Genomic DNA, 72,089 nt, shown 5'->3' with positions numbered 1-72,089 from the left:
TTTTGAATGATTTGCAGTGCTGAAAATTTCTTCATAATGTCAGGCATACTGACACTGCAGTCCTCATGCTATTTGGAACTAGCCTGGCAATTTGTTTTCCTTTTTCATTTTGTGCATAATAATTTTACATTGAATATTCACACATTTCTGTATAAGTTGCATATAACTCTCCCTTAATTTTTTTTAAGGGATACTATTCAGTATTTTCAAGTATATAAAAATCAAAAGTAAGCTGGGTGTAGTGGTTCATATGCCTGTAATCTTAGCTACTCAGGAGGCTGAGATCTGAGGATCATGGTTCAAAGCTAGTCCAGGCACTAAAAAATCTCAGAGGCTCATGTCGCCAATTAACCACCAGAAAATGGGAAGTGGGGCTATGGCTCAAAGAGTAGGGTGATAGCCTTGAGCTGAAGAGCTCAGGGACAGCGCCCAGGCCCAGAGTCAAGTCCCTCCCCCACCTCACCCCCCGGGAACACACAAAGTCAAGAGTAATTATGGACTATAGAAATGATACCTGAAAGTAGGGTTTGGGAATTATGAGTTTAAGATCTGCTATCACATCAAAACCATTTCTTTCTGAGCACTGGTGGCTCACCTCTCTAATTCTAGCTATCAGGAGATTGAGTGCTGGGGATCACAGTGTGAAGCCAGCTTTCCCAGCTGGTTACGTTCAAGTAACCAGCTAAAAACCAGAAGTAGAGCTGTGGCTCAAGAGGTAGAGTGCTAGCCTTGAGCAAAGGAGCCAGGATGTCACACAAGGCCCTGAATTTGAGTCCAAGAATCGGCACAATAAATAATGAAAATAAGTAAAATATCTCTCAACTGGTTAAAAAAAAATCCCTAAACTGTCTCTTCAGATAGTTATTTGTAAACCTTAGACATGATATATGAGCAAAAACATTGAGATTGGTATTTTTTAGTTTTTTCTTTAATATATGTAGTTCTTCAGACAATTAAAAAATCCAAGTCTAAGTTTTGTGGTCAGTTATTTGTTTCTGTATGTTTTGTTTTTGAAAAGAACTACTTCTTTGATGAGAAATTTATTTTCTGAAGGATATTGACTTATTTCTGAGAATATGTTAGGCAGTTATTATTATTGCTTCTTTTTTCATTTCCTTTTGGTGGATTATGGGCTCTCCCTTCTGATCCTCCTGTGATTTGAGACTGGTGAGATACAATATTCACATCCACACTTGGCTCTGTGGCTCTGTGTATGACACAACTATGCACAGAACGGGTCTGCTCATGGCACCATGTGTGTGTGCCCCACACTTCTTAGCTTATAATCACTCCCACAAGCCTTTGGGGTAAGAATAAGGGAGATGGGATTGAATGGAAACTTCCAAGACTTTGGTAACTGTGTGTGTGTGTGTGTGTGTGTGTGTGTGTGTGTGTGTGTGTGTGTGTGTGTGTGTACCAGTCCTGGGGCTTGAACTCCAGAGTGGGGCACTGTCTGAGATTTTATGTTCAAGACTAGTACTCTTATCACTTGAGGCACAGGTATGCTTCAGGCATTTCTTTTTCTTGGTATTTTAATTGGAGATAATCATCTCATGAACTTTCCTGCTGGGACTGGCTTTGAACATCTGCCTTCAGATCTCAGCCTTCTGAAGAGCTAGATTAAGGCGTGAGCCACTGGCATCTGATAACTATGTATATTTTAAAATCAAGATATTTTCCAGGGTTATCTGTTTTTTGGATGGATAAATTCTCTGGTTGAAATCTGTGGAAATGATTTACAGTAGTAAAGGTTTGTGTTAATTTGGTCTAAAACAGCCAACACTCACTTTTTTTTTTTGCTATCCCAAAGTGTAATCTTTAGTCAGGATTGTTGCTTCTGACTCTGCTTCTGAGTATGTTTTGGAGTAAGTTTAGTAAAAACCATTTTTTTAACTGGTGCAGAGCCTTTGAGAATGGATACTTCCAAAGGCAGTAAATTAAAATATGAACTTAGTTTCATGTAGCAAAATAAATATCTCTTTTTTTAATAGGAATCATTCCTTACTATCTGTAAATTTATTGTCAGGATTTTTCTTTCCCAGAAATTGTTCTCTGAAAAAAAATATATATTAAAGTGCTAAGGACTTGGTAAAGTCATGTCTAGGAAGTCAAATGCAGGAGTCTGGGTTTGGGATTCCTAGGAGCAAGGGTGAGAGGGGAAACAAAAGATGAATCACAGTCCCCGCTGAAAATGTCCTGGAGATTTTGGAAAAGAGGAAATGTCATTAAATTTCATATATATATATGTAATAAGGACCTTGCCGAGGGTCTGGTGCTGATGGCTCATGCCTATAAACCTAGCTACCCATACGGTAGAGATTTGAGATCTGAAGATAGAAGTTCATGTCAGCTCTGGCAGAAAAGTCCATGGGACTGTTATCTCCAATTAGCCACCAAAAAGCCAGAAACAAAGCAAACACAGGACCTGAGTGCAAGGCCCACTTATCAGCCACGTGCACATGTGCATACACACACACACACACACACACACACACACACACACACGTGCACATTCATTCAAAGACTATTAATATTTTGGACCTTTAGTTAGCACTTTGTTTCTAGAATTTCTATAATGCTAGAATAGTTTTATCTTAGAGATCCCTGAACAAAATATCCTTTGGATTATTTATTTATTTTTGTCACTCCTGGGGCTTGAACTTAGGGCATTGAGCACTGTATCTAAGATTTCTTAAGGCTAGCACTCTACTACTTGAGCTACAGCACCATTTCTGGATTTTTTTCTATATATGTGGTACTGAGGAATTGAACCTGGGCCTTCATGCATGGTAGGCAAGCACTCTACCACTAGGTCAAACTCCTGGCCCCAGTAATTAATTATTATTATTATTATTATTATTATTATTATTATTATTATTATTTCCAGTCCTAGGCTTGAGCTCAGGGCCTGAGCACTGTCCTTGGAATTTCTCAAGGCTAGAGCTCTACCACTTGAGCCAGAGCACCACTTCTGACTTTTTTCTATGTATGTGGTCTTCATGCATGCTAGGCAAGCACTCTACCATTAGGCCAAACTCCCCACCTATGTTTTTGACGTTTAATTTGATTTAACTCTTTTTTCTGAACATCAAATGTTATACAAAGGAGTTATAACTTACCATGACTAACTATGTGTGGAGTGCATTGTGATCAGAATCTTTCCTTTCATTCTCCTTCATCCCATACGTTGCCTTCCCCAGACTCATTTCATATTTCCCATTTCCTTTATCACATTTATATACTTTTTTTGCCAGTACTGGGGCTTGAACTCAGGGCCTAAGCACTGTCCTTGGGCTTTCTCAAAGCTGGAATTCTGCCACTTGAGCCACAGCACCACATTCAACTTTTTTCTATATATATGGTACTGAGGAATCTCAGCCTGGTCTTTGCATGCTAGGCAAGCACTCTACCGCTAGGCCAAACTCCTGGCCCCATATTGAGTATTCTTGTTCTATTTTTCCTCTGTTCCCTTTTCCATTCATCCACTCCTCATTTATTTTCTTTTTTTGAAATCAAACACATTCTTGCTTGTTCTATTATCTTTGATGTGTTGCTACTTTGAAAAGGATGCTTTATTTGTTTTTCTTAAAGATGGACTTCAAAGCAGAAACAATGCCTACTGTTTTATACACATGTTATTTTTTAGATATGAAATTTCAGATCTCTAATCATTATCATTAATTTAGAGTTAAGAATATAGGATTCTCTGGCATTTATCTTTGTTAATAGGAATATATGGATGCAGGAAGTTAACACTGGCTAAAGCACTAACACTGCGTGTTCTATATGAATATTCTTTATTCAGAACTTCTCCAGGCTGTACACCAGTGGGTCACTTTTGTAATCTTAGCTACTCAGGACACTGAAATCTGAGGATTGTGGTTCAAAAGTAACACAGATAGGAAAGCCAATGTGACATTTATTTCCTATTAACTACCAAAAGGCTGCAGGTGGAGGTGTGGCTAAAGTGGTAGGTCAGCAGTCTGGAGCAAAAGAAGTCAAGTGAGAATATGAAGCCCTGAGTTTAAGCCCCATTACCAACAGACATACAAATGAAATACCTTATTTGGCAGGATAATTCAAGATATCAGCTTCTTTTTCTGAAGAATCATTTTTTTCTTTCTTTTTGAAATTGTTAAATTGTTATTATAAAGGTGATACAGATGGATTACAATCACATAAGCAAAGTAATGAGTACATTTCCTTTTTTTTGGTCATGGGGCTTGAACTCTGGGCCTGGGGGTTGTCCCTGAACTCTTTAGCTCAAGGCTATGCCCTTGAGCCGTAGAGCCACTTCCAGTTTTCTGGTGATTAATTGGAGATAAGAGTCTCACAGACTTTGGTGCCAGTGCTGTCTCTGAGCCATGATCCTCAGATCTCAGCCTCCCGAGTAACTTGGATAACAGGTGTGAGCCACTGCGCCTGGCTATGAGTACATTTCTTTTTGAATAGTGTCACACCTTCCCCCATTTTCTCAGTTTTTCCCTCCCCTAAAAATTGTATAGTTCTTTTTCATCGTGTCACTGTTGCATTTCCACACAGTGTCAAGTACTTATCACTGCTGAATTTCAACAGTTTCTAGTACATATCACTGCTGCATTTTATCACAGTTTCTAGTACGTATCACTGCTGCATATGTTTACCCTTTATTCCATCATTTCTATGGTCTTCTTTGCCTTCCCAAAGGCAAACTTACATAGAAGACAAAAGGTGCAGCAGAAAAAAAAGTGACAAAGGAGAAAAACCAACAAAATCCAAGAAACAAAATAACATAAAATCTTTTTTCCATTTCCTAGAATTCATTTCAATACACATCATTTTATATGATCATATGATCACCACTATTGAAACTTTGTGATCCTCTCCTAAGAATATCCTCGTTTGTCTCATGATGGGAATAACTAGACTCCTGTGAAATTTATTTCTGAAGACTCTTGGTAGAATGGACCCAAGCATTCTCTTCCCTATTCTCTTGGGACAGGAGAGGGGGAGGGGAGGGATCTCAGTGAAGCACTTTGTCTCTCAGTCATCAGTTTCCTCAGTGACCACAACTTGAACTTCCAACACAGCCAAGTCTCTCTTCTAGGCTTGGTTTTGGTCACAAAGGGGAATGAAATGAGGATAGATGAGTCACTCCAGTCTTTAAAGTTCCTAGCAAAACAATTCTCCTCTGGGTAAAAGGTAGAGTCCTCTTTATCTTAAATAATGAACGAATGAGGAAATTGTGGTAAGAGATGATGCTGATATGTAAATTACCATCTCATTATTTTGAACTGATTCTATTTATACCCACTTCACACCCTTTCTGTACAAAGGAAAGAAATGTAATAAAAAACAAATAAAGATGAGATGTGTCTTATTCAAGAATATATGAAACAGATGTTGACTGTTCTATGATGTATAATACATATAAATGATACACAATCTATAGACATATAATACATATAATGCATACATTATATATAATATGCACAACACGTATACACAGGCTGAAACATGCGACAGTTTAAGCTGTATTTTCATTTTAAAAGCCACTAAATATTTCAAAGACAAGGGAAAAATTAAGCTAATCTTTTTATCTTATCAAATAAGGCATCCTATCCTGTTTTTTATATTTAAAAATTTTTAAACTACTTTTCTAGTATACTTGTAAAATTCCATCCAAATGAAAAGACAGCCTTATTTTTCCCTTACAAGACAGATGTTAACCATTAAAATAATGGACTTTGAACTTCAATCTTTAAAACATGTGCAAGTATTTATACGTCTTCTACTTAAAAAATGTTTTCCCAACACCACTTAACAAAACACTTTATTTTTATATTATTTTAACAGTTCAGGTGTCTTCTAAGCTGCCAATTTCTAAAAATATTGATTGCCTAGTAATCTGGGGTATCTTATTAGTAATAGTAAGTTTAGTCAAATTGAACATTTGGAAAAGGTTCTTATTATACCTTCCTGTATTTATAATTATAATATACACTTTCATTTGTTAAAGTAGTTTTGTTCTTTGAAATATATTTTTTTCACATGCTTGGGCTTGACCTCAAGACCTTGTACTCTCACTCTTTTTTTTTGGTCAGTCGTAGGACTTGAACACTTGGCCTAGACGCTGTCCCTGAGCTCTTCAGCTCAAGGCTAGATCTCTATCACTTGAGCCACAGCACCACTTCTGGTTTTCTGGTGGTTAATTGGAGCTAAGAGTCTCATGGCTTTTCATGCCAGGCTGGCTTTGGGCTGCGAGCCTCAGATCAGAGCCAACTGAGTAGCTAGGATTACAGGTGTGAGCCACCTCCACCCTGCTTACTTGAACATTTTTGTTTTTATTTTCTCTGCTGATTTGTTGAAAATAGAGTTTCTGGGACTTTTTCTGCACAGTCTGGCTTTTAACTGAGATCTGAAGATCTTATATCCAAGATTAGAGGCATAGCTATGAGCTCCCAGATTTATAGCCACATCTCCACATACAGATTCTTGGTGATTCATTGGGAGATAAGAGTCTCAAAGACTCTCCTGCCTGGACTGACCGTGTACTGCAATCCTCAGATCTCAGCCTCCTGAGAAGCTAGGTTTATAGGAGTGAGATACCAGCATCTGGCTGAACTAGAAACTCTTTATTCTTCTTTTTACTAAACTAGAAACTATTCTTCTTTTTACAAATCCTGTAAGTCATGTAATAATTTTAATTTCATGTGGAACACACCCCAAATTGACAACTGGATTCAGTTTTTTTTTTTGTATTACACACTGCCTAAAATAAAGCATGTTTCTTACCCTTATTGAACATGCTAGAAGGTTTACTTAGAGCCTAGACTATGGCAGGAACTGGCCTTCAGAAATAACAAGACATATCAGACATGAGTGATCCACACACCGGTAATCCGAGCTACTCAGGAGGCTGAGATCTAAGGATCAGAGTTTGAAGCCAGCCCAAGCAGAAAAGTCCCCCGAGACTCTTATCTCCAATTAACCACTCAAAACCTGGAAGTGATTCTGTAGCTCAGGTGGTAAAGCACAAAGAGGCTCAGGGACAGTGCCCAGCCCTGAGTAAAATGAGGGAGTGGTAAGAAAGTTCAATGGGAAATGGACTCATTATGTGTCTAACTGTAACCCCCTCTGTATATCATCTTGACAATAAAATTCAGTTTTAAAAAAAGAAAATATACAGGAAAAAAAAGAAAACAAGAATCCTGAAATAGTTGAGGAAACACCATAGTCATACTGTATGTAGTAATACTGTATATAGTAGAATAATACTGTATAGCAATACTATATAGTAATACTGTGTTACTATGGACAGTGTCATGAGAGAGGAATGAGACAGATTGGTTTGGGCATAGCAAAAAGGACATGTTTCTGAGAAAAGTAAACATACTCTAATATTTGGAGGCAGAGTGTAACAATTTGCCTTTTGATTAATGGCTACACTCAAGTCAGTCTTCTTGTGAAAGAAAGATGTGTTTGCACATGTGTTTTGTTTGTATCTGGTTGTTTTTTATTCAAAGTTTCCTGTGGATAATTTTTATTGTTGATTGTGTGTGTGTGTGTGTGTGTGTGTGTGTATGTATTTGGCTTTTTGGCCCAAGACTGGTGCTCTGCCATTTGAGCCACACCCCTGCTTCCCAAACTGAATTGTTGCTGAGGCCCTTCTTTGGTGTACTGAAGTCCAACATCTGGCTCTTGCCTCAGATTGTGAAGAAAGCACTGCTTGGCTCTGTGCCTCCTCCTTTAAGGGTGCTAATCACACAGATGAGAAGCTCTACGTCATGCTCGGTCATTTCCCTTGTCCCACCTCCGAATACCATCACACTGAGATAGTTATGTCTGGGGTAAAGGTCATAAACATTTAGTTCATAATGTTTGCCATGGGGTATGATTGGTAATTACCAGAATCAGCTGAAGTGTAGTAAAACTACAGACTCATGCCAGGCACTGGTGGCTCATTCCTGTAATCGTAGTTATTCAGAAGGCTGAGGTTCGAGGATTGTGGTTCAAAGCCAGTCAGGCAGGAACATTTGTGAGACTCTTATTTCCAATTAACCACCAAAAAGCCGGAAGTGGAGATGTGGATCGTGTGGCAGAGTGCTAGCTTTGAACAACAAAACAAAACAAAAAACAACAGTCCAGAGCAACACACAAACAATAACTCAGGGATAACGCTCCAGCTCTGAGTTCATGTACATGCGTGCACACACACACACACACACACAAACCCATGGAATCTTAAAAATTCAAATTTCATTGAAGTTGGACGAAAATAGGAATCTCTTTATATTTTTTATTTCTACCATGAATTCTGATTATCAGTAAAGTTTGAGAAATGCTGCTGTCCACTTCTCTCATCTCTCCAGTTATAAAATTAAGATGTAATAAAAGCATGAGAGTCAAGTACCAGTGGCTCACAGATATAATGGTAAATACTCAGGAGGCTAAGACCTGAGGATTCCAGTTTAAAGCCAGCCCCGGGCAGAAAGTCCATGAGACTCTTATCTCCAATTAACCACCAGAAAGCTGGAAATGGAGTTGTGGAATTAGCCTTGAGAGAAAGAGCTCAGAGACGGCAACCAGGCCCTGAGTTCAAGCCTCAGGACTCTCTCTGTCTGTCTCTGTCTCTCTTTCTCTCTCTGTCTGTCTCTGTCTCTCTTTCTCTCTCTCTCTCTCTCACACACACACACACACACACACACACACACACACACACACACACACACACACACACAGAGTGGTATGAGCACTGATTAAAAATTGACAGCAAACAAGAAGCAGAAAACTCCAAAATTCCCTCTTCATGAACTATTGTTAATTATCTTGGATACAATTAGGCCAGTTCTAAGTCAAAGAACAAGAACAAAATTTTAGAACAAAATGCTGGCCTTCTTCCAAGGATCTTCCAGACTAGTAGCAGGGAGCACATTCCCACACTTGCATAAAAGTATGCACAGCATGGTAATAAAAGACAGATTTATAGTGAGTGTTATGGAAGAAGTACAAAATTGCAGAAGAACTTCAGCATGATGAAGCAAATGTTTCTCCAGTCTATTTGTCAGACACCGCGTTAGGTCTTAAAGGAACTGAAAGTATAATTACTAAGATTTGGGCTTCTAATATAAGGAAAGTGTAATGCATTGTGAGAAACATCTGAGTCAATACTGAAACTCAGCTGAATCGGTGGAAATGGCTGCTGGGACTGGAAATGGATGTGGTCAGTTCAGCAGGATGATGTGGAAAGGCGCACAGAAAGAGTGATGGAAGAGGCCTTTACAGATTTATATGTGGATTTATTGAGATCTGGCACTGTTCCTATAGTCTTTCCTCTTTTTTTTTGCTTTCCAGTCCTGGGGCTTGAACTCAGGGTCTGAGCACTGTCCTTGGGCTTTCTCGAGGCTAGAGTTCTACCACTTGAGCCACAACACCACTTCCACATATTTCTATGTTTGTGGTACCGAGGAATCACACCCGGTCTTCATGCATGCTAGGCAAGCACTCTTACCACTAGGCAACACTCCCAGCCCCTAGTCTTTCCTCTTGGTTTGCTTTTCTGTGGCTCACAACAGGGAAGGCGCAGCAAAAGCAAAGAGATCAGTCAGTGAAATGGAGTTTCATTGAAATAAAAAGTACAGGCTGATAGACCAGAATACAAGCATGTGTATTCCCTGAATACTGTGGAAGATAAATACTAGGCTCACATTATTCATGAAGGTAAAGTGAAGCTTTACTCTGTAGGAAGCATAGAATATGACAAATAAATTATGATTGCAGATATTACAGACTCTTCAACATTCTACGTCATAGCTTACTTACAAAAAAACTTGACAGTTTTCCAAGTTCAAGTCAAGATTTTTAAAAGTTTGTATGTTACTTATTTTCAGTCTTACTTAAAAAAATACAAAAGCCTTGTTATTGCTCTTCTTAAAAGGTTTTGATTCTGAAGATATTGCTTCCAGATTCCTTGAAGTGGTGGGGCATAGGGATTTATAAGGAATTATTTGCAAAGTACATTCTGAATGGCAATGGCTTATGATGGATTCTGAAAGGCTTATCGAATGCCAAAACTTGGGATACATATTTGTGAATTGAATGCTTATCTGTTATCTAAATGCCTTGAACTTCATAAATATATTTCATATCAAGAAGATAGTGTGTGCATTTATATATAGATATAGTATGTATATATTTATACATATATACATATATGTATAAATATATACATTATAAATATATATACATATTTATGTATACATATATGTATATGTATACAGACATACACACATATATATAACTATATATAATTATCTTTAAGTTGTTGTAGAGGAGTTTCAATTTAATATGTAAGTTTTTGAGTACAATACATCTTGATCATATCACCTCCTTTCATCAGTCTCCCCCTATCTCCTACCCCTTCTCAATTTACACAGTTCCACATAAATTGAATATTATGACTATATTTGCTTACCTTTCACAAAGATAGGTGACTATACATCTGAGACCCTAATAGTTCAAATTATGATAAATCAACTCAATCTATGACCTTATCTACTCATATCAACGTGCATGCTTAAATCAAGGAATTCCATAATAAGCATTAGAGATGTAAAGTTCACTAAGACGGTGTAATTATTTTAATGGTAGCCAAACAGGAGTTTCAAATGCATGCATAACTTTTAACTCAATATTCTTTGGAGGAGAGTTTTAGCTCATCCATTATATGAAATTAAGTTGTTTAAATTGCATAAATATTCTTCAAAACTTCAAGAAACCAAGATGTGTAATGGATTTGTATTAATAATTAATTTAGTGTTGCTTCAATTCTTAATTCTGAGCTTTTGGAAACCATGGAAATCACACAGTTTTGTGAGGGAGTGTAATGTGTTTAGTCTTTGACTATTTGGTAAGCATCTTTAATGAATAAGGTTTGAATTATTTGTATGCACTCACAGGCCATAAAGAATTCATTATTTCAAAATACAAATCAAATATTTTCTACTTCTGAGACATGATTTTCTCAAGGGTCTAATTCCACAGCTGTCTATTTAATTACATCTTCCTGGATCGAGACTTTATTATTAAGCATTGCATTAGTATAATGTTCAGGCTCACTGCAGATGTGACTAAGGAAATTGTGTTTCCCATGAGCAGAAGCAAAAGCTATCCATAATACAATGACACCTAAAAACTCTTTCACTTTTGAGTGAATACGATTTTACCACCTTTATTTACTAGATGTCTAGCATTCTGCCAGACATACAATGAGTATTAAATAAATATTTGATGAGTAATGAAAAAATTTCACTACAGAACTCTTCTGTCCAGTCTTTGGGAGAGTCATAGGTGGCATACAAGATTAAAATTTTGAAATTACTGTTTTGACAAGAGAATGTAAAATATTTTTCCAAAGTACATCGTGTTAAGCCATATAACTCAACATCATTTTTCTTCTGTTTATAATCCGTTCCTCTTCCATCTTGTCATATAAAAATGTCTAGTGTGTATTTCATATTTTATATTTCAAAATGAGAGTTAGTATGACAGTTATGTTTTAAAATTAACATAGGTAAAAGTTACAGAACCTCCAATATTTTATATAGTGCTAATAAGCAATATTGTTTGATGTCAACTTGAAGTATTACCTGGGATAGAGATGATGAAAACGGAAAATTAATGTAAAAATTCTGTTTGATCCACTCAGGTTCTTTATTAAGAAGTAATCTGAGCTGGTTGCTGGTGGCTGACTCCTGTAAAAATTCTTGTAATACTCAGATTGTGACCTAGAGGATCTTGGTTCAAAACCAGCCCAAGAAGAAAAGTAGTATTATATCCTCATTTAATCAGCCAAAAGCAGGGATAGAGATATGACTCAAGTAAAGCATGCTTGAAGACCTGAGTTCATGTCCTGATACCCTCCTATGGAGTAACACAATTCTAATCACTATTTGAGCACATACATTATTATCTATATTTTAAGATGAAGAAGTAGAATTTAATTTACCCATAGTTCAATAAATAATAGAACTAGTTTTTAGACTTAAGTCATAGACTCTAAACTCTTGGTTCTTAAACACTGTATAAGTAAAGGAAGGCTATGCACATAATTGAAGATTAGGAGTAAGAAAGCTACATATGAGAGGATGAGAGGGTGTATTTATATTGCATAAATTATTTAAAAATTTTGTCATGGTAGGCACTCCATTTCATGAGAAAATTCATTTGCTCAAGTAGAAAATCAGATAAATAAAATTTATTATCTCTGACTTTTGAATATAAAAGAAAGAACATTGAACTTAGAATCAGAAATTCTGAAGCAGGCCACTGTGGCTCATGCCTAATCCTAGCTATTCAGGAGGTTGAGATCTGAGGATGGAAGTTCAAAGCCAGCCTGGGAAGGAAAGTCTATGATTCTCACCACCAATTACTTACGAAAAAGGCTGGAAATAGAGTTGTAGGTTAAGTGGCAAATAGTAAGCCTTGAGTAAAAAGGTAAGTTAGCAAGCCAGAAAACAAACAAATCAGGAATAGGATCAGACCTACCTTTTGCTCCTGGTGCTGTAACTGCACCAAAGCACAACTGCCCCTACTGGTCACCTTTCAAATATACTTGGACATTCTTCATTTTTGGAGGACAATCTTTGATGTTCAGTAGATATTTACTAAGGAAGATCTCAAGGTAGTTCCATTTTGGCAGTAGCTCACACACCATTTCCTTCAAGTTTTAAAATTTTCTCCTTCAAGTATTATATTTTGGAAGCTCTTTGTGGCAATTGTTTTGATCAGCAGCAGAGAGCCCTTGAAGAACCAATATGAATGGCAGCTTACAATGATACCAAGTTTGGGAAACCATGTAGAGCCTGGGTGCTTGAATCCCACAATGAACGATTGTGGTTAAGAACATAGAAATGACATGATTTTTCTTTTATTTTCTATTTATAGCTAGGCAAACTTTGATCTTTTATAACATTTTAATAGTTTTCATCTTTTAGGTAATTGTACAAAGGAGGTGCCACTTCACAAAATAGTTTATGAATACACTGCATTTCATCAATGTCACCACATTCAACATTCTCTCCATCACTCCCAACTATGTTTCTTTTAATGTATCAATTTATTTAAATGACTTGTAAGTTAAAACATAAATAATTTTAAATAAATTTACTAAAAATTGTATAAATTCTTTGATGTTGTTTGGTTGTAGCTACTAAATAAAGAAAAAAAGAAACTAGTAAGTATTTTGTGTTTGGAGTAACATGAAAAATTTGCTGAAAACTGACCTGTCATCTGAACTGATAATGGTTTTGGAGTTAAATTTAGTTTGGATATATTAGAGAATTTTTTTCCTTAGCTTCAATGTTTCCATATAAGAAATGAAGGAATCAGAAAGATTGTCTTACATTTTAATTTAGTTTTACTAGATAAAGCAGATCCCAATTTAGGTAAATTTGGTAGTTCTACCTTTTGTTAGCCTAGAATTCTTAGATAATATATTCTCTTGAGAATTGAATATTTAATAATCTTCAAAATTATCTTAAACCAAATCTTTTTTCTTCTTTAATTGTAATTAATAGAGGGGTTATAGTTATATTTGCCAGATAGAAGCTGCAATACTTCTCACAAATTGATACCCTCTCTCATGTTTTAGTCCCCATTTCCCTCCCCCACCCCCTCTCCTTATCTTTTTTCCCCCTTTCCTTTCTTATTTCAAATAAACAAATAAACGTATATACAATATACCAGATAACAATGTAAGACACTGTAACAATATGAGATTAAGCAAGAGACAACAAAAGAGATGAGAAATAACATAGTACATTAAGAGCAACAATTACACATTATATAGCTCTTGTTTCCATATCCTGGAGGTCCTTTCATTTAGCCTCATCCTATATGACCTTATGTGTCTAGGTTTTGAGCTATTGTAATCCTCTGCTAAGAGAGTCCAAGGTTTGTATTAATTATTACAAGTGAAGGAAACCATTGAGCCTATGTTCCTTTGGGTCTGACTTACTTCACTTACTATGATTTTTTTTCCAAGTCTTTCCATTCCCTTACAAATGGGGCAAGGTCGTTCTTTCTGACAGCAGCATAGAATTCCATTGTGTATAAACACCACACCTTCTTGATCCAATCATCTACTGAGGGGCATCTGGGTTGGTTCCATATCTTTGCGATGGTAAATAGTCTTAAGCCAAATCTTTTACCATGTTTATCATTAGACATATGTAAGTTCATTCTTAAAATGTAACTCATACATCTCTTATTGAGCTCACGCATTTATAAAACTTGTTTTGTTTTTGGCATGCAGGTGTTTTATCTACTTGTTTACACATTGAATTAGAAAATCCCCCAAATAGACAAAAATTTATGCTTCATAAATATTGGAAAATCTAGAGTATCAAACTCCCTTAGAAAATATTGCCACTTGAAAATTTCAAAAAGAAGCAAATAACACACTATTTTCAATAAAAATTCTGGCTAATATTCACACCACAATTTCATTCTTATTTATTGCCGGTGTACATGGAAACATACTCATTTAAAATACCTTGGAATATATGTCTATAAAAAAGCAATAGTTGTTACATGAGAAAATAGTAGTCTCTAATGAATTACCTATCAAATAATTTCCAACATATTTTTATTTACTTATCTTTTCATGGTGGTTCAGAAACTTGAAGGATATGTTCACTACTCAAGGCTAGCCCTCTACCATTTGAGTGACAGTTCCATTTCTGGCTTTTTTGGTGGTTAATTAGACATAAGAGTCTCAAGGAGTTTTCTCCCAGGGCTGGCTTCAAATGTTGATTCTCAGATCTCAGACTCCAGAGCAGCTAAGCATGAAGCATTAGTGCCCAGCCCAACAGATTATTTTATTTGAGACATAAGCGATTATTTGTCTTCTTGGTATAGTTTATTTTCTTTAGAAATATGTAACATAAATGTCTCACACAATTTCTTGTCTTGTCTGGCTTCAAATCGTAAGATTTCGATCCTAGCTTCTTGAGTAACTGGGATTACAGGTATAAACCATCTATCCCCAGAAATATCGATTTTTTCTATTATTATTATCATTGTTATTTTATTATCTCGAAGTAGTTGCACAAGAAGTTGTCATTAAATAAAGCAGTTTATGAATACAGTGCACCTTGGTCAATTTTACCCTTTTCAACATTCTCACCCACCCTTCCCAACCAACCCTTGATTTCTACACAAATTTTGTAGGCTACATGTTGCATTGTTAACTGCATTACCTTCCTCTTCTCAATATTGATTTTCAGTTGTACCAAAAGTAAAAACTTTATGGAAGATATTAACATGGAGAGAATGGTGCTTTCTGCATATATGTCTCAAAATTTTCTTGAAATGTAAAATCTTAAGGGTAAATAGTTTTAGTGATTAAACAATGATTGGGAGAAACAATTTCCAGTACCAATAAAAGGTTCTTTTGTTAACCTGAGCTCAGAAAAGTACTTGCCTATTTCTCAGTGGATCTTTAAAATGGTGCCAGGGGAGGCATTCAAGTTAAACAAAGCTCTATAAAAGCTTTAGAACCTTTGCCTCTTGCCACCCTGTAAACTGATGTTGGCATAGATAAGAGTAGGTATAATTTAATCTTATATAATGTTGAAACTATGATTTTTTTAAAGTTATCTGGCACAAACAAGAGGAACTTATCTTCTGATATCAATTTACTAAACTCTAAGTTAGACATGGTGTGTCATGACAAAGAGATACAGAATTTTCTTTTTGCCAAGATTCATGCAAATTTTTAAGCTATCTGGTCTCAATTTGAATTTTATGTACCTTTAATACACCATCAGCTGACATCATAACTTTAGAAGATCTGATACTCGGATTGGCAAAGTTTCTAGTATAATTCACTCAGAAAAAAAAATCTTAACAACTGTGTTCCCTTGGGCCAATCATGAGGTAGTTGTATAAATCAAAGGATAAAATAAAAACACCTGGCTAAATTAACCTATGGGAAGATTCTATTAATGTTTCTGAATAGGAGCCAAACATTCTCAATGTCCCTTAGAACATCCATTTCTATGTGATTTCATAAGGCATTTTGCCAGAAACTGTGGTCATGAGAATGAAAAAATACAAGGTTAGATGAGAGAGGTTCCAAAACTTTTCATAATAATATTCTTCAATTTTTTCTCTATTACTGGGCCTTCAACTTAGGTCCAGAGTGTTGTCCTACAGCTTTGTGTCTCAAAGCTGGAGCTGTACCACTTGAGTGTACAGCTCCACTTCTGTATTTTTACTAGTTAATTGGAGATAAAGAGTTTCATGAATTTTCCTGATTTGAACTGGGATTCTCAGCTATCAGCATCCTGAGTAGCTAGGATTGACAGGCATGAATCCCCTGCATCCTGTGAATCCTCAATTTTCTTTTGCCAGTCCTGGGCATTGAACTCAGGGCCTGAGCACTGTCGCTGGGTTTTCTCAAGGCTAGAGATCTACCACTTGAGCCCACATTTCTGGCTTTTTGCTATGTATGTGGTACTGAGGAATCGAACTTGGGTCTTTGTGTATGCTAGGCAAGCACTAGGGTAAACTCCCGGCCCCTCCTCAAGTTTTTAAAAACAATTTTCCAAGTTTTTTTCTTGTGAAAATCTGTTTTCAAAGAAGACATGTTATTTTAAGAAACAAATTTTCTTTAAGTCTTGTCACATGCCTGGTTTCATTGGTACTATGCGGGAAATGCTTAGAGATATAGATTCCTGTGGACTATCCCAGACACCCAGAAGCAGAACCTCTCAGATGACGGGTACACACACTTGCCAGTTATTTCTGCTCCATTGTAAAGCTGGAGCATCAGCTTAGAGGTGAATGTGGTTGACTGTGTAGTATCTTTACTATGTGATTTGCTCTCTGTGGAAGGATAGAGATTTTCAAATAGGCTAAAAGTCATTGCTTCATCTTGGACTTTTAAATAGTTATGTGTGATTTATTTCTACTTAGAATTAGACCTGGAGGGTTGATTAAGAACTCCGAGATAAGCCTGGTACTGGTGGCTCATACAGATAATCCTATCTACTCAGGAGGCTGAGATTTGAGGATCACAGTTCAAAGCCAGCCTGAGTAGGAAAAACCATGAGACTCTGACCTCCAAACAAACATCCCAAAAGCCAAAAGTGGAGCAGTTGCTCAAGTAGCAGCCTGGCTAGTTTTGAACAAAAAGCTCAAGGTCAGTGCCCAGGCCATCAGTTCAAGTCCCAGGACAGGGAACAACAACAAAAAAGTCTTAGATGAAACATTAAAGTTCTTTGATTCGGTTCCATGTATATGGAACAGAAATCAGACACATGTAGGTCTTCTCCTTTAGGAAGCATTTGAGAAGCAGGAGCATAAAGTTATTATGGATTATTAAGTTTCATTATAAGGCTGTGATTTACTCAATAAACACACTGAAGGTGAGATGGGAAGGAAGAGAATCTGTGTGTAGTTAGAAAATACATACACAATAAGTAAGATCTTTAAGATCTTTACTATGATTCTGATCATTTGAGTGTGAAACTCAGTTCTATCTTGAGAGAGCTGTGTATTCTCTGGGCATCAGTTTCCTGTCTGTAAAATGGATATAATATTCATTTGTATTTCTGATATGTACTTCAAAGACTTTAAGCTCAGCAAAATGTGAAATTGCTGAAACAAAATATGAATATTGATTGCAGTCTAGCATCTGGGATCACGCAAGGATTGTCTATGCTATTAAAATAATCATGAGGGCTGGGAGCCTAGCCTAGTGGTAGAGTACTAGCCTAGCATTTGCGAAGCCCTGGGTTGATTCCTCGGTAGCACATACACAGGAAAAGCCAGAAGTGGTGTTGTGGCTCAAGTGGCAGAGTGGTAGCCTTGAGCAAAAATTGTCCAAGGACAGAGTCCAAGCCCTGAGTTCAGGCTCCAGGACTGGCAAATAAATAAATAAATATGAAAATTTTATATTTTTTAGGTTGTGCTATACTAACTGAGGAAACAATGCTATTGTAATATTTTAATCTGGATGCCTCATTTACTCATTCTGTAAATTCAGTTTTGGAACTTTTAAAAACTTTTAAAATAATTGTAAGTATTTAAGTATATGTAAGTTAAAATATAGATGCAAAATGTCTATGATTTTTGAATACTTTTAAAATATAAATACTGCTTTTAAAACTTTAAAAGTCAGTTTTCCTTTTTTGCTGGTCCAGGGGTTTGAACTCAGGGCTTGGGCACTGTTTCTGAGCTTCTTTTGCTCAAGGCTAGCACTCTGCTACTTGAGCCACAGCACCAGTTCCACCTTTTTCTGTTGTGTGGTGCTGCGGAATCGAGCCCAGGATGTCATGCATGTTAGTCAAGCACTCTAAGCCACATGCCCCCATTCCCAGCCCCTAAAAGTCAATTTTTTAAAAAATAATTCATTGGACCTGAACTTAATGCAGTAAGTTTATTTTTGGAGTTACTTCTTGTTTATTAATTTTATTTCATAGGTAGGTTATATACTATTAATCATATTTTCCCTTTTATTGACCAGAGAAGGCTATTTTTCGTTTGTTTGCAAGTCTTAGAACTCAGGGCCTGGCTTCTGTTTCCACCATTTTTTTTGCTCAAGGATTGCAATCTATCACTTGAGCCACAGCTCCACTTCCAGTCTTTTGCTGATTAATTAGATATAAGAATTTTATGGACTTCCCTGCCCAGGCTGGCTTTGAACTGCGGTCCTCAGATCTCAGCCTTCTGGAGATGACAGATATGAGCCACCAGTGCCTAACTGGAGCTACAAAACCATAGAATGCATTGACTGCAGTTACTTTAAAGTGTTACTTTTGGTTTGAAAGCTTGCCTAAAAACTAATTATGTGCCTGTTGCTTATAATGTTCTTCAGCTTATATTATTTATCTCTGAGCATTCCATATTTTCTGTTTCAGATCCCTTAATAATACCCTTTATTCTTTATTTAATCAGTTATCTGAACACATGTTCTCTGCTTTCTCATAGTCCATAAGTAGCGATGCATTCAATTTCTTAGAGCAAAAGATAAAACAGTTACTGTTTACATAATGTGTCTTGGAGTTCTGTCTTTATTGAGGATATAAAAATGATTTGTGGGTGTTTTGTCCAGTTTTGACTTCTGGGAACACAAATCTTCTTAATTCTTTGTCATTTGTGATCAGATTTGCCGAATCCTATGTAAACTGTCCATTTCAGAATGTGAAACTCACCAGATTCCAGCTGCTTCAAGATTGTAATAATCGTTCACATTTCTTGGAGTAGAGCATTTTTCACTTTTTATGTTTGGTGAACTTGGGGTTTGAATTCAGGATCTTTGTACTTGCTAGGCAGATGCTCTCTTATCTGACATATGTCCCCAGCCTTTCAGTTTGCTGTTTGTTATAGAGATGCTATCTAGTGAACTTTCCTAACTTCAAACTACAGTCCTCCACATCTCAGCCACTCAAGCACCTGTGCTCAGCTATGGAATCTTATAATGTTATGTTTCCGATATTTATATTTCACCTCCAAATGTAGTTTTGTTTTTATTTTTTGTCTGTCTCTAAACTTGAACTCTGGGCCTGAGAAATGTCCCTGACCTTTTGTGCTCAAGGCTAGTGCTCTACCACTTGAGCACAGTACCACTTCCAGAATTTTGTGGTTAATTAGAGATAAGAATCTCACAGACTTTTCTTCCCAGACTAGCTTCCAACCGGAACTGTGATCCTTACATCTCAGCTTCCCAAGGGCTGCAGATGTGAGCAGCAGGAGGGGAGAGGGGGACAATACCTGGCTCTAGATGTGTTTTGAAGCTTGACGTTCGTAGGGAGCTATGCCTTATGTGTGTACTATGGATTTTAAATTAGGATTAAACTACATTCAGTTCTTTTGAATGACAGAGGAGATATGAGAAAATATTCTTATGGAGCCAACACTTTTATTTTCCTAAGGATATGTTATATAATGTCCACTACACATCAGCTAATTGCTGAATGCATATGGAGCCATTTGATTTTAAAATGGTTCCTATATATCAGAATGCTATGGTGTTATATATTTTCTATTTTCCTGTGGACAAATTGCTTGTCAGTCCACAGTCTTCTGTAGGAATCAAGAGTCTTCTCAGGAGGGTTTGTGAACAAACATCAATAAAATGCATAGATTAATGTCAACAAATTTAACAAAATATCATCTACAAAGTTCCTGGCAGGTAACACTTACAGAATTTCCCACGAACCATTTGTTATGTGACAGCTAAGTAACTTTCTGATACCTCTAAGCTTTTTATTCATGGATGGTCTAAGAGAGCTATACTCATCGGCATTGTGTATTGCTAAAAGGATCCTAAAAGGATCAAAATGCACATGAACATGAAGGTCTTAACTGAAATATGCTAGATTCAAGAGTGATCTCAAATACCACAATTCTGTAGAAAGCCAATATCAAAGTCCAGCAAGATAAAATGGCAGGAAGCATGTACTCAAAAGGGGTGGGGTGGGTGGGTCAAGAGAAAAACAGGAGACAAGTGAAGGGGAGAAGAGGAGGAGAATGCAGACAGGAACCCAATGTATGTCTTACAAAATTAAGAGGAGTGAGCAAAGAGGTGGGGTAGAGGAGTGAGGACATTGGAAGTGGGATTGATCAAGATATATCGTATTCATAACCTGCTTTGTTAAAATGGCCACGCCTTTGTACAACTACTTAAGATAATAGAAACTATAATCTGAAAGTAAAATATATTTAAGTATATATAAAAAGAAAATGAACATGTAGAGCAGTTTCATCCAAGCAGTCATAGCTCTTGCCCTCAGTCATGCTGCCATTGACTTCCTCACTGTCTTCTTCCTCAGGTGACCCTGCTACAAAGATCTAAAGAAGCAGTCAGAGCTTTGGACAATCAGTTAATGAAAAAAGTGTATAGCATGGGGCATTTGCTCCACTACAGCCATCCAAAGAGCAGGCAGAAAAGAGAAAGAGGATTTAAATGCATTTAAGCCTTTTGCCATTGTATGGCGAAAGCTATAAAAATGTCCCAAATTTTATCCAGAGTTGAGAACAAAGTCTTAGGAACAGATTACAAAGGATGGGGGTAAAAAAAGAAAATTGATACTTTCAATTTAGTTACAGTTAATTAAAATGTGCTAATTAGGGCAATTTCTTTGTGCTCAGAGAAGGCAACAGTTATTTCTTATAATTTTTATGATGTTATCTCAGCCAACTGATAACTACTAACCACTTTAATGGTAATTTCATACTGCATCTGGACAAACAAAGGGGAATACATATCCTTTCTACAGAAACCATTTGTAAGAAGTCACAACAATGAGCAATAGTTGCAGGAATGAGAGATTGTTGCCTATGAGCAAGTACCATTAAGAATAAAATACTGTGCTCGCTTTGGCAGCACATATACTAAAATTGGAATGATACAGAGAAGATTAGCATGGCCCCTGCGCAAGGATGACACGCAAATTCATGATGCATTCCTAACTGAAAGAAAAGGACACACCACAAAAATTGCTTAAATAACTCACTGACACACATTGGACAGATGACTCATCTTATCGAAAAGCTAGAACAGAAATTTCATTTGGAGAAAATGGTCCAAGGTGACAAGGGAGTTGTTCTGAAGTATTTTAAGGAGCTTACTGATACATTAGAACAGAAAAAGAAGAATTTCTTTACTGCTCTCTGTGATGTTGGCAATATGATGTCAAGAATATACTCCACAGATTGAAAGACTGAAAGAACTACGAGAGCAGCAGCTTGAATTAGTGACCATGACCACGTCTTTATAAGAAGAATCTCCACTCAAATTTCTAGAAAAAATGGATGATGTTCACCAATGCGTGCAGATGCAGAAAGAAAGACCACTTACGGACCTGTTGAAATCCAGTCTTGAGTAAGCAGAGTGCTAAACGAGGAATGGAGCAGAATGGAAATTGGAAAAATTAAGAAAGCTTTTATTCCTGAAATGATTTCTTCAAAAAGAGTGCCCCATACCTGGCCTGATAAGGACGAAAAAGAGATTGAGCTTTTTAAGATTGTTAATATTGCTATAGTCACTCTGATTTCAGTGATACTGATGTTGATACTCCTTTTCAACCATCACATAATAACCTTCTTTTTTCATATATTTTTATTATAATTAATAAAAGGGTTACATTATATTCACATAATAACCTTTTTAAATGAAATCACTTCAATATGCTTTTTCTGAAGTCTCTTTGTTTACCAAAGTTTATCTGACAATTTACATGATTTACAGAGTATACTCTGTCACACTTTTTATTTTTTAAAGGAATTCATGTGAGAAGTACTTTATGATATATGAAGACACATATCTGAATTGTGAAATGAATTTAGTTGGGTACAGTAGAGGCTAACCACTGCTATATGGAGACTAGGATAGCTAAAGTAGCAAACTAAACTTTAGTAGACTTGCAACAAATATAAATATATATAGAAATATTTTTTTAAAAAATGAATAAAATATCTGAGGAAGATTTTTCGTACTCACGGGTGCGTAGAGTGAAAGAGAGAAACTAGTCAAAAGTGACTACCAATTCCAAGATTTTTATGGTTAATTGGATATGATGAATACCTGTTTTTGTCTATAACTTCATATACAAAAATAATTTTGCTTCTGAAACAGCATCACACAGACTTTCTGGTCTAGCAAGTAATATCAGGCCTCTCTCTTCAGATACTACCTCAGGTGAACCCTTCTATTTTTTTTATTTTATTTACTATTTTATACTATGCTGAACACAGCCTTGAACAAAGTATTAAATATTTTGCTGAACACAGTGTCTGTCTGGTTGGTTGTTTCATTTACTGTACTTGTCCTCGTTGCTGAACTCCATTCGTGCAAAGTAATCTCTGTCCTTTATATATATCCTTCAGAATGCTAACTATGCCAAGAATGGTTTCCAGCTCCAAAAGAAAAAAAATATCTGAAGCACTTTCATTCTTCATCTGTTTATATGTTTTCAATTTTAGGGATCTCTTACTATTCACATCTGATGATGATTATTTTCTTTTTACCAATTCTGGAATTTGAACTCAGGGCCTGGGCACTGTCCTTGGACTTTCTTAAGGCTAGGGCTCTTCCACTTGAGCCACAGCCCCATTTCTGGCTTTTTCTGTGTATGTGGTACCAGGGAATTAAACCTAGGGCCTTGTGCATACTAGACAAGTACTCTACCACTAGGCCACACTCTCAGCCTGTATCTGATGATTATTAAGTGACTATTGAAAGTGGGTGAGTATCAAGTTTTGCAAGATAAATACCTCACAGTGACACCAGGGAAATGACAGGTTGAATAAAATAAGCTGAGTAGAGGAGGTAACTGGAGGTTTTGTCAGAGGAAGGTTTTAAAGTCAAAACATCTGAAAACCATTGGTCTTGGTTCTGGATTTCAGAAAACTATCTGAATTCAGAACTTGCAAATCTGGCTCTTGATTTTAACTTGAGTTTAACTATCTTATTTTCAATGATTCTTTCTTTTTCTTTAATTAGTGTTCACCATTAGATATTGTCTGTAATTGAAGCCCAGAGGATTTTTTTTCCCAAATACCTTTTTGTAACAGTAAAACACAGCAACAACAACAACAAAAAATTTTGTAACCACATAGCAGAAAAGAGAGAACAGGAAAGCATTCACTCTTCAGAAGTGAAGGTTTGTATGACTCCACTGGTTAAAGAATTTAGTCTGGCACATTTCCTGCTTGTGGATAAAAGAAATAAAGAATGGAGGGCTGACGAGGAAAATAATGAATATTAATCGGAGATTTGCCTTACCCTGCCCTATCTACAGTGTGCTTCTCGGCACATGTTGAGAAGTTGGCTAGGAGTGATTTTCTTTTTTTTTTTTTTTTTTTTTTTTTGCCAGTCCTGGGCTTGAGCTCTGGGCCTGAGCACTGTCCTTGGACTTTCTCAAGGCTAGAGCTCTACCACTTGAGCCTCAGCACCACTTCCGGCTTTTTTCTATGTATGTGGTACGGAGGAATCAAACCCGGGTCTTCATGCATGCTAGGCAAGCACTTTAACCACTAGGCCAAACTCCCGGCCCCTCCTCGCATTTTCTTATCCTAGGAGAAGGCTTTTTAATACTTTACCTTCAAATATATTTGCTGTTTTTTTAAAGGTCTTAAGCCAAATGAGGGTGGCTCAAGACTTTAATCTTAGTTACTTAGGAGCCTGAGATCTGAGGAATGCTGTTTGAAGACATACGGGGCAGTCTGTGAGACTCTATTAAACTACCAAGAAAAGTGGATGTAACACTGTGGCTCAAGTAGTAGAGCAGTAGCCTTAGACAAAAGAAGCTCAGGCCCTAAGTTCAATCCCCAGGACTGGCATCAAAAAAGAAGGCATTTATCAGATTATGGAAGTTAGTATTTTTAATATCATGAATGAATATTAAGTTTTGCTAGCCAGTATTTTCTCTTCAAATACTGAGATGATCATATTCTTTTCATAAATTAATTAAATAATTTAAGCTTATTTACTTATTTTTCATTTTTAGATTATCTGTAAGTAGTTGTACAAAAGGGTTACAATCCCATGTCAGTTTATAAATATATTTTGATGAATGTCATAAAGATCATATTGTTTTCTGCTTAAATGTTTGATTACTGTGTTATATTGTGTAGCTGTTAATCACATCTTACATTCCTGAGCTAATTCTTCTGTGATTACAGTAGGTTCTTTTCATAGGTCACCATGCTTTTGGTTGCCTAATGTTTTGCTTAGCATTTTGTTGTTTATGCTCATAAGGGAGATGGCTCAGAAATCTTTCTGTCTAACAAAGAGTTTGTCGTGTTTTGGTAGCAGTGTTATGATATCTCATAAAAATGATGGAAAGTGTTTGGAGTTTTTCCTGCTCTGGGGGAGAAATTGTACAAGTTGTTATTTTTGCCTTACATGAAAAATTTATATGATCAAATTTGCAAGCAATGCCATCTGGTACTAAGGCATTCTTGGTGGGGTAGCCTAGAAGGACAGATTCTACTATTGAATTATTCAGATCATTTTCTTTCTTGCAGAAATTTGCACTTTAAAATAATTTTCCCTTTTTAGCCTAATAATAAAAATGTTCATAATATTTTGTTAATCTTTTAAAATGCTTGTACTATACATTCCCATTATAGTCTGGATAGTTTGTATTAACTTTTCTTTTTTCTTGATCAATATAGAAAATTTTCAGCATTACTAATTTTTTGAAAAATCAGCAATTCAATATTCACTGTACTCTATAGAGTTATTCCTGTGTTTAGTACTCTTTTTTGAAATAACACTTGGGTTTAGTTGAATTTATTTGTGTGTGTGTGTGTGTGTGTGTGTGTGTGTGTGTGTGTTTGTACAGATAGTGGAGGCTTGAACTCAAGGCTTCATGCTCTTGCTTGGCTTATTTTTTTAACTCAAGGCTGAGACTCTACTACTTGAGCCACACCCCCATTTTTGATTAATTAGAGATGAGTCTCTTTGCTTTGTCTGTCTGGGCTGTTTTGGATCTCAGCCTCCTACGTGGCTAGGATTGCAGATATAAACATCCAGCCCCAGCTCATCTTCTCTTCTGGGCTCCTCTCCCTAGAACTCTCAGTTTGAATTGTAGCTGACGTTTTCTCAGAACCAAGAGATTGGAGGGTGTTTTTGGCCCTGCAGCTATTCAGCTTTAAAATTCACTACTGATCTTTTGGGGACACAGTCTATGTGTTTGAGACATCCGACTTGGCTGATTTTGTTAGTCACATTCCAAATGACTCACAAATAGCTGTTGTTTCCTTGGACCTCACAGCAATCTCCTCTCAGGGGAAAATGCTAGATTCTCTAACTCTGACAGCGCTGGGTCTGTCACTGGGCAGTGTCAGATAATGACTCCCTTGACTTTCTTACTTACCTCGCTCTGTTCACAGGAGACTCTTCCTTACAGTATCTGTGCTTCCTCAAACAACAACCCCCCCATTTCTTATTTGATATCTGATGTTTAGTGTTAATCTGTTTTTAACTCTGGAAAACATTTTGTAGGGGAAAGGTGCCTTATGTGGAGGTCCTGTAAGTTCACAATTGTATAACTTTGGTTGTTTTCCATTCAGAGGCTTGAAATCAGGGCCTTAGTGTTGTCCCTAAGGTTCTTTCAAGGCTAGTGCTCTACCACTTAAGTCACAGCTTCACTTCTGGCTTTTAGGTGCTTAGTTCGAGATAAGAACCTCACAGACTTTCCTGCCTGGGCTGGCTTAGAACCCTGATCCTCAAATCTGTCTCCTGAGTAGCTAGGATTACAGATGTGAGTCATTGGTGCCTGGCCTGCTGATTCCTTTATTCCTCATCTGAATTTTTCTCCAGGAGATTCATTTCAGATAGGGCTGTATCTGAAACAGTATATGCACTCGTTCAGATCTGCTTACTCTGCTCTCGGCTCTGAATTGCTTCCACTAATTTTAGTCGTTTTTAAACATGTGAATTTTGTATATTACCCACCTCACATTTGCTCTGTGTTGAAGTATGTGTCTTCAATAAGAAGTCGACTTTCGACATTTCCTTGCAGCAAGAAAACAACATTATTAAGGATTTACTCTTCTCTATACTGTTCTCTAACCTCTGATTCTCTGTTACAATTGCAGAATGGGACATTTACTCCATTCAAAGGACCCCCAAAGCACACTACATCATTGATTATAAGTTACAGTATCCCTGCAAAAATCTTTCTACAGATCTGTAAAACCAGAATGGAAGTTATCTGCTGTAAAAATACAATAAGCTGCCAAATGCTGGAGGCTCACGACAGTATTCCTAGTTACTCAGCAGGCTGAGATCTGAGGATCATGGATTGATGCTTAACTGGGCAGAAAAGTCCTCCCCCACTCCCAGACTCTTGTCTCCAATTAATCATTCAAAAACTGGAAGTGGTGCTGTTACTCAGGTAGAGCTCTAGCCTTGTGCACAAAAAGGGCTCAGCGACAGCACCCAGGCCCTGAGTTCAAGCCTCACAGCTGGAAAAAAAAAACAAAAAAGAAAAAAATACAGTAAGCTCAGCAGAAGAGCTATAGCTAATAGCTAATCCCAGTTTACAAAATAAATGAAAAGTTTTTGCCCAAACAGTGCAAAGTAGAAAAATCAGGAATCCATAAAAAGTAAAAGTTTGAAAAGTATAAAGATACACATTCCTGTCCTTTTGCATGAATTTTGTTTTGGAGATATGTCATACTAACTTTTCGCTTGACTGGCCCTTGAACTTCCAATCCCTTTTTGTTTCCACCTTCTGAGTTGTGAGGATTATTAGCATGCCCTACCATACCTGGCAAAAAAAACTTCTGAATAATCAATGGGTCAAGGAAGAAAGAAATCAAGAACAAAGTGGCTTAAGACATCTAATAGTCACATGTTTAATCTTCTCAGTCTTCTGTGATAATAAATATTCTCATCTTTTGATCCTTGCGAGGGAATCACAGAAGATATTATCAGAGAACATTTTCTTAGCAATAAATCTCTTCTTAGCCTCTTTTGAAACCTGAATAAACCATGGATTTTCCAAATTATCAAGTCCATTTAAACAGCATTCCTTCAGTCCATCTCTTTTCTATATTCTGTTATTTTCAGCAAGAAGACAACTATGCTGAAAGTCTACCTTGAATGCTTGGCTTCAGTTTCCTCAGGTAAATATGTATGCTTTCCAACACATGTTTGGTTATGAGAAATAAGTCTTTTTAAATTTTCAAGTACTTCAGAACAAAAATCTTTTTTTTTTTTTGTCAGTCATAAGACTTGAACCCTGGACCTGGGTGCTGTCCCTGAGCTCTTCAGCTCAAGGCTATCACCCTAGCACTTGAGCCACAGCACCACTTCCGGTTTTCAAGTGGTTAATTGGAGATAAGGGTCTCACAAACTTTTTGCCTAAGTTAGCTTTGAACTACGATCCTGAGATCTCAGCTTCCTGAACAGCTAAGAAGAAAAGTATGAACCACTGGTGCCTGTTTATCTGAGTTTCTAAAAATAAAAGCAAAATCCTTGGTAGCAAAATAAAATGTTGACATCAGGCCGAGAGTTTGGCCTAGTGGTAGAGTGCTTGCCTAGCATGCACGAAGACCCAGGTTCAATTCCTTGGTACCACATACTTAGAAAAATCCGGAAGTGGTGCTGAGGCTCAAGTGGTAGAGCTCTAGCCTTGAGAAAAATCCAAGGACAGTGCTCAGGCCCTGAGCCTAAACACAGGACTGGGGGAAAAAAAATAACAAATAAAATGTTGACATCTTCCCACATTCAAAAAAGAATGCCTCTGGGAAAAATCAATTATGTAAGGCAATGTATGGGAAAAAGAAGGTCCTTTAAGCCTTCTAGAACTTACGGAATTTGGTGATGAGAATGCTACAGACAAGTGCTCAGTCTGTGGTTTTGATGCTCTGTGATCCACGGAGCTCCTAGAGCTTCATGGATGGACCTCAGAGATTGCTGCAGAATGTGAAAGGCACAAGCAGTCAGGTTTCATCCAGTGTTCTGCTTTATTTGATTTATGTGTTGGTTCTGGATACCCTTTGTTTGACCAAAGATTATTTTTGTTGCAAAATAGTTCGATGGAAATTGCATCACATAATTTGATCTAAGTCTTTCTTGGGGACAGAGCCAGAACTGGATTCTTCTAGACCTTTCGTTCCTTTACTAACACTTCTTCAGCGATTCCGTGTCTACAGACTTCCAAAGTTTACAGATTCTTTCATGAGCATGCACTCGATTCTTCCTGATCTGACCAAGACCAACCCTTCAGAAAATGTGGTTAACATTCTTTTGAAGCACAAGTTGTGCTTTATACTGGAAGTGTCACCTGCCAGTCTTCATCTTTATTTTAATGTGTCTCTTGAGAGCAAATATTCTCCTCCTTTAACTCTTTCCTCAACCTTGTGAAATTTATATCTTGTGCTATCTTAATTACAGACAGATATTATTTTGGAAAAAATTAAGCAAGCACTCCAGTATCATACTCTACCTGGAATAATGCATCTCTGAATGTAAGTTTCTATATCTAGACATAGATACAGATTTTCTCTAAAGTGACACAGGATAGGGTACCTCATTAAATATCAGAAATCTTGTCTTATTTTGATTTAAAAATCATTTTGACCGAGCACTGGTGGCTCATGACTGAAGTTCTAGCTACTCAGAAGGCTGAATCTGAGAATCACTATTTGAAGCCAGCCTGAGCAGGAAAGCCTGTGAGACTCTTATTTCCAATCAACCACCGAAAATCTGGAAATGGAGCTGTGACTCAAGTGGTAGAGCCCTAGCTTTGAGCAAGAGAAGCTCAGAGACAGTACCCAGGTCCTGAGTTCAACCACCCAGGACCAATACACACACACACACCCCCAAATCATTTCCTCAGTGATTCATTTGAATGAGGCAAATAATTCATTGCTTATCTACCTTTCTTGGTATTATTTCCAATGGAATAAAAACACTTTATGATGACACAGCATTGAATATATAATAAAATATCAGAAATAAAGTGGATAATAGAAAAGGAAACTTGTAGTATCTATGTGCTATGTAGCAATAACTGATAATTCCCAATAATGGGAGCAGGCAACCACTAATAAATCATTCAGTGTTATCCGTGGTAGAGGCCATTGGTATGCTAGCAGTCCATATTGAACATTCATGCATAGATAAGAGTCTCACAGGCTTTTCATACTTGGGCTGGCTTCGAACCTCGATCCTCAGATCTCAGCCTCCTGAGTAGCTAGGATTACAGGCATGAGGCACCATCGACCTCTTGAAAATCTTTTTGCCAGGAGTTCTCAGAAAATTGCCTCGTTCTTTTCCTTGAAAATCCTTCTCAAAGAGACTGACTTTTCTTTATGCCCAAACCCACTGCCAGGTGCTTCCTTAGGAATTTTAGAGTAAATCTAAAAATATGTGAAGACTTTCCATGCAGGAATTATAATTAAATTAATGCAGGAATAGAAAGGATTACTGACTTTGTTTTTAAAAAGCTTTTCAAATAATTAAGTTAGTAAAAAGTTGTTTTACAAAGTAAAACAATTTTATAGGGAAATACTCAAAATATTTAGCTCCTTAGATAAATAATGTCATGAAATTTGAAACAATGCATAGGAATGCGATATTCTAATAAAGAGAAAATATATATGTATAGTAATATCTTAGGTAAAATATGTTGTTAGCTGATATTTAGGAATAACTTTCTTGATACTATTTAAAATATTTAGCCTAATTACTCATTTGATACTATATTATACTTTACTGTACTACTCTATTCTATTCTTGTATACTTTATACCATTATATAATATTTCATTTAATATAAATTGTCAAAAAAATTGCTGAAAATTCTGTACCAAATCAGATGTATATTATAAGCAATTTACTCCGCAAAATTTGAGTGTAGTGACTAAATGATATAAAGGTTTTTATTTCCTGAATTTTTCCCCTAGAACTTTGTATATGAGAAATAGTCAATGTAGTTAAAGAGTGCCTTTGTGTAACCTTAGATCCTAGAAATTCTGCTTTCTCTCCTTCCTTCCTTCCTTCCTTCCTTCCTTCCTTCCTTCCTTCCTTCCTTCCTTCCTTCCTTCCTTTCTCCCTCCCTCCCTCCCTCCCTCCCTCCCTCCTTCCCTCCCTCCCTTCCTGTGGCTTGAACACAGGACCTAACACGTAGTAGGATTTTGCTTGATTCTACCACTTGAACTATGTCTCTAGTCCTTTTCTCTTAAGCCATTGTTTAAAGCTTTAAAGGGAACATTTTGTATCGCTTAGTATGAAATATTTGAAGGTACTTAAAAGAAGAATAGTTGTTGATGCTTGAGTATAAGCCAGACACAAAGCATTGAATTAAGAGCTGTAGACATTAAGAGAGTAGTGATTTGTCTATTTTTAAGCTTCTCCTCACTATCTATTGGATGATGGAAAACCTAGAAATAACAATGTTGCTGCTTCTATTTAGTAACCTTAATCAACAAAGTATTAGCTTCAGTTTGATTAAGGCCACATAGATAGGAATAATACTTTACAGGGCCAGAGTCAGGCAGGACATATTGAAGAGTAATCATGATCTAATCAAAGGGCATTGTATTTATTTCCTGACATGATCTTACAAAAAGCAAGGATAATTTGAATGTCTAACCAACATCCCACAATGTACTAAAAACGTAACCATAGAAGCTTACTATGGCAGGAATTGGGAACTGTAATCCTAGCTACTCGGGAGGCTGAAATCTCAGGATCATGGTTCAAAGCCAGTGGTGGGGTCCTCTTTAGTTTTCCACCCAAAAGCTGGAACTGGAGCTGTGGCCTCAAGTGGTAGAATGCGAGGTTCTGATTTCAAGCTCCAGTAGCAACAGAAAAACAACAAACAAACAAAAACATATCTGATGCATAGTTAGAGCTACATATAAGAGTTTAAGAGATGCCTTATGTACTAAAATAACAATGGTAAAATTATAGCAGAACTCTATATCTTTTCTGTTTCCTGAAGAACCCTATTCAAAGAGATTGTAAATGGCACATGAATGCGTAGGAGGGGGGTTAATTAGGTTTACTGAAGTTTTCTGGACATGAAAATCAGGATGGATGGCATAGTATAGAACTGAATGTCCAGAGATCAGAGTCCTGGCCCATAGTCTACCCTAACCTCCTGTGTGCCACATGCTACAACTCTGGGACTAATAGCTTAAGAAATTGTAAGCATTCTGTTTGGGGAAATGTAGTGTGTGTGTCTCTGTGTGTCTGTGTGTGAGTATGCCAGTTTTGTGGCTTGAACTCAGGGCCTAGGTGTTATCTCTGACCTTTGTTGCTCAAGACTGGTGCTCTGCCACTTGAGCCACATTTCCACTTCTGATATTTTTAGTGGGTAATTGGCAATAAGAGACTTACAGAGTTTCCTAACTAGGCTGGCTTTGAACTACCATCCATAGATCTCAGCATCCTGTGTTGCTAGGATTACAGGTGTGAGTCACTGGCACCTGGCAGGATTATAACTTTTTTAGAAAACAAATTTCATATCCAATAGGACATTTGAAATAAACAAATCAGCTAGAGTTATAGAAATGTAGCTTCTTCTGTTTTGTAAATCATTTATTTCTTACAAAAGTGGGGGGAGGATTGCTGGAATGTTGCTGAAGTTATTGTCTTTGTAACAATGACAATGATACAGGGCATAAAAAGCATAAATGTTACTGGGAGGGGGTAGGGAGGGAAAGAGGGACAAAAACATGAGAAGGGGTATCAAGTTTTGAGAAATAATGTACACACTACCTGACGAATGTAGCTGTAACCCCTTTATACATTATCCAGACAATAAAAAAGCATAAATGCCTAAACTTAACCCATGTGTTTGGGGGGAGTGAAATTAGTACTGGGGTTTGAACTCACGGCCTGGACACTGTCCTTTAGCTTTTTCACTCAAGGCTGGCACTCTGTCATTTGATCCACAGTTCTACTTCTGGCTTTTTGGTGGTTAACTGGAGGTAAGAGTCACAGGATCTTTTCTTCAGAGGCTGGCTTTGAACCATTGTCTTCAGATCTTTGCTTCCTGAGTAGCTTCCTGGTATGATCCAGCACATAGCTAAATCATGAATTAATACTAACCAATTGCACGAAAGCATGGAAAAGTGTTCTTAGAAAAGATGGAAAAACTATCTCACTGCCGGGAACCAAGGAAAGATTTATGTAGTCAATAATATTTATTTCCAGATAAACAATTGAATATTGTTTCAGAATTCAGATGGTAATAAAAGTCTATGTGATATTTGCCACATTAACACTTTCCTAACTTCCTGTTGCTAATACTTTCTTTTCTCTTTTTGGCTGTATTTTCTAAATCTGATGACATGAAAAATGATCTAAAAGGAGGGCTAGACATAACAGTCTATACCTTGGACACCATGATTCTGAGAAGGAAGTATCATTCTGTGTGTGTGTGTGTGTGTGTGTGCATACACACCCATGTGCCCATTACACACCTGTGGTTACTCAGGGAGACAATAAATATCACATTAGTTGCCTTTGTTGTATATTTTGATTTTTTGATTGTTCTTTTTATGCAATTAGTAATTTTCAAAAAAATACTGGAAATGTCTTATACATGTTTGTGATAAAATCTGAGAGCCTCCTCACTATTCCAACCCTCCAAAAATAAATCTCCAAATAACATTAACACACATTTCACATGCTCTTACCAGCTCCCTTGTAGAACATAACATATTTATTAATATGTTGAACCAAGGGAAGAGATGTTGGTAATTATTCTGTGGAACTAAACAAAGCTGAGTAGTAGGTAAGACTCAATTCATATAGCAATTGGGAAACCAATTACTTTCAATTATTTTAACATGAGGGCCGGGAGTTTGGCCTAGTGGTAGAGTGCTTGCCTAGCATGCACGAAGAGCCAGGTTCAATTCCTCGGTAACGCATACATAGAAAAAAGCTGAAAGTGATGCTGTGGCTCAAGTGGTAGAGCTCTAGCCTTGAGAAAAGTCCAAGGACAGTGCTCAGGCCCTGAGTTCAAAGCCCACAACTGGCAAAAAATATTTTAACATGACTAATATTCATAAGAATTAATAGTTACTGAGCTGTTTTTATCTTATTATGTGCCATTTTTGTGCTACATGCTACTTATCTTCTTTTCACTTTTACCCTCATCTGTTAAGAAAGAAAGATACCAATAATTGTCCTTTTTTATGCCAGTCCTGGGCTTGAGCTCAGGGCCAGAGCACTGTCCTTGGATTTTCTCAAGGTTAGAGCTCTACCACTTGAGCCACAGCACCACTTCTGGCTTTTCTCTATGTGGTACCGAGAAATCGAACCTGGGTCTTTGTGCATACTAGGCAAGCAATCTACCACTAGGCCCCTCCTGGCCCCAATAATTGTTCTTTTAAAAATTATTTTGAGAATGCTTAATTTTCCCCTATAACTTTCCCAGGGCTGAGCTTGTCCATGTTGTAGAGGACATAGTTGCAGACATTTGCTCCCAGCCTGGCACAGACCCCGAATCCCCAGCTGCTTTGCTTCAGCTCCAGCTCTCGTTTGCAACCCACAGTGTGTGTCCAGGTTCGATTTCTCATTGCCTGAAGAACAGAACCAGAATTCCTTCTGTGAGTCATTCAGCCTATGATCTCTTTCCAATTGAGTTTACTCACTTAGCTCTCAGATGCTTGTGCTCCAAGGTAATCAAGCTGCTCACTGACTTACTGCTCTCCCTGGTCTCCTAGATGTTTCTTTTCTCTCTCTCTCTCTCCTCCCTCCCTCTCTCCTCCCTCCCTCCCTCCCTCCCTCCCTCCCTCCCCCCCTCTCTCTCTCTCTCTCTCTCTCTCTCTCTCTCTCTCTCTCTCTCTCTCTCTCTCCTTCCTTCTTTCCCCTTTTCTCTTTCTCTCTTTCTTCTTCTTTCACCTTTCCTTCCTCCTTTCCTCTCTCTCTCCCTTCTTTCCTCCCTCTCTCCTTTCCTCCTTCCTTCCTTCCTTCCCTTCCCTTCTCCTTCCTTCCTTCCTTCCTTCCTTCCTTCCTTCTTTCTTTCTTTCTTTCTTTCTTTCTTTCTTTCTTTCTTTCTTTCTTTCTTTCTTTCATCTCTCTTCCTTTTTTCTTTATTCTTTAAGACTCTCTTTCCTCCCTCCCTCCCTCCCTCCTTCCCTCCTCCTCTCTCTCTCCCTCCCTCTCTCTCCCCTTCTCTTTCCTTGCCTCCTTTGTTAACCTATCACAAACTGCTGAGTGGCAAGCCAATTAATTTAGCAGAATACTATGCTTGATTTGGTTATCTCTGCTCCTCCCAGAGTCTCACAGCACTATGTTTTTTTTTTTCCATGCCTTGTTATTGTTAGCATAAAGGTGATGTACAGAGGGGTTGCAGTTGTGTAAATTAGTTAATGAGTACATTTCTTTGGGGACAATGTCACCCCTTCACTTGCTCTCTCGTTTTTTTTCCCTTTTGTCCCCACCCACAAATTGTATAGTTCATTTTCAACAGTGTCTAATGAGGACCACTGCTGCATTTGTTCACTCTTTTGTTCTTTATCTCTCTTAGGGAAGGTAAGGAGGGGCATGGAAATGATGAGAGGGGGTAAACAAATGCAGTCACGGTTCCCATAGCATTACTGGGCTCTTTAACAATATTTATCACATGTTATCTTATCTCAAGTTAATACGTACAGACCTTATTTATAGCTCAGATTCAAGCTTCTTGTAATCACATCTCAAAAAGCATCTGCTGAACTACCAAATATAAATGTACTCGTCGAAACAAACAAGCAAACAAAGCACTGCTGAAAGCTCAAAGTCAACTTGGGCAGAAAAGTCAATGAGACTTTCATCTTCAATTAACCACCAAAAAAGTCAGAAGTGGAGCCATGGATCAAGTGGTAGAGTGCTAGCTAGCCTTGAGTGAATAAACTCTGGTACAGTACCCAGGCCTAGAGTTCAAGCCTCAGGATTGGCACAATACACACACACACACACACACACACACACACACACACACACACACACACACGGGGGATCCTTGAGCTTCTTTAATACAATGAGAGGAATAAGAGAAAAATAATGTACCTATTATTCTCTGAAATAGTCATGCATTTGAGAATAACCAGTATATTTTCTATCCAGTAGAGAGCACTCAACATCCACAGTGCTCTGACAAATTCCGATCTCTTTAATGCAGACACATGCCTGTTAACTGAAGCATTTCATCAGGTCCCAGCTGAGTAAGAACCTTCTAGAATCCTAGCTTGGTCATCTCTTCTGTGTACAATGCTTCTCTCATATATCCTAAATAGAACACTGAATGTGTACATGTGAGTTACATGAAATTTTATATAGATACAAAGACATGATCAGCCTATACTTAATCATTGTATTTTTTAAAAAAATCTATAAAAACATCAACTGTAAAATGCAAAGTAGATACTGGCATGGATGTAAAATAATTGTTTCACATTCCTGGAAAGAAAAGCCTTAACATCATTGCACAGCAAACCTCATAATTACCCAGCATTAACATACAACATACTTGGAGAGATATTAGTGAAATCTAAAGATTTTTCCTTGCTCTTTTTTGTTGTTTTTTAACCTTCCCATTAAAAATTTATTTTTTTTAACTTTTTCTTTACTATATTTAAGTAAGTATACAAAGAAATTGTGATTTTAAGAAATCAGTTTATGAATGCAATATATCTTAATCAATGTAACTCCTTTTAACATCAACTATCTGTCCCCTACTGACCCTTCCCTCATTTTTCTTACTTTTATAGGACATATTGGATTCTTTACTGTGTGTCTCCTCAATTTGTCTACTTCTTTCCTTTTCACCCCACCCCATCATTTTTGACTACTCACTTCCTGTGTTTTATTTTTACTGAACTTTGATTTTGCCTTTTTAAGGAATGATACTATTTAAATTAGGCCCAGAAAGATCAAGGATAAGTGTTTTCTCTTATATATGGAAACTAGATTTAGCTTACAAACTCATCTGAAAAATACTTTGGCTGGTATGCAAGTGTATACAAATGCATTAGCAGAAACATGGTAGATTCAAGGGAGATATCACATAATTTTTTTTGATGGTACTGGGGTTTGAATTTAGGGCCGCCCTTATTTAAATTGCTTGCTCACCGCTGGTGCTTTGCCATTTGAACCACATTTCACGGACTTTTCTGCCTAGATTAGCTTTGAACTGTAATCCTCAGATATCATTTTATTATTCTTTTTTCATATATTTTTATTGTAATTAATAGAAGGTTTACATTATATTCACCAGATAGAAAGTGCATTACTTCACAAACATTGATAACATTCTTTTAAGTAGCTAGGGTTATAGCTGTGAGCCATCAGTACCTGGCAGTGTTGGGAAAAGTGTTGTATTCTTCTAGTTATGTTTAAATCTATCATGGATAGTTGTAGATAATGTCTATTCTACCTCTTTGTTATAGAAAATCAGAATAAATTTCTGCTACATAATTGTTCTTTGCTGCCCTCAGCACATTCTTTTGTTGCTCTTCTTGTCTGTAGAAACCACTCTCATTCTGTTTTTTTTTATGAGATCAACCCTCCCTCCCCCTCCCTCCCTTTCCCTCCCCACTTCCTCCCTCTCCCCCCTTCCTTCCTTCCTTCCTTCCTTCCTTCCTTCCTTCCTTCCTTCCTTCCTTCCTTCCTTCCCTTAAATGAGAATATAGAGCATTTTTTCTGTATTTTCTATGTCTGGCTTATTTAAATGGGACTTTACCTCTGCTCCTGTGTCTTGCCTTTCTTTTTGGCTGGGGCTCTATGACCTAAGCCACACTTCCAACTCCAACACTTCAGGCTTTTTGGTAATCACCATTCTTTCTGAGATAATAATTTATTGTGGTTTTGATTTGAAATTTTTTGATGATAACTGATATCAAGAAATTTTCATGTATATGTGTGTCACATGATCTCTTTGGAAAAAAAATCTGTCTTCAGATCTCTAATCAATGTGAATGTGTGTGTGTGTGTGTGTGTGTGTGTGTGTGTGTGTGTGTGTGTGTCTGTGTCTGTGTGCCAGTCTTGGGGATTGAATTCATGTTCTGAGTGCTGTCTTTGAGCTTTTATATTCAAGTTTAGTTTAGTTTTGGGCTGCAGCTCAATTTTAGCTTCTAGTGCGTAATTGAAGACAAGAGTCTTATAGACTTTCTGGTCTAGGCTGGCTTTGAACCACAGTTCTTATATCTCAGCTTCTGGAACAGCTAGGATTATAGGTGTGAGCCACTGGTGCCCATCTTCCAATCCAGGTTTAATTTTGTTATTTGTTGGTCTCAATCCATGTTTTTTTTTCCAGTCCTGGGCCTTGAACTGAGGGCATGGGCGGCACTGTCCTTGGGTTTCTCAAGGCTAGCACTCTACCACTTATGCCACAGCACCACTTGTAGCTTTTTTCTATGTATGTACTTAGGAATTGAACCCGCGTCTTCGTGCATGCTAGGCAAGCACTTTACCTCTAGGCCCCATCCATGATATTTTTAAGCTCCGGATTTATTCTAAATATTCTAAAGTCCCTTACTGGGACTTTGATTTTTTCCCTCCATTTTGTAGGTTATTTAGCACCTAACTTTGTTGATTACTGTATATCAACTTAGTAATTTGATACAATCCTAATTGCCTATTTTTTTACTCATATGGCCAGTGTTTTGAGGGTCCTAGCCCCCAATACCTTTGTCTATAGCTATGTTTTAAAGTGTTCCCCTACATTTTTCATAGTGATTTCAGAGCTTGTAGTCTTACATTTCGATCTTTAATCTATTTTGCCTTTTTTGTGTGATGACAAGCAGGGTTGGGCTTTCTTCTTCAGCATGTGCCTATTCAGGCTTACTTCATGCTCTCTGAGCATGCCAGAGGGGATTAAAACGTGGAAGGACGTTTTCGAGTTAGGCAGCTGCAAAGTACATCTTGCCATTCTTACTTAATCTATGCTCTTGAAGTCTACAATACAGAATCTTTGAGAACAGAATCCTTGTGCAATATGTCTCATAAAATATTTCTGCAGGACTGTCGAGAGACAGCTTTTATACACGTGCCTAATGCTCTGATTACTTTCATTGGCCAGAAACCAGTCCTTAGCTGAATGAATGTGATGATCAAATGAACAATGAAGCATTTTAGAAAGAGGACAGAGTCAAGAGTTTAACTTTTAGTTATTCATGGACCCTCAAAATATGTCTGTCATTTCCATGTGTAAGTTAATGTACAGCAATAGTAGATTAGTAGATTCATTTCTCTCTCCCTCTCTTTCCTCTCTCTCTCTCCTTCTCCCTCTTTCCCTCCCCCTCCCCCCCCTCCGTGTCAGTGACAGGTCTTGAATTCAGTTCTTGTGCATTACCCTTGAATGTTTTGTTTTTCACTCTACTACTTGCGGCTCATTTCTGCTTGGAGTAGCTTGTTGGAGATAGGATTCTCCTGAAGTTTCCTGTCCATGCTAATTTGGAAGCACAGCCCTCGGATCTCAGCTTCCTGAGTAGCTAGGACTTCAGGCATGTATCACTAGCTCTGGGTTAGATTCATGTGTTACCTTCTAGTGGTAGTCTTCATTCATGTATCTGTGATTGACTCATCATCAGGAAGGCATAGTTTCTGGTGGGTTTTTTTTCCCCAGTACTGATGTCACAGTATAGTCACATTCTTTGATTTGCTTCTCCTCATGACCAAATTCATACACTTGAATTGGTAGAGAAGAATCAGGTATATAATTTGTGGCCTTTGAGCAGACTGTCCACATCTGATAATCCCTAAAATTTCAGCCTGGTAAGCTCTTACCTTGCCAGCTGAGCTAATGTGTTACTAGAACCACTGTCAAGAATAGTTTAATGAATCAGGGCTCATGTATATAATTCTAACTACTCAGGAAACTGAGATCAGAGGACTATAGTCCTAAGCCAGCTTAGACAGGCAAGTCCATGAGAATACTGTCTCCAATTAATCTGTAGTTTAAGCAGTACAGTACCAGCATTGAGAAAGAAATTTAAGAGACAATGCTTATGCCTCAGTACTGGCATGTACACAGAAAAGAATGGTTTGATCACTACTAGGAACAATCTCCCACAATCTCTTTAAATATATTATCTCCACAAAGTTCAAATCTTTGTCCTTGAGGAATGAACAGTAATTCTGATTTAGACCGCAGAATTTTCTGTAAAATACTAAGATTATTAACCATGAAATAATTATTTTGAGTAAGTTCAAGTATTGATTTATACCTATTATGAAATATACTGACTTTTTTGCTATTGGACTGTATCTATTAATTCAAAGCAATTCCTTTTGAAAATTATAATTTAGACACATTCTCAGTTGAGTGGTATCTATATTAGTATTATTTTTAAAGCAATATCATACCATTCTCTCCATGTTCGTACTTGAATGATATCATTTTGTAGTGGCAACAACTTGGGGTTTATACTTAGAATCCATGGATCTTAATCCTGTTATCTATAGGCTTTCACTTTGAACATGCTAGGCATTCTACTAATGTGTTGGTGGCTCACATCTATAATCATAGCTACTCAGGAGGCTGAGATCTGAGGATCACACTTCAAAGTCAGCTGTTGCAGGAAAACACATGAGACTTTGATCTCCAATTAGCCACTAAAAATCTAGAGGTGGAGCTGTGATAGAGCTACAGACTCAGGAACTGAGTCTGAGTCCTTTATCAGCACAAAAAGAAAGAAAGAGAGAGAGGAAGAGAAAACTGTAGCCCCTGTGTATAGAAGCAGGGGAAATTGGCACCTCTGTACCAGGATCAATATGGGATGTGTTTGGTGAATTTTTCCTCATTACATTGATCAAGTCCATCTTTCCTATAATTCACTCTTTGATTTAAATAATGGATGGATTATGTTTTCCTGATTTGATTTAAAGTGTGATACACACAGGGAGCTGCAGAACACTCCTGACTATTCCTTCCACTTGGACTGTTCCCTAAAGCACTTCTAGAGACAAACAGTTCTGAAGATAAAGAAGATGAGAGAGGCCAATAGACAAGGCCCTAATCTGAGTCTCAGTCAGTGTTCAGAGTTAGGTTGTGGAGATCAGCCTATCTCAATCGAGGATAGATACACAGTCTTGATGTGAGATGACACTGATCTCTATCTGAAGAGGGGGCTAGAGTCTATTATCAGATTAGGCCGCTTCAAGGGGCCTGGGCAAGTGGGATGGGGTGAATGAGAACATATGTCATCGTGAGAGGAAGACATGAAAGATGATTTCACATTTGCTAGTTTATAAAGGGATCATTGTATGAAGGAGAAAGATAAACCCAATTGCGCACAGATTGGGGCCCAAGTGTCTTTAGGTTGTCAGACAGCTGGTCTCTAAAGAATTCTGAAGTTCTTCAATGAGGTGAAATTTAGGTCACAGAGGATAATTAGAGCTACTCTAAAAAGTGAAGTTTGAAGGTAACGCTGACTGTACTTTAATTATTCTACTTCAATTCTCTTTGCTTCTCTGATTTGTGATTTTTGTCATAATGTCAACCTAGTACAGTGTTGCAGCAGTTAATGGTAAATCTCATAATTCCAAGCTTGGGCACCTGGACAGGTATATATGGCTGCATGTGATTCTAAGGGGTACATGTCATTCATATCACAAAGACTTCTTGAACAATTGTATGGCAAGTTTTGTGCTTGAAATTGAATGGGAAGAAAATTAGATAGAAAAACAGAACCCCACAAATAAAATACTCATTGTTTGTCAGTATATACATAATATAATCAAGGAAAGCAAAAACAATATTTATATTTATGCCACCATGATAATATACTTAATTTCCAGGAAGTTGATATTTTGTATGAGTAGTATGAACCAATTATTTATTCCTTCTAAAAATATTTGATGATGATAATCTATGAAGTTCTCAGGAGGAATGGTGGTAGGAAAATAGTGGGAAATAGATAAATCCCCAATTTATATACTAGGGTAATAGACATGCAAAATAAATCTTTTGTGTGTGTGTGTGTGTGTGTGTGTGTGTGTGTGTGTGTGTGTGTTGTGTGATGTTATGCACATCCTGGTCACTGTCCCTTAGGTTTTTCACTCAAGACTGGTACTCTACCACTCAAAAATATAGCTCCACTTACTTTTCATTTTTGGCTGAATTATTAGATTTGAGTCTCACAGAATTTTTTTCATGAGCTAGCTTTTTTTTTTTTTGCCAGTCCTGGGCTTGAGCTCAGGGCCTGAGCACTGTCCTTGGACTTTCTCAAGGCTAGAGCTCTACCACTTGAGCCTCAGCACCACTTCCAGCTTTTTTCTATGTATGTGGTACCGAGGAATCGAACCCGGATCTTCATGCATGCTAGGCAAGCACTTTAACCACTAGGCCAAACTCCCGGCCCATGAGCTAGCTTTGAAATGCAGTCCTCACATCTCAGGCTCCTGAATAGGATTATAGCAATGAGCTACAAGTTCCTGGCTTCAAACTATATCTGAACCTCTATCATCAGAAAAGTGATTTATTATTATTATTATTATTATTATTATTATTATTATTATTAAAGCAGAGTTAAAGTTAGAAGAGTGTAAGGTGAAGTCTTGTAAGAGGGATTTTCAGGACGCTGGCTCTGATTTGGAAGGGACTGTCCATAAGAAGTAAGTTATAACTTGGTACCTGAAAGACAAGGAAGCACATGCGGTGTGAGGACTCAGGGTGAGGGACGTGGGTGTAGAAACACTGACTACAGACGGGGCAGAATTGCATGGATGAGTGAAAAACATAAGGAAGGACAATATGATTGAAATATCACAAGGGGAGAGGTTGGATAAGTCCTGGACTCAGGGCCAGTAACTTAGACATCATGTTTGAGTGACACTTGTCAGATACCCATACTTAGGAAGAGAGAGGACAGCACTTCAAAATTACTCCCGGGGTCTATTTTAAACAACAAAGTCACTCAGATTTGCCCTGCAAAAACACAGGGCACTCAATTTTCTTCTCAATGCCATTTGTTTATACGTGGAGAGTAGAAACAGAAGGCAGAACACAAGTTTATTGAGCGTCATCTGGAAACTTATAGGGAGAACTCACATTTTCCTCCACCTTGCAAGAATGGGTCAAGTACTCTATTGCTGATTTTGCACTAAATGAATTTTATTTAGAAGTGTTCACAATAAAGCTTTGATGAACAATGAGGATTGCCTGAATATACCAATACTCATGTATGTACATATACTTCTTTTGTTATTGTGCTCAATTTTTCCATTCAAGTTGGCAGAAAAAAGTTCTCTGCATCATTTTCTAAGAACAATAATGAAAATGGTTGTTATAAACACTCTGAAGGAATCCTTTAATATTTCCTGGGGAATTGTCAATTTTAAAATTTGTATTTGATTATCTTTAAGTAATTGTACAAAAAAGAGTTGTCATTCGAGGAAGCAATTTATGAATACAGTTTCTTTTGATCACTGCCATACTTTTGGTCATTCTTCCCCATGCTTTTCAACCCTACCCTTCCCCTCAATTTGTCTGCTTACTGCCTCCCTTTAACACATGTTCATTTGGGGGGTACCCGTCTCCTGATGTTTCTTTTGGATTGTGAGTTAGCCTTTTTAAAGAGTTACACAATTTAAATCACCTCTAAATATACCACCATGCTTTGGCTAATACATTTATGTTTACTTGCATACCACCCTGAAATGTTTACTTTTACAATAATTCTAGCTTATGTATATGAGAGAAAACATGCATCCTTTGCCTCTCTGGGCCTGGCTTACCTCACTTAACATACTTTTTTTCTAGGTCTATCCATTTCTTTGTAAACGACATAATATCATTCTTTCTGACAGATGAATAAAATTCCACTGTGCATATTTACCATTTGTCCATGGAGAAGCATCTGGGCACATTCCATACTTTGCTGTCGCTGGTTGATATTGTCTTTCAGGTAAGTGGCCAAGAGAGGAACTGTTGGATCTTAGTGTAGTTCTATGTTTAGTTTTCTTTTTCTCTTAATCAATATGGAAAATATTAAATGATCCACCAAAGAGTTGGTATAATTGTCAGTGACCAGCCTTTGTATTGACCCTGGAAGACTTTGAGAAAATTTTAAAAAATATATTGCCATGGATTTTCCAATAGAAAATGGAAGCATTTTGACTGTTGAAGCCTCACACAAAAATGTGAAGAAATGGAACAAATGGAAGATAACTTTACTTGAAACTTATATTCCCTCTTGAAAAACATGATTTCATTCTCTATAAATCAATAAAAACTTGACTTGGTAATTTGTTTGTTTTGTACAAAGGAAATTACATCATAATAGTAGGTCTTCAGATAAATAAGAACTCATTCCCCAGTGTCAGCATTTAAACCACAAAGTGAATATCAAGACTAAATTGTTATTTTCATCTAATTTTAAAATTATGGAAAAACTTCAGAATGAAGCAAACCAAAAATGAATAAATAAAATGAAATCCAGAGAGCTTCATACTCAATTATTATTTTTTTTTATCAAGACAACACACAAGAAAATTCTTAGGTGGAAATAAGTTGGCAGAAAGTTGTAAGTTTAGATTGTGGAGTTTGACTACAAAAGAGCAAAATAGCTAATCGTATGTCACATTCTTTAGAACTGACCATCACCTAGTGCTCTCTCGTGATAATGGCAGAAGGCTATATGCTGATTTTACGGACACTAGATTTCCTGCTGACATCATTTTGGTCAAAAGCAAAATTTCTTTGAAAAATAACATTTAGGAATATGTGAAGGCTATGTGACCACAATTAATTTTAGAGATACTAACTTTAGAAATAGCATAGAAGTATTTGTTCCTAGTCCAAAATGAAGAGTTTTAACCAGTTTTTAAGCATCATAATTTTGGCTAACACTAAGTAATTGGTAACTTTTTTTTGCAAAGAATGTAATTCTTTTTTTTTTTTGTCCATCATGAGGGTTGAACTCTGGGTCTGGGCATTGTCCCTGAGCTCTTCAGCTCAAGGCTACTGCCCTACTGCCTGAGTTACAGCATCACTTCTAGTTTTCTAGTGGTTAATTGGAGATAAGAGTCTCATGATCTTTAGTGCCTGAGCTGGCTTTGAACTGCGATCCTCAGATCTCAGCCTCCTGAGAAGCTAGGATTACAGGTGTCAGGCACCGTGTCTGGCCAAAGAATGCAATTCTTGTCGCACTATGGCTTTATCTAACCAAATTTTGTTTAGAGTTGTGATTGAAACATTTGATATGCACGTACATGTTTTTATATTTGATTTTTTTCTGCTGATATTCTAAATCATGAAAGAACATTTGCTATTGGCATAAAAATACCCAGAAAATTCAGAGGAATTTCTTTCCAAGTAGAAAACATTCTCATTTGCAATTTTTAAAATTTAAATTTATAAATAGTTTAGTCTAAATATTTTCACCATTTTTTTCTTTTTTGTTATTAAAGAATTTATTAACATAGATTTTTACATCATATTTAAAATGACAAGTTTAACATACAAGTGTTCAAGGAGGGAATCTCTATTTACAATCACTGGGACTTAGTATGTTGAACTTAATCACAATTAGGCTAAGAGTTTATGTCATAGAAACATATTAATTTATGAAATAAAACATTATGTCTATAGATTCATAGGTTTTTATGTCTATATAGTTATGTTTATATTTCCATTACCATGTCTATAGCATTGGTATGCCAATATTGAGTCCTTGCTCTTGTACTCTTTGGATTCAATAGCCACATACTAAGGATACCATGCACCCTTTGTTACTTAGGTCTTGGCTTGTCTCACTTAACATAATTCGCTCTAGATTCATCCACTTCCCTGTGAATGCCATTATTTTATCTGGTTGGCTATGTACAATTCCATTGTATATATATATACCACATTTTCTGTATCCATTCATCTGCAGTAGGGCATCTGGATTGTTTCCATCGCCTGGCTATTGTGAGTAGTGCAGAGGTGAACATAGCTGAGCAGGTGTCCTTATCATATCTTTGGTTATGTTGTTCAAGGTAGATGCCCAGAAGTGGTATGGTGGGATTGTAGAGAAGGTCAGTTTTCAGTTGTTTAAGAAACCTCCACACTGCTTTCCAGAGTGGCTGAACTAGTTTACATTCCCACCAGCAGTGTAGTAGGGTTCCTTTTTCTCCACAACCCCCAGCAACTGTCATTGTCTGAGTTCAAAATCTTGGCCATTCTTGTTGGGGTAAGGTGGTATCTTAGGGTTGTTTTTATTTGCATTTCCTCTATGACCATAGATGATGAACATTTTTTCATATGCTTTTCTGCCATTTTAATCTCTTCTTCTGATAAGTCTCTCTTTAGTTCCCTTGCCCATTTAGCGAATGGTTTGTTGGGTTTGGGGTGGGGGATTAGTTTCTTGAGTTCCCTGTAGATACTGGATATTAAGCATTTGTCAGATGTATTATTGGTGAATATCTTTTTCCAGTTGGTTGGCTGTCTCTCTACTTTTGTGACTATGTTTTTGTCTGTACAGAAACTTTTTATTTAGTTTTAGGTAATCCCATTTATCAAGTCTCTCTCCAATCTGTTGTGACTCTGGGATTCTGTTCAGGAAACTTTTGCCTGTGCCTATGAGTTCCAGTGTCTCTCCTACTATATCATGTAGCAGTTTCATGGTTTCTGGTCTGACATTGAGGTCTTTGATCCACTTTGGTTTTTTTAAATTTTTTATTGTAATTAATAAAAGGGTTACATGATATTTGCCAGATAGAAGGTGCATTAATTCACATACATTGATACCCTTTCCTTTGATCCACTTTGAGTTAATGCTTGTGCGTGGCGAAAGGCTAGGGTCAATTTTTAGCTTTCTGCATGTGGCTGCCCAGTTTGCCAGCACCAATAATTGAATAGACTGTGTTTGTTCCACTGTATATCTTTGGCTCCTTTGTCAAATACAAGTTGCCTATAGGTATGTGATTCTATTTCTGGGTCTTCTATTCTGTTCCACTGACCTTCTGGTCTGTTTTTGTGCCAATACCAAGGGGTTTTTGTTATTATGGCTCTATGGTAGAGTTTGAAGTCGGGTATTGTAATACCATCAGCATTGCTCTTTTTGCCTAGAATTGTTTTGGCTATTCTAGGTCTTTTCTTGTTTCATATGAATCTTTGGATTATATCTTCTATTTCCATAAAGAATGTTTTTGGGATTTTGATGGGTATTGCATTGAAATTGTGTATCAATTTTGGCAGTATAGCCATTTTCACTATGTTGGTTCTCCCTAGCCATGAGCATGGGATGTCTTTCCATTTCCTAGTGTCCTCTTTAATTTCTTTTGTTAGGCTTTTATAGTTTTCATTGAATAATTCCTTTACATCTTTGGTTAAGCTAATTCCTAAGTATTTTATTCTTTTGGGGGCTATTGCAAATGTGATCATTTTCTTGATTTGGCCTTCTGTTTGTGTATTGTTGGTGTACAAGAAGGCTACTGACTTCTGAAGGTTAATTTTGTATCCTGCCACTTTGCTAAAGTAGTTTATTAATTCTATGAATTTGGGAGCGGAGTTTGTTGGGTCACTCAAGTAGAAGATCATGTCATCTGCGAATAGGGATGGATAGTTTAATTTCTTCTTTCCCTATGTGGATCCCTTTGATTTCCTTTTCTTGTCTTATTGCTCTGGCCAAGGGTTCCAGCACTATATTGAAGAGAAGTGGAGAGAGTGGGCATCCCTGTCTAGTTCCTGATTTTAAGGTAAATGGTTCCAGTCTTTCACCATTTAGTATAATACTGGCTGTAGGTTTTTCATATATGGCTTTAACTATTTTGAGGAATGTACCTCTTATTCCTATTTTTTTCTAGTGCTTTTAACATGAATGGATGTTTTATTTTGTCAAATGCCTTCTCCGCATCCAGAGAAATTATCATATGATTCTTATCCTTAGCTCTATCGATGTGATGTATTACATTGATTGACTTGCGAATGTTAAACTAGCCTTGCATCTGTGGGTTGAAGCCTACTTGATCATAGTGTATGATTTTCTAAATTTGTTTCTGGATTCTATTGGCTAATATTTTATTGAGGAGTTTTGCGTCTGTGTTCATAGGAGAGATAAGTCTGTAGTTTTCTTTTTTTGTTGGGTCTTTCCCTGATTTGGGGATGAGAGTAATATTAGCTTCATAAAATGAGTTTGGTATTGCTCCTTCTGTTTCTATTTCTCGGAAGAGTTTCAAGAGTATAGGTGTTATTTCATCTTTAAACGTTTTGTAGAATTGGTATTTAGATTCCTAGACAAATATTTTAGGAGCCATAATTAAATTCATTGTCTGTTTATTCTTCATTTGCCTTTTGCCAGATTCGATGCTACAAATTATAAGAATATAACTTCCCTGGTTGAATATAAAAGCTATTTCAATGACTTATTTTTAATTCCAAGTGGCTCCAAAGAGGCATTGTTGAATTCCAAAATTAAATTTCATTGAGTGTGTAGTTGATTGATATGATTCCTCCTATGTTTTACGAGGAATAAATTTTGATGTTCTCCCCATTCCGATTTAATGCTCAAAAATCAAATGCAATTAGGTAAGTGTTTTAATATTTTTCATACTGGATTTTTAAAATTATTTAATGAAAGTTTCAACTAATCATGAAGACAGAAGGAGAAATGTAAAGGGCTTATTTGTAATATATTCAATCAGAATTTCAGGATCACACTGATTTTTAAAATACTTCTTGAAAACATTTTAAAGTAGGATTGAAAACAAGTATACTGACACTAGTGGAAACACTTTCTTGCCAGTCCTAGGAAAATGTATTTTTTTTTATCCCGCAACTGCTTTGTCACTAGAATTTGAAGTGTAACCTCTGGAAATGTATAAAACGCCATTAAGTCTGTCAACTGCAACTTCAGTTTCCTGAGCTCATTTCAACTGGCACATCATGCTTCAGTCAGTTCCAAGTGATTTCTGGTATTTTTACTTCTTACTTTTATTCTCTTTAAAATTTTTATTCTTGCTTTTCTTTCTTAGTATATAAATTATGATGTATTTGTCTAACAAGATATTGATATTGTCATTGTAAAAAAATGCCAGTTTTATTCTGCTCAAATTTTCTTCAAAAAAATGACGATTTGTTCATTGTGACAAGGTGGCAATGAGGTTTTAAAAATCTTTTATGATTTATCTTTTCATAAAAGTTTCCCTCTGTTGGGACATTTCAAACAATTGTTTATAAGTTTTCTTATCTTTGAGTTTTTGTACAAAGGAATGTAAGTTGAAAATGTCGGTTTCTGAGTACAGTGCATATTATCAATGTTACCTTTGCACCATTCTCTCCCATCTGTCCCGACTCCACCCACCCTTCAAGTTACCCCATTCCATTTTCACATATGTACATTGATTATTCTGACTGCATTTGCCCATTCTTCCTCTCTCCACTCTTCTGCCTCTTCCCTTAAACTCCACCCTGATATGTACAAAGGAACCTCAACTTAAAATCTGAAAGGCACAAAATATACAAGTTTAATTTAAAATAATAATCCATTGGACCAGATCAAAAAAGTCATACATTTAAGGAAACGTGTAGAGAAACTTTTGTGACTGCACTGTGCTCCTGGAAAGCTGCCTTAAAGATGGAAGGAATACTTCAAAACAGTGGCACTTGTCCTGCATTTTGCTTTTGTTTGAACAAAAAACATTTCATTAGTTTTTAGGGTGGCTAATAACCCTTGACAATATTTTATGATAACTATTATTCATTTATATAATAAAATGCCTTGAGAATATAAATTGATATTTTTTTTGCCAGACCTGGGCTTGAGCTCAGGGCCTGAGCACTCTCCTTAGACTTTCTCAAGGCTAGAGCTCTACCACTTGAGCCACACCACCACTTCCAACTTTTCTCTATGTATGAGGTACCAAGGAATTGAACCCTGGTCTTCATGCATGCTAGGCAAGCACTTTACCACTAGGCCCTGGTCCAGGCCTGGAAAAACAAGTTTTTGAAAATAAAAATATGAAAGGTTTTAATTTAGAAAGAAAATAATAAAAGTGTTTTCAAAGAATAGAATTGTTTTAGATGTATATCATACCTTAAACAATGAAGCTGCAATAGTCAAAAAACATTCAGAATATTACAATCTGATCTGATAAGTGGACACGATATGATACGATACAGTATGGTATGCCATATGATATGATATATGATATAGATTTCAATGGCCTCATCAACTGGGATGAAGAACTCATGCTGCAAAAAAGCTGTAGCACAAATCTTAGTAGGCCTCGCACACGAAGTTGAATTCTTTTCCCATCATTGCTTGGGGGTGAGAAAGAGCAGGGCCTAGCTAGCCATTCTTGTTCACTTTGCTTACAGCATCTGTCAGCATGTTAGTACTCTGAACCTGTTCTTACAAGAAATAGGTAAGAAAAGGAAGATGGAGGCCAGTCTCTCCTGAAGAACCCATTGTATCTCTTTCAGTTTTTAAACACAACTAGACAAGAAAGACATTGGTTGATGCTAAAAGTGCTTCCACTCTTCAGTGATGGCTCATTGATTTTTCTTATCATCATTTCTGTAGTTCTTGCTGTATTCTTCCTGATGTCCACTTCATTTATGATATACCTAATACCATGGTTTCTTCACACTTTCTTTACTCCAGTGGTGCTTTTTGTCTGAATACTTTAGCCTCCTATTTTCACAATCTTTTATGTCACTCCTAATCACCAATATTGTGTAAACTCTAAAATATCAATTGGAACCTGAGTCTCCAGCTAGCACTTACGCCTATTCATTTCTCTAGCTTCTTTCACTCATACGTCTTTACCTTACTACCTAGAATCGTTTTTTTTTATAGATCAATTTCCTCATTCCATATATAAAAGTCCACGAACCATAACTTTAGTCACTTCCACATAAATAATCTCTGTCTTGACCCACTTGTTTTATTAACTCAGAAGAGTCGCAGGTTGAGATTCAATTTCCTGGAGAAAAATAGCTCTGAGAAATAACATTTTCAAAAAAGAAATAACATTAAATAATGACTATACATCCTAGGTGGGAGCCAAGCATTGGTTAGCAAGTCTCTTCTTTTTATGTTTTTAGACAATTTTTTTCTTCACATTCAAAGAAAATTATTCTATAAGTCCCTTTGTCACACTCCACCAAATCTGACATGCCCTCAACTAATGTGGAATAAATTGTAGGCATACTAAGAAACTTGGTTTTATTTTTTAATCAAAACATCTTCAAAGTGATTTCCTCTTTTCCAAGACACTGTGCTTTACTTCCTGTTAAGATAAAAAAGAGAATATGACACTAAGGAAAATTTCTCTGTTTTTACCTGCTTGTAAACTTCACTCATAACTGTGCCTCATATTGTCCCTGCATTGTGCTTATAAAAGTTCCTTAATATGTTTTTGTTTGGTTGTACTAGTTTGAACTCTGGGTTCTTCACTTGCTAAGCTGGTGCTCAGCCACTTCAGTCATACATCCAGGCCTGTTTTTGTGCAGATCTAGTGCATTTTTTCCATCTATTCTATCCTCGAATTGCCATTCTCCAAATCTCAGCCTCTTGAGTAGCTAGGATTGTAGGCTTGTGTCACTGGCACCCAGCTATTATAAGCCTCCAATTCAAACGTTTTAGAAAATTTTCATGGAGTAATTCTGCTATACATGCCATATTCGATTAGCCACTGATCTAAGGGGTTTCAAGTATCTTATCTCACATGTCTGGAACACTGATGTGCCCACAGGGAGGCCATGTTGTTTGAAGCTCCACTCTCTCTATTTGCCTGACTTAAAGCTTCAGACCTGTAGTGACTGATCATGATTGTTGAATTGATTGGACTAATACTTGAGGAATTAGGAAAGCACATTTCTGAATGTGTCTGAAGGCCTTTCCAGAGATGATTGGCACATGTGATAGCAAATGAGAGGGAAGAACTCACCCTGGATAAGGGTGACATCATCTAAGAGGCTGAGGGCCCATGGAGGAAGAAGCCTTCCTAAGTAAGTTAGGTTTTACCTCTTACTCCCTCTCTCACCCCCTCCCTCCCTCTTTGTTTCTCCTGGTCCCTCCTTCTCCCTCTCCCTCTTCTCTTGCATTCCCTCCACATTGATGGAGCCAAGTGAATTTGGACATTTCCGAAACCTCTGAATCATAAACCAAGAAGACTCTTTCTCTCTTTTGTATTGTTTCTCCTAGGTGTTCTGTCACAACTAAAAGAGAGCTGACAGGCCCCCTTTGTGTGGCCCTTCCAAAGTGTTCTGATATAGGTCACAGGGCTATGGGGGGGTGCTCTAAGAGAGCACGAAGAAGTTGCAGGTTCTCTGAGAGATTATCCTGGAACTCATCCAGGCTCACTTCCAATGTGGCTCATTGAGCAATCCAGATTTAAAGGGAGAAGAAACAGACACTGCCACTCACCCAGCAGATGTCTTAACAGCCTTCCACGTTCCTCACGTCACCACCTTCCTCCCTTCACCTTAATAACTTCCACTAAATCTAGCAATTTCACTTGCACACTTAACTACATTGTGCATCCTTTTATTAAAAATGTTTTTGAAATTTCTTCTTTTTTTGACTTCTTAATTGGAGGTTGGACCCAGTGTCAAAATACTACTTATTCAGAAAGTGTGTGGTCCAATAGAACGTTCAGTGGATAAAGAAGAAATATAGCATGTAGCTTTTTCTGTCATTTACATAAAAGCAGGTGAAATGCAAAGAACAACCAGTAGTAAAACTGTATTTGGGCTCTCCACTATAAAACCTGGGCTTGAATCCAGTGCAATTCAAGTTCAAATCTAGGAAAATCTCTAACTAAAATTCCCCTCCTCCCATCTCACTGGACTTAGTTGGAGCATAGGAAGAGGATTGAATGAAACTAAACCTCAGTCTATCACTTCACCCAGGGAAGAGATTTGCCCAGGAGAAAGAAAGTTTAATCCTAGACCCTCACACCAATGAGATAGAGCAATGATAAAAGAAGATGTATATTCAAAGCTCTTAATTTTTCTCCTGGATCATGTTTTCAGTGTTTTGATTGACCAAAACCACTTGTAATAAATCTATATAAGGTGGAGTGTCTATATTCCTATCACTGGTTTTATTTTCCTGTGAACTTACCTAATTATCTGCTGCCTTCACTGGAATCTCAATTTTCAGAGCAGAAACTTTCTCAGTCTTACCAGTTTTATGGCCACACGTATTACTATATATAGAATTTTGGAGAAAATTGTGAATGAATAAAGTACAAATATGTCATTAATCTATAGATATACCAACAAAAATTATAATTGTGAAAAGGTTTTCTTACTAGACTCTGCATAATTTTTTAGTTAAAAATTGTGCTTATTTCTGCTGGTGGGAATGTCAACTAGTACAGCCACTCTGGAAGGAAGTTTGGAGGTTTCCAAAAAACTGAAAATAGACCTTCCCTATGATCTCCCCATACAACTCCTGGCATCTACCCTGAACATTATAACCCAGGATATGATAAGGACAGCTGCTCAGCTGTGATCATCTCTGCACTCCTCACAATAGCCAAGCAATGGAAACAACCCAAATGCCCTACTGCAGATGAATGGATACAGAAAATCTGGTACATTTATACAATGGAATTCTATATAGTCACCAGACAAGATAAAATAATGGCTTGCTGGGAAGTGGATGAAACTAGAGTGAATCATGTTGAGTGAGACAAGTCAAGACCAAAGGAATAAAAGGCAGATGGTCTCCTTGATATGTAGATATTAGATCTGAGTAGTACAAGAGTGATGACTCAATATTCTGATACCCAAAGTTATGGACATGGTTTGGAGATATAAACATAACTACATAGACATTAAAATCTATGATGAGATATATACTATATAGCCATAAAGTTATATTACATAGATTGATATGTATCTATGACACACAAGCCTTCAGCTTAATTTTAATTAGGTTCTAAAATCTATATGCTAGTGATTGCATATATAGATTCCCTTCTTGAATATTTGTTAAACATGACATTTGAAATATGAGGTAAAAATCAGTGTTAATAAAATCTGTCAAAAATTGTGCTTATTTATATCAAAGATTTTGTTTCTTTAAATCTATTCCTTTTAGGTTAAAGATCAAATAGACCTTTTATGTGTTAATTTTCTCTTTCTTTCTCTTTTTCCTTTTTTGTTTGTTTCTTTCTTCTTTTCTTTCATTTGCTATTTTGCTTTTGTTTTTGTTTTATACCAGTACTGGAGCTTAAACTTAGGACCAGGGCACAGTTTTTTTTATCTTTTCCCCCAGCTTTTTTTTCATATATTTTTATTGTAATTAATAGAAGGGTTACATGATATTTACCAGACAGATGGTGCATTAATTCCCATACACTGATACCCTTTCTCATGTCTTGGTCCCCATTTCCCTCCCCCCCATCCCCACCCCTCATCTTGTTTTCCCCTGTTCCCTATCCAATTTCAAATTTGGCCCTACAACTTGAACCACAGCTCCTATTCTTGCTTTTCTTGCTGATTAATTGGAGATTAAAAAATATAAGGGGATTTTCTTCCCCAAATGGTTTAAAATCAGAACTCAGTAGGATTATGCCAATGAGTCACTGGCTCTTTGGGAAGATTTTTTTTTTTAATCTTGGGGCTTGAACTCAGGGCCTGGACACTGTCCTTATACATTTTTGCTCAAGACTAGTATTCTGTCACTTCAACCACAGTGCCACTTCCAGCTTTTTCTGTGTATGTGATACCGAGGAATCAAACCCCAGGCTTCATGCATGCTAGGTGAGCACACTACCACCAGGCCATGCCCCGGGCCAAAGGTGGTATTTTGATACTTACATAGTAATATCTTACTTCCACTTCCAGTTTGGATATGAATCCGTTTGGTGAGGGAAGAGAAGCTTGGTGGGAATACTGTGAAGATTTTTACTCTCATTCTAGAAGTAGTATCTCTCAAACTGACAAATATAAGTTAAAAGTAATCCCTAGATACTAGTTTTTAAATCAAGAAGAGTGTTAAAGAATACTTATTAGTTTCAACAAAGTCTTTTAGAAGTTCTTAAGTCTTTAAGTAGTTCTTAAAAGTAGGTGAATCAAATCAAAATTATAATCATGACCACAGTTTTTTCAATAGTAACAAGCATTTGAGGTTATATAAGCATACATAAATAAATATATGTTAAATAAACATAGAATTTATAGAAGCCAAATGCCTCAGAAATATTTTTTTTAAATCCATGCCATAGGTTGGAATTTTCCCACCCTTTTTCTTTTTTTTAGATTTTTTTAAATTGTAATTAATAGAAGCGTTACATTACATTCACCAGAAAGAAGGTGCATTACTTCACAAGCATTGATACCCTTTCTCATGACATGGTCCCCATATCCTCCCCCTGCACTGCTCATCTTGATCCTCAGAAATATTTTAAGTTGCCTATTCCAACCTGTATCTAATTTTATCTTCCCTTTGATACAGGCAAAATAGTCAAGGTTTTCTAAATAACTATAATATTGAGAGTAAATTTATAAGCAGGATATTTTCTAGCTAAAGATCAAAGACTGGCAGCAGAGAATTAAATCATATTTTTACTTTGCTATCTAGCTAAAGTTATGACAAAAACACTAATCTATTAGTTTGTATAAGGAATAGATTCAGGATTTTTACAGCATCTCTACTGACCTTTGCCCACCCTTATTTAATATTTTTCCATTTTAAGTATTTGTACTAACTTTGCCTTGCAAATTAAATTCTGATTTACACATAGTCAGACCTGCCACATATTAATTCAGACCTGTTGCATATTAACTTTCAGTGAGTTCTTTAAAAAGTACCATATCATTATGGTCACACTACTTATGTTTATAGAATTTCTTCAGATGAGATAGTAAATCAGGCTAGGTTGGAGTTATAGATACATTCATATTAATATGTCTGAAGCATGGATTAATTCTGATCTCTGATTTTATAAATTTTTTCTAGATCTTATTCCAGTTTTCCTCTTGAAAATTGCAATTTTCTCTCCTTCTTTCATTTGTTTCTTCCTGCTTCTTCCCTTTTCAGTTTTCTTGAGTAAGTTACCTTAATGTTTGTTTTTCGATTTAACAATCCTCCTTTTCTAGTCTAGGATACGGATTTGAAACATGTCATATAGCATTCCAAACAAGGGATGCACTCAAATGTCTTTCAAGTACAAGCTAAACATACAGTCAGTTAAAAACTTCTTTTGGAAGATTGAGAAAAATGAGATGGCCATTAAGTAAAGTAAAATTTGAGGTCTAACATAACCATAAATGCTTGACTAGTTGGCAAAGGAAGATAAAGCATTTGTTAAAACATCTCCATTTGTAGATCTTACTTGGAATTTATTATTTATTTATTTATTTTCAGTTAGAAGCAAATGGACTTAATTCTTCTATTTCTAATCCACCTATATTTTACATGAGTATTAAAACTTATGTAGTCAATTCTAGCAGAATCCTAGATCTGAGTAAAAGCTATTACTGCAACAATGCCATATTCTTACCTTGTAGGAATGGTGAAAGGCAATCAATATTTTGAGCTCACACTGTGAATTCTTTCTGAGCTAGGTGATTGCTAACACAACAATCATAATCATTGTCATCTCTAATTCATATTTTACATCAACAGATTCCAAGCAATTTGCCTAACTGCTAAAACCATTAGCTATTGTAAGGATTAAGATTTTAGTTTCTCTAGTACCAAAGTCAGACATTTTTCTCATAAATACTTTCTCATAAAACTTAACTTTTTGTAAATGCTTCCTACTTGTAAATATATTCATTTAGTATTCTATAGCAGTGCTATTTATGTCAGTGACTATTAATGATTGACATTATTGACATTGCGTGATGAAATGATTGACAATGGAGTTTTAATGGAAACATGAAATTTTATTTATTTATTTTTTGTGCAGGTACTGAGGCTTAAACTCAGGGCCTCACTTTCAAAATTACAGCTGTTGTTATACCATATGAGAAACATCTCTACTCCTCATTGTGTGTGTGTGTGTGTGTGTGTGTGTGTGTGTGTGTGTGTGTGTGTGTGTGTATGTATGTGTCTGTGTCTGTATGTGTACATGCTGGTCCCAGTAACTGAACTTAGGTGAACTTAGGGCCTATGCATTGTCCCTGAGCTTTTCTCCTCAAAACTATTGCTCTACTACTTGAGTCACACCTCTATTTCTATCATTTTCGTGGTTAACTGGAGATAAGATATCATAAAGTTTCCTGCCCAGACTGGGTTTGAACTGTGATTCTCAGATCCTAGCCTCCTGAGTAGGTAGGTTGGATTGTAGATGTGAGTCATCAGTGCATAGCACCTCTGGCTTTTTTTTTTTTGCCAGTCCTGGGCTTGAGCTCAGGGCCTGAGCACTGTCCTTGGGCCTTCTCAAGGCTAGAGCTCTACCGCTTGAGCCACAGCACCACTTCTGGCTTTTTTTCTATGTATGTGATACCGAGGAATCGAACCCAGGTCTTTGTGCATGCTAGGCAAACACTCTACCACTAGGCTAAACTCTCCGTTCACTTCTGGCTTTGTTTTGCTGGTCATTTAGAGATCATAGTCTTTCAGATTTACATACGTGGGCTGGCTTTGAACCAGGATCTTTATATCTACTTAGTAGCTAGGATTGCAAACATGAACCACAGATGCCCAGCTGATAATAGAATATTCTTTTTTTTTCTCCTTTTTTATTGTATCTTATTCCCACTTTCCCTTCCCCCTTCCCTCAACTTCTACATTTAGTTTAGAAAATAGACAATATTTATAGTGATATAAAAAAATCATGAAAAATGATACCAAATAGCAAAAGGAAAAAAAGATCAATTCATGTTACAACATTTTATAAACCCACTAACTGAAATTATTTTCTACACTGAATGGAAGAATTTACCATAGTGTAGACAAATAACTTATCTCCTGTCTAAGCAACATCTACTAAATCATGTCCTGAGGCACGCTGATTTAAGCAAAGTGTAGGATCTTGCAGTGGTTGCTGAGGCTAGCTTTGCTTACATAAAAGATTCCTCTAGCCAAAGATGATTTCTTCTAAATACTGGGTCAGCCAGGTCTTGGAGAGACTTTTCTGTCTTAAAGTTAATTGATATGATGTAATTGATTTCTTAGCCAGAAGCCAAAATTATTTCCAAGTTAGATTCATGCTCTCAAACTAATTTAAGTCAGGGTTAGAACTTTCCTCTATGGATTAGAAGTTGGAGTGCAGTATTTTTATGGTATCTTTGTATTTGCATACCCCAAATAATCACATCTCTCCTGTAACTTAGTAGCTTTATCTCTAGCATGAATACAATTTGCTAAGGAATGTCATTGTGATTTTTAAAACTATTGACTGTTGAATAGCTGAGGTATATCTGAGATAATTACAACTACACAGATGAAAAATCGGAAAGTTAAGAAGGAAAGGGCAGGCAGGCAAACAGGGATAAGAATCGAGGAGTGACAAGTGTGTTTCAACTGGGATTTAACTGTGGAACTAGAGATTTCTCTAGGAAAATACGAGCTTACACATTACATTGAATTGTTATCTTTGGGGATTAAAAGTCAGGACACAGTAAAGACTTTTACACATTAATGTTCATTGCTTTTATCACCATAGCAAAGAGGCCCTACAGCAGACAAAAGGATCAAAAAGACACATGTGTGTATATAAACATGCACACACACGTATAAATGTATAAACACACACATGTGGAATTTTACTTATCCATCAGGAAGGATACTCATTTCTCCTTACAGAAAAAGGGAAGGCCCTGAAAAAATTATGTTAAGTGAAGTAATTCAGGCTCGAGGAGACAGAAGGCATGTGCTCTTTCTCATGTGTGGAAGTAAGGTTTAGCTTATGGACGTATGTGGAAACATGTATATAAATATTTTCATCTATCAGACATATTAACTAAAGTACATTCTATGCAGAGGAAGATTCCAATGGCAAAACTGCTTTGAACAACTGACTTAATATCTTAACAAAATGAATACCATGAAGTTGAAGTGTGTTGTTGGGGAAGGGGGTAAAGGAGGGATGGCAAGGGGCTGGGAGTTTGGCCTAGTGGTTAAAGTGCTTGCCTAGCATGCACGAAGACCTGGGTTCGATTCCTTGGTACCACATACATAGAAAAAAAAAAGGAGGGATGGCAGATGAATGCAGTCAGAATATTCAATGTACATCTGAAAATTTTTTTACCAGGTCATTTGAGGGGATGCATGAGGTTTAGGAAGATATGAGAGAAAATGCTAGAAGGGGTGATTAATCAAGATACCTTTTATTCATAAACTGACATGTTGAATTGAAACTAAGCAATAATAACAATACCTTAATAATATTTTTGTGGATCATACTTTTAGTTGAAAACATTAGGAGGTAGAGATCAGAAGATTATGGAATCCAGAATGGGCAGAAAGTTAGTCATCCACCATGTCCACCAAAAAAATATCCTGGTGTGGTGATTTATATCTTCAATCTCAGCCATAAAAGAAGCCTAACTAAGGGTATTGGTAGTCTGAAGTCAACACAGTACAAAAATTGTGAGACCTTATCTAACATATAATTAAAAAAGGGTGGAGACATGGCTGATGAGATGGGTAGCATATTGGATTAATCAAAATTCTACTGTCCAGCCAGGTGCCAGTAGCTCATGACTGTAATCTTAGATACTTAAGATAAAGTTGCAATCTTAGGCTTGTGATTCCAAGCCAACCCAGGCAGAAGTCTGTGAGATTCTTATCTGCAATCAGCCACCAAAAAAGTTGAAAGTAGAAGTACAGCTCAATGGTAGAGTGCCAGCCTTGAGAGAAAAAGACTAACGGACAGTGTCCAGGCCCTCAAACCCAGTACATTCTCTCTCTCTCTCTCTCTTCTCTCTCTCTCTCTCTCTCTCTCTCTCTCTCTCTCTCTCTCTCTCTCTCTCTCTTCTCCCTCTCTCTCTCCCTCTCTCTCTCCCTCTCTCTCTCCCTCTCTTCTCTCTCTCTCCCTCTCTCTCTCCCTCTCTCTCTCCCTCTCTCTCTCTCTCTCTCTCTCTCTCTCTCTCTCTCTCTCTCTCTCTCTCTCTCTCTCTCTCTCTCTCCCTCCTCTCCTCCCTCCCTCCCTCCCTCCCTCCCTCCCTCCCTCCCTCCCTCTCTCCCTCTCTCTCTCTCTCTCTCTCTCTCTCTCTCTCTCTCTCTCTCTCTCTCTCTCTCTCTCTCTCTCTCTCTTTCCTTTTCCCCCTTTCTCTCTCCAAAAATTCCTTCTGTCCTCCATTCAACTTCCCAGAGAAGTCCTGCTGGACCCTTGTTCTCATCCTCACAGTCCCCTGGCTCCTGACCATGAAAGGTGGTCTATTTCAAAGATGATGGTGACCACAGCCTTGAAGAACGTTCTGATAGTGCAAGCCATGAAGAATCAGAATGCCTTAAAGCTAGCTTTCAGGTGTACTTGAGGCCCATGCAACATAAAGATGACAAGAAATGGAAAAAGTGAAACTTTGTTACAGAGTTTTTGGATGGATTTCAAGCATGTGATGGATGAATGCAGATGGGAAGCCAAAGAGCTGTTAAGTGATGGCTGGAGCCTCAGCCAGGCTCTTGGCAAGCAACAAATGAAAAACATCAGCAGATTTTGAAAAGATGAAACAAATGACAATGAAAAGATAACTGGAGATAAGATCTCAGTGATAAGCGGTGAGAAAGTGAACTCCCCAGAGTCTGAATGTCCACACGAAGCAGAGCAGCTGAAAATCTTTATTACTATGTCCTTATTTAATGGTATACTTTTATCATTATGCTTTCTCAACCAAGGATAATGTTTTTGCTTTCCCTTCCATGTTAAATAAAAAAGAACTTCATGCTTGGTGATCTGGGTGGCTTTGACTTTGTCAAACACAGCTATCCATTCTCCAATGTCGTTTACTGTGGGAGCCGGAAAAGGCCTGCTTGTGGCCAGCTCAAAGCTTCTTTCTTTTCTATTGTATTATTTTCTATATCCTCCTTTTTATTTTTATTAAAATACTATTCACTATTTGTATCTCTTGCGTGGACTCTTCCTTGATTCTTTCAAAATAAACAATCTTAGCTTTTGGGTTCATCTATGAGACTTTGGGTTTTGGAAAGCAGCTTCAGTTTTTTTTTCTTTTGCTGTTGTTGGTTTTCTTTTTCTTTCCATTTTTCCCCTGCTGACAGATTGCAGCTGGCACTTTCTCCAATGCACTTTGTTTTGCTTCAACTATGAAGTGTCTTGTTTATCTCTCCATCCTCAAATGCTTAACAGGCATAGCTGTCTAATTTTCAGTTCAACTGATGTGGAAGATTTTTGGTTTAGGAGATGACAATTTAAATAAAGAGAACAAGAAGTTATGCTTGTTATTATGGCTTTGATTTGTCATGCTGTAATCTTAGCATGTGGCGAAGTATTAGACATGCAGGATGATATCAGCGTTGCCCAAACTCTTAGAAAACAAAATAGGGTGGATGTATGCATGTGTAATTAAAAAAAAAAACCTACCCTAGTCTCTTCCTTTCAGTCAAAATCATGGCTTATGGCATCCAATGAGTTGAGTAATGGTGTTGGTTATTCCTGTTTCTACCCTGCTGATGTATTTAGATAACTACTAATCTGTCAACATTTGTTTTCCTCAAGTATTGAAAAATGGTTTGACTTCCAATTGAAATCTCTAGTGCATAGCTCCATGGTTCTGGTATATTCCATGTCCATCGGAGACTTGCATTCACACTTTCCATTTGCATACCACAGGCACATGAGTGCCCTGCCCAGCGGACACCATAGATCAACAGTGCTTGGGGAAAAAAGGTGACAGCCAGGCCTCACCTAACAGAAATTCGCCGCTAGAACCCACAGGCAAACCAAAAGAGATAGTGAGAGGACCCAAGCTGGGTGAAGGCAAATGTTTTATTACTGGCCAGCTCCAGAGACTTTAAATTATACACCCTCTCTTTCTGGTTTCCCGTCATCCTGTTGTTGATTCCTTTCCTCAATCTCAGGAGGGACTGGCCATGACAAGAACCTGCTTGCTTCTGCCATTTCCACAGAAACTGTGTGGGAGGCATAACAGACTCCAGCCAGGACTCATGGCTTCCCAAGAAGCTGCTTGCATTTCGGATGCTCAGCTTTGGTCTGCCTGAGTGACAGCCTTCTGGTCCTAAGATTTCCACATTCATCCGAAGGAAGCAGGCATGGAAGACTATAGGCACTATGTGTATTTCCCAAAGTCCTTCATTGATGCTTTTACCCCAAAACCTACAGCTCCTAGAAGTGGTAGTTTTAGACAAGTGACCCTGAAGATGATTTTAAGGATACCTCCAGCTCTAATGTCCTGTATCTTCACATACAAATAGAACTCAACACATGAATGAAAACTGAACAGGTGGGAATCTGTTAGCATGATTCATTAATTTTATTTTAGTTTTGAAATGAAATGTTTTTAGAAGTGAGCAGTTATTGAGGGTGTGTACGTGAAAGTCACACTGTATATAAGAGAGGAACTCCATATGTTTAAATCTGATAGCTAAAAGTACTTCTATTTTCAGCCATATATCATTGTTTGAAACCTAAGGGTTTTGTTGTTGCTGTTGTTTTTGATTTGTGTGGGGTTTTTTGATGCTGGTCATGGGGCTTGAACTCAGGGCCTGGTCACTGTCCCTGAGCAATTTTTTTTGTGTGAGTCGTAGGGCTTGAACTGGATCTCAAGGCTGCCACCCTACCCCTGAGCCAAACCCCATGTCCCAGTTTCTAGAGATTAATTGGAGATAAGAGTCTCAGGTCCTTTTGTGCGAAGGTGGGCTCTGCACTGTTTTCCTCACATTCCAGACTCTTGAGTAGCTAGGATTACAGGTGTGAGCAACTGGTGCCTGGTAGAAACCTAAGTTTTAAAGGATTTTTTTTTTTGCCAATCCTGGGGCTTGAACTCAGGGCCTAAGCACTGTCCCTGAGCCTCTTTTTGTTCAAGGCTAGTGCTCTACCACTTGAATCACGACATTATTCTTAGTAGCTTATTGGAGATAGAAGCCTCATGGATTTGACTGCACTGGCTGACTTTGAATCACAATCCTTAGATCTCAGCCTCCTGAGTAGCTAGGATTCCAGGTATGGGCCATCAGCACCCAGCTAGAACTATTTTGTTAGATATTAGAAATCTCCAATTTAGGTCATGCAAGAATTTATTTTGGGGAAGAAGAGCCTGAATAATATTCCTTTGCCAGTGTGCTTATAAAAGAAAAGAAGCAGAGTTTTAGGAGATTAAAGAGTTTCAGTAAAACTCACCTTTCCATAACGATAGTCATTTTAATTTTTGATCCTGAATCTGATTGAAGTGTGATTTACAATTCCTGAAAGATTTTAAATGATATTACTGAGTGGATGAACAGAACTTGTTCCTGTTGTTCTATGGTCAGCATATGAATGATTATTTGAAACCTCCATTTTGTTTTTAAATAAAATATTACCCAGTGGTTTCTGTCCTCCAAAGGTCAGATTTCAACCATGCTCCTCAGACTTCTAGGCCCAGAAACCTTTTAAGCCAGTGCTCTCTTTCAGCTTTCTCCTGAAGAAGTTGTCTTTTGCAGGCAGAGGTCTGGCAATGTGTCTGCTGCCTTCACATATTATTATCCATCATTTGTGGAACCTTGGAAGCAGAACGTGATTCACCGATAAAAAGCATGGGATGGAGGGAGTTCCACGGTTGTCTGAACATTCTGTATCCATGAAGTTAAAGTTTAGCAATTTAGAGGTTTGAAATTAGATATTTTAAAGAGAGTTAGAACCTGTATTGACAAGTCTTATTTCATGGGAAATAAGAAAAGTTCAGAAAAGTAATTTTATGTTTTTCTGTGTTTTCCATCTCCAGGAAAATACATACTCAATGCTGTTTGCAGTAGTAATATTTCTGTCTCTTTGGTTGGTTGATGATGATGATGATGATGATGATGATGATGATGATTGTTATTATATTCTAACTTACTCGCTCATCTTCTTACTGTGTAACATGGTTTCTTCTGATAAGTCTTGTGTTTCTAAGTCTTTTTGTTCAACTTTGGTGCTGTGTTAGCCAGGAAAATTTATCATTATTCGCTACAAAGGAACAGGTTTTATATAAAACAAGACTAAATATTTCATTGTTGAGAATATTTTTCTCCAATTCTACTTTACTAGCTATTCTTTGTGGGATTATTTTGATTTGCCATGCATTTTTACACACTTTTTAAATTTTTATTTTTATTGCCTTATATGCTGATCCTGGGGGTTTGAAAGCAGAGCCTGGACACTGTCCTTTAGCTGTTACTCAAGCTAGTGCTCTTCTATCATTAATTGAAGATACGATTCTTATGAATTTTCCACCATGGGCTGGCTTTGAACTGTGATCCTCAGAGCTCAGCCTTCTGAGTAGCTATGATTACTGGCATGCACCACTAGTACCAGCTTCAGCTATAGCTTTTTTAGTAAACTGGAGCTTTTCCTCTAGCAATTAACACAGTCAAAGGAAAATCTCCTGAAGTAGTTATAAACAAGAAGCAAAAGCTTCTGCCTATACAAGACTAACATGGATACTAATGTGCTCTTGTTCAATGCAATCCAGTGGCCTCAGGGACACGAAACATGTTTGGGTATTGGAAAGTTTCATTCTTTTAAAGATTCTAGGAATGTGTGTTCTCTACTGGTTTAATTAATACAATACCAGGATCGAGAGGGTGGGTGACATGATTTGGAGAATGTGTTTACATTTCCCTTTGAATTTCTTGTAATGTTGAAAACAAATAGTACCCAAGTTTCGAAAGGCACAGAATGAAGAGGGTGGATCTGTTCCTACCATATGAAACCACAAAGAAAATAATGAACTAGTTTGTTCTGCAATAACTTTATTTGTTATTATAAAAAGCTGCTAGTTATAAGAAAACATTTATTGGGATTGCTGGTGAGAGGAGGCAATGTCTCAGTTAAATAGTGAGTCATGAAAACAGAGCTCAGTGGACAGGCCCCAGAAGAGTGCACAGAAAGCAATGGGGCCTGGCCTGACAGCCATGTTCCATTGTCGAAAAAAATAAAATTGTAATTGGTACACATTAAATTAAAATGTTAATTATTATTTTTGTTGTTATAAATATTATAACCAATATAATTGCCCCACTTTCTTCAGTGCTTCCTCAAATCAGAATCAGTGATTCTATGCTTTAGTGTATTGTTGGGCCATTCTCAAGACCTGGTCAGAGCTGGCTCCCCAAGTCTTTCATTAAAAAAACAATAACATAGAATCCATTTTTCTCTAGGAAAGAGAATGATTATAAGGTATAATTTATCATGGTTTATTTTTAGAATGTGGCTATTGGATAATATACTATGGATATACTATTGGATAAATTGCTATAAATAATATTGACATACTTGTGATTTTTATGTTTAGTCTGAAGGTTGATTTTTATATCCTGGTAAGTGGTTGAAAGGATTTATCAGATCTATGAACTCTTAGGTGCTCTCTCTAAGGCTTCTCTAAGCAAAGGATCGTGCCATTTGCAAATCGGGATAGGTAACTTTCTTTCTTTTGCCGTATGCCCTGATCAGATTTTCCAGTACTTTATTAAATGAGTCTTGTCTCATTCCTGACTTTCATGGACATGGTTTCAGTGTTTCCCCATTTAGCCTGGTGTCAGCTATACATATAGTCATTGCAACTTTACTCTCTATGAACAAATGTTTTCTTTATTTGCATTATCTTTCTCTTTTATTGTATCTGTGGCTCACCTGTCACTCTGTCTCTTCCTCACTCTTTTTCCTCCCTGTCTTGCTCTCTTCTCTATTTCCTTTCCTTTCTCTTCCCTTCAATATCTCTCCTAAATTTATTTCTTGTCCATTCTCTGAATAGTTATCTATTATCAATTTCACGAACCCAGATTATGGAATTCAACATTGGAAAAGGATAAAGATGTGGTGGAGGAAAACTGAGTAAAGATTGAATTATTTGCCTCAGAAATGCCAAGTAGTTTAACAAATTTTATATCTCACGTTATTTGATTATCTATGTTGTAAAGGTTATTTTTGATACATTTTAGATTAAATGAAAATTATATTTAATGCTAGAAATGCAGAAATATCTAGGAAACAGAAAAATAAAAGGAAATTTCTGTGAATTTCTAGAAATTCTTAAAGAGTAGATATAAAATACTACAAATATTTTAAATAATTATTTTCTGGCAGTGGATGTAAAATAGACTCTTTGTAGCTATAATGATACTGATTAAATAAATATAGTAATGAATAAACTTTGTATATCACAAAATTTTTAATTGAAATTTCCATACTGATTCAATGAAATTCTGTCCAGTGGTAGTTTGGAAGCAAACTAACTACAGGCAATATGCAAAGTTTCATCATTTTTTAATCCAAAAGTGTCCAAGACCTCAGGCACAATTGCTCACATCTGTAATTTTTAGCTACTAGAAAGGAAAAGCTAAAGGGGATTGTGTTTTTTAATTTATTTTTTCCATATATTTTTTATTGTAATTACTAGAATGGTTACATTATATTCATCAGATAGAAGGTGCATTACTTCACAAACATTGATACCCTTTCTCATGTCTTGGCCCCATTTCCCTCCCCCCATCTCACCCCTCATCTTGTTTCCCCTTCTTCCCTATGCGATTTCAAATAACCAAATACGCATACATCCAATATACCAGATAACCAGGTGAAATACTGTAACAATATGAGATAACCAAAGGACAGCAAAAGAGATGAGAGATAACATAGTACATTAAGGACAGCAATTATATATGGCTTTTGTTTCTATGGTTTTGAGGCCCAAGTTGATCAGTAAAAATCTTCATGTAGTAATGCATGCTTATCATTCTAGCTATGGAGAAAACACAGTAAGGAGAATCACAGTCTGTAATAGCCCAGGGTAAAAGAAAAATCCCATTCAAAAAGTAACCAATGCAAGAAGCGCTGTGGGCATAACTCACATCTTAGAGTACCCACAGAACAAGCTCAGACTTCTGAATTCAAGCTCCTGTATTGCTAAAGGAAAAACATCTAAGATAGATAAATGCTACAATTGAGTACATACATTTTAAAGCAATATCACATTTTAGCTTCCTCCAGACAGATCAGTCAGTAACCCAAAGCAGTTTAAGACAAATGTTGACATCTTTATAAAAGAGGAAAGAACCACATTTTTGTCCTATAAAACAAATTCTCCCCAGAAAAAATCATCAAACACCAGTGACATTCAGAGAAGTTAGTAGGGGACAGGAAGGGCATATTTACCTAACTTTCCCAGCGCTTTTATTGAAGTGGAATTTGAAGTTTACAAACAGATCTAATCAGTTACATTGATTCCTATTTTTTACAAATCAAGAAAACATATTTATGGTTTTCTATGGTTTACTTTCTTCATGAAATGTTAAATGTTGAGATTAAGAGGCTGGCTGTTTGAGCACATCCCCAAAGAAAATTCACGAGAGTTTTTCTCAATGAAGATCTGGATCTGATGCCAGGTGCATTCTATTCTAGCTTGGAAAAGCCTAACTAACATAGGTGGATCACACCTAGGCAGAAAGGCAAAAATTTCCTCAAAGCAACCAGCAAGAAGCAGAGTGGGAGGAATGGTTCAGTGGTATGAATACTTGCCTAGTAAATACAAGGTCTTGAGTTCAAACCCTACTATTACCAGGAAAGAAAAAACAAGTCCAACCCAATCTGAGTTTTCTGCTGGGTCCCATGCTTCTTCTCTGTGGTACAGTTTTAATTTATTGCAACTATAGAATATTCAAGATTTGATGATACAAGCCATTGACATACAGAAGACATAGCTAACAAGACAGAGAAAAAGCCTACAGAATGGGAGAAGAATTGTTTTTACTAGCTATGCATACATAAAATGTACTTATAGTTAAAACAATTAATACCCCCTAAAATAAACCTTCAAAGAAACAAAAAAAACAATTAAAAATGGGCTAACAACATAAAAAGAGAGACTTCCAAGAAGAAGAAGTAAGAATGGCCAATAGACAGATGAAGAAATGCTCATCAAAGAAATGCAAGTCACCCCAGTTAGAATAGCCATTATCGGAAAAAAATTGACAATAATAGATGCTGTGGGGATGTGGCCAAAAGCGAAGTCTAATACACTGTTGGTGGGAATGTAAACTTGTTTAACCACTATGAGAAGCAGAATGGAGGCTTCTCAAAAGACTAAACAATTCCATTCTTAGGCATTTACCCAGTTGATCACAAGCCAGGCTGCAATAAAGCTAACAGCACAACTATGTTCATTGTAGCATTGTTTACAGGCATCAACCCACATGCCCCTCAGTGGATGAATTGATCGAGAATATATAGCATATATACACAATGGAATTCTATGCTTCCACCATAATGAGTGATAATGCACCATTCTTAAGGAATGAAAAGACTTGGAAAAATCTATATTAAATGAGTAAGAAATATGGGTTGCATGGTTTCCTTCATTTGCTGTAACTAGAAGGTGCCTGTAAAATAGAATGTACACTGGATGGTAAAAGACAAAAAAATTACACATGGACATGACAAATTATACATTCACATAGGGAGACCAAAGGAGGATGGATATTCTTAGGCGAGGACCACAGAAGCTCCATCCATAGTTATGTGCATCTGATCATATAAAATGATGTTTATCTAGATGAACTCCAAGAAGTAAAAATAAGAGGCTTTTTTGTTGTTTTGGGTTCTTTTGCTCTCCCCTTTGTCAGTGCTTTTGATTTCTTTATTGTTTGTCATGTATAAGATAATCTGTTTGGGGCAGATAATGGGGGCACAGAAATGGTGGGACAGATGCAGCCATGATATCCACAAGACTCCATGTTGTAAATGAAGTATATAGCTTGTGGTGGAGGTAGTCAAGAGGGAAACACTGGGAGAAAATAATACAAGGCACTGTTAAAGAAGAACGTACTCGTTATCTGACTTATTGTAGTAACTGTGACCCCTCTGTATATCAACTTTAAAATTCAATTAAGAAAAACATTATTGCCATAAAAATGTTATCCTACCCTTCTTTGTTGAAAATATGCCTCCCCAAATTGAATGATGCCTTCAATCAAGGTAAAATGAATATTTCAGTGAAGTGACAGAGCCAAAATGTGAAATTTCCTCTTTAGCAGAAGTCTACCAGAAAAAATCAACCAAGCCTCCAGACTCTGATATTAAACCCCACATTCTGATATCCTGAGAACTTGTGGTTTTACCTTAATGGGGTAGACCCCTCAAAATTGTCCTGTATAGAATTAATTACTATTAGTTAATTACTAGTAGTGCTAATTACAATGAACATTCATTTATTATAACTCACTCCACATTAACATTCTTAATTAGGTATAAAGGGATATTAGAGAAGGCTGAGTGAGTGCAAATATATGAGTAATTTATCACTCAGATGTCTTAATTTTCTTAGTGATAACACCAGCACTACTGTTTTTTCCCTCTTCCTATAAATGTTGATGTTGTTTGGTGTTTGATAGCACTTTGGGGGTAGTACTTGAAAGCTTTTTCCTTCCTTCTTTTCTTTTCTTTTCTTTTCTTCTCTTTTCTTTCCTTTTTCAGAAAAACATTGGTTGAGAGCATTGGTGAGCTAGGCATTTCTTTCTCTCTCCCATCCTGCATCTGTGTTGTTTGTCCTGAGCCGTTTTTCTGCTGTCACCCACAGCCGTGTAGAAGTTCAGGAAGCAATGGAGCACTGGCTATAAACCACTATAGCAACAACTCTTATGGTTATGACCATCACGCGGCTTTCAAACAATGAACTCTCAAACCATTTGAGCCTCTCTGCCCACGTTTCAGTGTATGTGTCATTTAAGACCATTTTAACTGTGCGTATCATCTAACCCTGGCTTCTGAGTCTTCCTTTCAACCTAAGGCAAATGTAGTTTTCTCCAAATGATGGCCAAAGAACCAAGCATATATATTGAATTTTCTTTTCTCTGCCTTTCATCATGTCTCTTTATTTGGTGGTTAAACTTACCAGGTGAAACAACTCCAGTTTGGGCATCAGGTCTAAAACCTTCAGCTGGGGCCAGGAGTTTGGCCTTGTGGTAGAGTGCTTGCCTGGCATGCATGAAGATCCAGGTTTGATTCCTCAGTACCACATACACAGAAAATGCCGGAAATGGTGCTGTGGCTCAAGTGGTAGAGTGCTACCCTTAAGAAAGCTCAAGGACAGTGCCCAGGTCCTGAGTTCAAGCCCCAGGACTGGCAAAAAATAAAAATAAACATGCCAGTTGGTCTTTGGAATATATATTAGTATAGCAAGGGTATCAAGTAGAAAGACATTTCTACAAGCTTCCTTCTTTCCAAGTCAGTTACCCTGGAGGAATTAGAGGCAAGTTCATTTGCTTCTAGAAGGATAGCAGAGGCTTAGCAGCCAGTGACAGCCCATGGGAAATAAACAAGAGTGAAGGTTTGCAATCTCTTTCCTCTTTAGGCCACATTTTGAGGCAATGGGGTAAAGGGTTCCCTGAGTCACTTCAGTCTCTCCTGCACAGTTGCAGAATTTGGCTTCTTCTTTGCTGGTCATGGAACATTCTGTCCTTTATTAAGATCTACTGGTTTTCCAAATACTGTGCTATGTAGAAGACCTAGCCAGCACACCTTCCTTATGAAGCACATAAATTGTAACTAATTTTAAACAGCAGTAATGTTAAATTGTTGTTTCAATCATTTCAGAATCACCCTAGCTGATATGAGGTATTGGGTGGGAGTGGTTCCTCATTAAGTTCTGCACAAAATCAGGGCTCTCACATCAGAAGAGGAGAGAGGAATGTCCATTCTCCTTAGGGACATGAGCCGGCTGAGGCTGGACTCTCTGTGGTCTGAGTCACTGGGGCCTAAGCTTCACCCTGCTGCCAGGCCCTGAGGTCATTTGAACCCCTTGTCTTTGTTCCTCTATACTAAGAGCCACTGCCTCCTCCTGCAGTTAGTTCTACGATCTTTTGTATTCTTTTGTCTAGCCTCTTAATTTCCTGGTTAATAACTGCATGTCATTAAGAAATCTTTCCTTATGCCGGGTTCCAGTGCTCATACTTGTAATCCTAGCTAATCAGGAAACTGAAATCTAAGGATTTTGGTTCAAAGCCAGGCTAGACAGGAAAGTCAGTGGGGCTTATACCTCCAATTAACCACCAAAAAAAGCCAGGACTGGTGCTGTGGCTTAAGTATTGAGAACTAGTCTTGAACAAAAGAAGCTCAGGGACAGTTCCTAGGTCCTGAGTTCAAGGCTCAGGACTGGCACACACACAAAAAGTCTTCTGTTTTCTGATTAAATGCTGACTGACACAACAGATAAGTAATATATGGACTGAAATATTAGTGGAAAATTCCTACATCACAATTTTTATTAGACTCATCATCATCAGAGAATTATTTTTCTTATATATTTATAGCAAATTAAAAAAAAACAATGACTCAAAGCACAAATTCTTATTGTTGTTTACTAGTTATGGAAACACATAACATTCTTCAGACTATTTTCCTGTTATTTGTCTTCTGTAATTGAAAAAAATAAGTTTTCCAAAGAATATTATATTAGATAAGAGCTCAATATACTCTGATAATTGCTTCTTACATGTTTTCATTTTTTCTACATGCATTTTCTCTAGCGATTTTATCAATGTATATATTTAATATTCTTTAAAAAAATTTTAAGTTGTTGTACAAAAGAATGTCCATCAGTGTGTCAGTTTATGAGTACAGTGAATCTTGATCAATCACTCCTTATATCTCTTTCCTCTATTCCAAGATATTGTTAGAAATGACTTGAGATGTTGGGGTGTGGACACCATCTTGAAAGGAACTTAGTGTAGAAAAGTTTGGTTTTGTAGAAGTGTGTGCCATCAACCAAAAATCTGGCAAACAAACAAAGGGCAGATAGATGGTTCCCTTTTATCCTTTATGCAGCAGGTCTACCCTCTCTGCTTAGATTGAACAAGCTCAGGTTCATAAGCTGCTCATGATTGGCTAGTTTGAATTGAGTAGGATTTCTTAATTTCTCGCATGATCTGCTACTTTCTTCACTTGTTTATACTGTCTTAGTAGAATGATTAAGAAGAGCCAGTCACCAGATGAATGCAGAAACTTTTAGCAATCCACTTTGATGGGAAAGATGACTTTTCTTTCAATTCTCTCTGTTATATTACTATTCCCTTCTTTAAGTGTGGACAGGACAGTCTATGACTCTTTGAATTAGTCCCAATTAGTTCCAACTACAACAAAGAAGAACATTAGAATTGAGGTGAACATTATCTTCCATTTTTTAGCCAGCTAGTGAAGTCATTTACCTCTGATCTTTTTTTATTTTCTTTTTTTTCTTTTTTGTATTGTAATTAATAAAAGGGTTACATGATATTTGCCAGATAGAAGGTGCATTAATTCACATACATTGATACCCTTGGTCCCCATCTTTTTTTTTCATTTTTTAAATGAAGTATTATGTTTTTGTCCAGGTGGCCTGACTTGTGACCCACCTCCTATCTATGTCTTCCAAGAATCAGGGATGACAAACACATGCCACCTTGCCCATTTTTTAATTGCTAGAGATGAGATATCACTGATATTTTTACTAGGCTGACCTTGAACTGGAATCCTTGCAGTTTCTCAAGTAGTCCTGATTACAAATATAAGCCCTCCATCCTGACTCTTAAATGTTTCAAATATTTTTCATTTAAGCCACATCA

The 72,089-nt window shown here is 37.0% G+C and overlaps 1 non-coding gene and 1 pseudogene across 1 annotated transcript; both read left to right on the top strand.

Moving 5' to 3' along the window:
• The first annotated feature begins 21,357 nt into the window (after window positions 1–21,357).
• LOC150060091 (U6 spliceosomal RNA) lies at window positions 21,358–21,464 on the top strand. Its single transcript, XR_016536516.1, has one exon. It is a non-coding gene; the product is annotated as a U6 spliceosomal RNA (small nuclear RNA).
• On the top strand, window positions 21,460–63,439 carry LOC150060090 (tripartite motif-containing protein 59-like; annotated as a pseudogene).
• The last annotated feature ends 8,650 nt before the right edge of the window (window positions 63,440–72,089 follow it).

This window comes from Megascapheus bottae, chromosome 8, assembly GCF_031878675.1.
Source record: "Megascapheus bottae isolate mThoBot1 chromosome 8, mThoBot2.hap1, whole genome shotgun sequence".
Taxonomy (NCBI): Eukaryota; Metazoa; Chordata; class Mammalia; order Rodentia; family Geomyidae; genus Megascapheus; species Megascapheus bottae.
The sequence above is the reverse complement of the archived record's forward strand: the minus strand, read 5'-3'. Positions and strand labels throughout refer to the sequence as shown.